This window comes from Bidens hawaiensis, unplaced genomic scaffold (assembly GCF_021521415.1).
Source record: "Bidens hawaiensis isolate Kalapana, Puna unplaced genomic scaffold, B.hawaiensis_p1.1 tig00009686_1, whole genome shotgun sequence".
NCBI classification, from domain to species: domain Eukaryota; kingdom Viridiplantae; phylum Streptophyta; class Magnoliopsida; order Asterales; family Asteraceae; genus Bidens; species Bidens hawaiensis.
Window position 1 is genome coordinate 155,135 of NW_027491726.1, and position 72,089 is coordinate 227,223.

The 72,089-nt window shown below is 39.1% G+C and overlaps 2 protein-coding genes across 3 annotated transcripts; one reads left to right on the forward strand and one right to left on the reverse strand.

Annotated features, from left to right (window-relative positions):
* The first annotated feature begins 16,231 nt into the window (after window positions 1-16,231).
* On the forward strand, window positions 16,232-17,173 carry LOC143533395 (uncharacterized). Its single transcript, XM_077028199.1, has one exon. The coding sequence runs from the start codon at window positions 16,232-16,234 to the stop codon at window positions 17,120-17,122; it is 891 nt and encodes a 296-aa protein (XP_076884314.1). The 3' UTR covers window positions 17,123-17,173.
* Window positions 17,174-49,907: 32,734 nt separating this feature from the next.
* LOC143533402 (COP9 signalosome complex subunit 7-like) lies at window positions 49,908-53,375 on the reverse strand. 2 transcript variants are annotated; one of them, XM_077028206.1, is made up of 9 exons: window positions 53,177-53,375; window positions 52,192-52,267; window positions 51,775-51,863; window positions 51,617-51,706; window positions 51,371-51,415; window positions 51,200-51,270; window positions 50,962-51,100; window positions 50,706-50,799; window positions 49,908-50,143 (listed from the first exon to the last, which is right to left on the reverse strand). In XM_077028206.1, exons 1-8 carry the CDS (start codon window positions 53,339-53,341, stop codon window positions 50,737-50,739), a joined length of 738 nt encoding a protein of 245 aa, XP_076884321.1. In that variant the 5' UTR covers window positions 53,342-53,375; the 3' UTR covers window positions 49,908-50,143; window positions 50,706-50,736. The 2 variants fall into 2 exon arrangements, with proteins under 2 accessions (XP_076884321.1, XP_076884320.1); XM_077028205.1 differs by having other exon boundaries at window positions 49,964-50,143; window positions 50,706-50,779.
* Between the last annotated feature and the right edge of the window lie 18,714 nt (window positions 53,376-72,089).

A 72,089-nucleotide genomic window follows, 5' to 3' on the forward strand; every position in this document is an offset into this window, starting at 1 on the left:
TTGGACGTTATTGGGCATTTTGGATCGTTTTCGGGCAATCAAGATCGTTTTCGGGCAATTTAGATCGTTATCGGCCATCACTTGGTCGTTCTCGGGATCATCTAAGAGTATTCGGCAAAACTTCTGGGTTTACGGTGGATTTTGCTAGTTCTCAATCAATTCCAAGTGTTTTCTGTTGACTTGAAGTTTTCTCGGTCAACTTAAAGTGTTCTCTGTTAACTTTCTGAGTTATCGGTCAATTTTAATTGTTCTCGGTTGATTTTCAGGGTTATCGGTTGACTTTTGAGTTCTCGGTTAAAGATTGTTGTTCTCGGCTATGACTGTGCATCTGGGTCTGATCTGTTGGGCCTTAGGATAACTGAATTTATAATTGGACTTCTGTGTTGGACCAATACATTAGTTTTTCACTTAAAATGGACCAAGTAACCAATAATTCATCAAATGTTGCTCTACATCAAGAATTGGACTGCATCATGGGAACTGCTACTCATGTAACCCATTTATTGTCTCATGAGGGGTTTTCCGAGTGGAAGTTTAGATTTGAAAAATATATGAAGATGAAAGATGCAAAGATTTTGAGGAGCATTGTTCGGGGTCCTCAAGCTATCACCTATCAATGCGAAAATTCTGAAGAGGTGGCTGTGAAGCCTGTCGAATTGTATGACGATGCAGATTTTTAAAAGATTGAAGAGGACGAAAAGGCCCTTGCTACCTTAAATATGGAACTTTCACCTGAAATTGCCTTGGGATTTAGAGAATTACAGTCTGCTAAGGCTTTATGGGAAGCCCTTATTGAAGTGTATGAGGAAAATGAGGACATGAGAATAAGCCGACAAGATCTATTACGACAAAAATTCAATATGTTCAATCATGTTCTGGGAGAGTCTTTGGAAACACAATTGCAGAGATTTATGTCTCTAGTGACTGAAATGCGATTTGGAAACATAAACTTGATCGCTACTGTGACAAATAATAAACTGGTCAATTCCCTGCCACAGAGCTGGGATATGAATGTTTTTGTGATAAAGAAGAATGGATCTCGCCAGGCTAACTTTGTCAGAAGTAATGGCAATCATAAAAGCATGTGACATGGATGACAAGCAACATGCCATAAACCATGCCAATTCCTACAATGCGGTCGGCTACAGTGTTGCTTCCAACAATGAACTCATCTCACAAGACATCTTTTCATTGTTTAAATCTTCTCAGGGACAGTACACTCGGCCACAACAGTCTCAAAATAATTTCTCGATGTTTAAGTCTGCACAAGGCCAATTCACTCCGGCACCACTACACTCAACTCCCGTGTTCTTTCCTCGACCTGTTCAACAATTTGCTTCTGCTACTAAGCCTCAGCCACCTGCTGCATTTTCCAGTCAGTCTTCTAATCAGATTCCCACTATCTCAAAGGAGACTCAAGAAAACATCGCCTTGATGGCAAGGTTCATGAATTTCTACAACGCCTTTCTTGCTGGAGATCTGGTTCAACCAGTTGTAGCTGCTGAGTTGGATCAAATTCATCCTAATGATGTGAAGGAAATGGATATCTCTTGGCAAATAGCCATGGCAGTGTTTAGTGCAAAGAAATTTACAAAGAGAACAGGTAGAAACAACTGGAATGTGCCGGCTAACCAAAATGTGGGATTTAACAAAGACACTCTGAGGTGCTACAATAGTCACGAGCTGGTTTATTTCGCTCGTGAATGCTCTAATCCAACTAAGGAAGGAAACCGAGAAAGGGCACTAGTTATGGTGAGCAATGCAAAAGGAGAAAATACAGCTAGTTCAGGTGAAAGTGAGCGAGGACTGGTAGCTCAACAGTTCTCTTGGAATGATCAAATGACAGCTCTTAGCATTGGAAATCAGACTGCTAACTTTTCCCGGATTGAGGTTGCTGAAGAAGAGAACGTTGCTAAGGAACAAGTTAAGGAACTTCAATTTGCTTTCATGGCTTTCACTCCTTCTAGCTCATCCGAGGTAAGTTCTGAATTATGTTCTCAATCTTGTATTAATAAGGTAGATTTATATAAATCTCACAATAGTAACTTGATTAGAGAAGTGAGGAATAAAACCTGAAAATTTCACTCTTATGAAATTCGAGAAAGCTTTAAAAGAAAAACTTGAGGCATAAAAAAGGATTTCTCTAAACTTAAATCTGATTTTAGCATAAAGTGTTGTCACCACTTAGATGCCAAACAGTTAATTTCTTATTTAACTGCTGAATTGGAAGCCTTTAAATTAGAGATCGCTAAGTTAACTATTAAATGTGAAAAGGCTAAAGTCAATTTTAAGAAATTCGATGGCTCCAGTGTTGTTGTTAATTCTATGATCGAAAATCAATTACGGTGGAAAGAAACCTCAGGTCAGGGTATAGGGTACAACGTTATACCCCCTCCTTATAAAAAGAACTACACTTGTCTTCCTCTTACCAAAGTGCAGGAAGAAAAGGTAAAAACCATGCAGTATGATAAATCTGCTGAAAGTGGCAAAAGTGCTCCTGGTTCAGTAAACGCTACTGAATCAACCTCAAGGGTGAATGATAATAATGTGTTTGCTTCACGTGCAGATGAATTAATTGTTGAGGACTGTACTAATGAAAATGATGACTTATCTGCTTTGAATAATAAAGACATTAACTCTAATGCTCCTTTAAATTTGCCTGTTTTGAATTCTATTGCTTCAAATGTTTGTGTGGGCTCTGTATTTAAGAGCAAAGACAATTGTGTGGTTGATTCTTATAAAACTTTGAAATCTGGTAGTTTGTCTTTGTATAAGTTTGATAAAAATAAGAGTTCTCATAAATATTCATCACCTAAGTTTGTTAAAGAAGGAAGTTCAAATGTTCACAATTGTGATAAATCAAGAAATAAGTCAGGTGTTAGGTACCAAGCAAAGTAAACTAGCTCACGCAACATATCTAAACCAAGAGGATTCCACAATGAATGTTATGTTAAACGTCAAACATGTTTTAACCGTGGCACTCCTGGTCATATTGCTAGAAATTGTCCACACCGTCCATATGTCCCATATTATGGATATTATCAAAGGAATATGCCTCGAAATACCCCTCATAATAAATTAAGGTATCATGAGTCAAATGCCTCTGACGGTGATTGGAAAAGAAACAAGGCTGATAGGTTAAGCTTTCATCAGACCAAGCCTAACGTGTTTCAGAGGCGAAATGAAAACTCTTTTTCGGTCCCGAGAACCAAGTTGGCTTCTGGACCGAAACAAATTCTGAAGTCGAAGTCAAATGTGCCTTCCGCTCGCAAACCGGAGACTAAGTCAACCATTCATAAATATAACGAAGATTCTAAAATCATATACGAATGGCTGCCTAAATCTCCGGTGACCAAGCTATCCTGTTCGATTTTAGATAATCGGGAAGACATGTCATGGCAACCCGTGACAAGCTTAGATAAATCAGGTTTACTCAGTATTACGATGGACTGGGTACCAAAAACTAACTAATCCCGCACATCGTGCAGGAATAGCTATGGAGGAATATCATCAGACATCGGTATGTTGATAGTGGCTATTCTAGGCACATGACAGGAGACAACTCCCAACTGCACGACATTCAAATCTTTAACGGTGGATATGTTTCCTTTGCGGGAGGAGAGAAGGGGAAGATTATTCAGAAGGGTACTATAAGTAATGGTGTTCTAAAATTTGAAAATGTCAATTTTGTTCCTGAGTTAAAACACAGTTTGCTCAGCGTCTCGCAGATCTGTGAAAGACTTTTCAACCCATTTTACTAACAAAGAGTGTTTAATCCTAAAACTTGGTATCATCATACCATAAGACTTGGTTCTTGTTCGATCACAAAGAAAAGATAATGCTTACGTGACCGACATGAACAAAATTGTTCCTGATGAAATTACTTGTCTATTTTCAAAAGTTTCGGAACATAATGTCATGCTTTCGCATCGTCGCCTTGGTCATGCAAACATTAAAAATCTAAATCGTCTTTCTAAAAACGACTTGGTGAGTGGTTTACATGTCAAGGATTTTGTGACCATTGAAAAATGTGTGGCTTGTGCTTTGGGTAAACATAAACGTAAATCTCACTAACCAAAACTAGTTAATACCATTTCATCTGTTTTTCAATTGATGCATATGGACCTGGTTGGTCCAGTTCATGTTTTGAGTCTTTCTCGCAGTGCTTTTTGTCTAGTTATTACTGCTGACTACTCATGTTTCACTTGGGTGTTTTTCATGTCAAATAAGAGTGAGACTGCAGAATTGATAAAACGCTTTGTGGTGCTCATGGAGAACGAACTCAATATAAAGCTAAAGGGTATTTGCTGTGATAACAACACCGATTTCAAGAACTCAACATTGAATTAATTCTGTGCCGAGAAAGGAGTGCTAAGACAGTACAGCTAAGCTCGCATACCACAACAAAATGGAGTTACTAAGAGAATGAACAGAACTCTTATCGAGGCGGCAACAACTATGTTGTGTGATTCAAAGCTACCTTTGTTCTTCACAGCTGAAGCGGTCAACATGGTCTGTTATGTTCAAAATTGAGTGTTGATCAACAAATCTCATATGAAGACACCTTATGAGATTGTTTATGGTCACAAGCCCACGGTTGTACACTTTCGAGCTTTTGGATGTCCGTGTACTCTACTGAATCTTGAAACGACTCCAAAGTTTGGAGCCAAAGCTGATGATTGTTATTTTGTTGGATATGCTAGTCATACTGCCTACAGTGTTTAGAACAAGTCAACGAAGTAGATACTGGAATCTTATGACGTGCGCTGGCTAGAAGAAAATGAGATTGATGCTCGTGTTGGTCCTAACTAGTTATTTGATTATAATGAACCGTTTAACCCATTTAATGTGTACCCAGTTGTTGATGCAGAAAATTCAAGTGCTGGTGCTGCAAATTCTATTGATGAGGAAGAATAAATTCCTACTGACTCTCATATGACTCCAGTGCTGAGTATTGATCCGTCAAATTCATTGGACACTACTCAGCCATTGTCAGCTAGCCAACAAGAAAATGTTACTGAGACTATGTCTTCACCAGAGCCTACAGTCGATGCCTCATCAGTTGAGGGGGAGAGTGCTTCTCGTCAAATATTTGGAAGCACTCTATTCACAGATATCATACCAAATGAATACATTGCCAGTACTTCGTACTCACACGGTACGGAGACATATAGATGGAAGAACCCTCTTTCTGAAATCCTTGAAGATCCAACAAATTTACCTTCTACTAGCTCTGTTCCAGGAACATTCAATTCCAACAAGAATTCAACGATATCATCCTATCGAGAATGTAATGGGTCTTCTTGAAACAGGTGTGTCAACCAGAAGTCAGACAGGACACATCAACAGCTATTTGTTCTCGTGTTTCATCTCTCAGATTGAACCTAAGTCAGTTGAAATGGCTTTACAAGAGCCAAGTTGGGTGGACGCCATGCACGAGGAATTGAATTAGTTTGAAAAACTCAAGGTTTGGAGACTGGTTGAGCTGCCCGTTGGAAAGAAAGCTTTAGATACAAGATGGATTTTCCGTAACAAGCAAGATGATACAGCGTTTTTGTATGGAGAAGTAAAAGAGGAAATTTATGTGGACCAGCCACCAAGTTATGTTGACTCAAAGCATCCTACTCACGTTTACAAGCTAGACAAAGCTCTTTATGGTCTCCACCAAGCGCCTCGGGCATGGTACGCAACTTTGACAGCTCACTTACTGGGGCTAGGTACAAGAGAGGAACCATTGATCAGACTTTGTTCCTTCAAATTGTTGGGAAAGATCCGAGATGACATCATTTTCGGTTCTACCAGTACCGCTCTATGTTATGAATTTGAAGAAGTGATTTGAAATGAGTTTGTTTGGGGAGATGACGACTTTTCTGATATTACAGGTTCGTCAGAATTCGACGGGAATTTTGTTGCGTCAAGGAAAATATGTCAAAGACATGCTAGCTAAGTTTGAATTCCAAAATTCTAAGAGCGCGGCGACTCCTATGGCAGAAATACCTTTTCTTTCACCTGATCCTTAAGGGAATCCCGTAGATCAAATGTACTATCGATCAATGATCGGATCCCTGATGTATCTCACCGCCAGTCGCCTTGGCATCATGTTTGTTATCTATCAATGCGCCTGTTTCTAGTCTAATCCTAAATTTTCTCATTTAATTGTTGTTAAACGTATTTTTAGATATCTGAAAGGGCAACCGAAGCTAGGTCTCTGGTATCCTAAAAACTCATATTTTTATTTATATGTTTTTGCTAATAGAAATTATGTTGGAGATGATATTAACAGGAAATCTACGTCTGCTAGATGTCAATTCTTGGGTGATCGACTCATTTCATGGCAGTGCAAGAAACAACAAACGGTGTCCACATCCACTGCTGAGGCTGAGTATGTTGCTGCTTCAGCCTGCTGCTCACAAGTTATCTGGATGCAACATCAATTTCCGGATTACATCATGGCTGATCAGACACCTTTGAAATTTGTTAATACTCCACAACACCTCTTATCCACAAGGGGTTCAAGACAATGATCGTGGGGCTTAATACGTGCAGGATTTCTCACGCTTTAGGAGAAACTCTTGTCATTTTCAAGAATATGGTGACCGATTTTTGGAATCATGCTTCCATTAACCAGAGAGGTGTTGGGGGAGCTGCGGTGATTGAATCAAAGATCCAGGAGAAGCCTATTGTTATTTCAGAGGCTATTATTCGTGAGGTTTTGCTGTTCGGTGATCAACCCGATTATCCAACAGAATACTCTACTGATGTTGTTGCTGAAATAGCTCTGAGAATGGGATATGAAGGATCCTACCCTCCAGCCATCAAGAAGCTATTCTATCCATATTGGAGGCTCTTGATTCACACATTCTTCACGTGTGTCTTAGGACGAAATGGGGGTTCTAATGAAATAAGCCACATTCATATGTCGGTTGTGGTTACTTTGATCATGGACTGGAACTACAATTATTCCAAGTTTGTGTTCGATGAAATGATAAGCAACCTCAAGGGGAAGAAAAGAATATGTTCCTGATGTACCTAAGGTTTCTACAGATTATATTCGACTCTCACTATCTTTATCTCATCAAATCTGTAGAGGCGCTCGATCTGAAGGCCATGGGTCCTAATACGTTTGGGTTGATGAAGCAGTCAAGAAAGGGGACCAAAGTGGTCTACAAAGGACTTCATACATTGGTCAAATTTGAAAGATTTGCGGAAACTGAGGCTGTCAATGCTAGTGCTAGTGCATCAATTACTGATGAACATTTGAGACCTGCTCCAAGGTTCACAGCTGCTTATGAGACAATTTCTGATGATGATCAGTCTGATAATTCTCCATCACAACATGTGGAGACTGAGCACCAGAAAGAACAATCAGTACCTACTGCTGATCAATTGAAAGAGTTTGAGGCATTTAAAGAAAAGCTCCAGTCAACTGCATTAAAGCATCCTCAATCAGTCACTGCGACACAAGATGATGATATTGAAGAAGAACCAGTCATCGATCTCATTCCAAGAAAAAGGCGGAAGAAAGATCCGAGACTGGGGGTGCTAGTTACCGAAACTACACCAACAAGCCAACCTAAAGATTTTGAGCCTGAAACAATTAAAGCTCAAGTTGATCAAGGACCGTCCACTGCTGATCAACGAACTCTAGAACAGATCTTTGATGACATTACTCATGAGTTCGAGTTTGAAGCGCACATTCAGTCCACAGATGAACCATCGGGATCGTCTGACCCAATTGGACAACAAAGTTCAAGTGCCGCTGACAAGATCGCACACATTCTGGCAATGCAAGACAGATTTTTGCAAGATAAAGGCAAAGGGATTGCTCTTGAGGCTGAACATGTTGATGTACAGTCCTTACAACGACGAGTCTTTCAACTTGAACAAGACTCGGTGTTGAAGGATGTACGAATCCAAGAGCTTGAAGCAAGCAACTCTGATAAAGATTCAAAGAACTTCAATCAAACATGGGTGGCCTAACTGCAATGTACTTAGAACTCCAACAAATGCTTATTCAGAAATTTGGAGACGGATTTAAGAGTGGAGATGACTGTGGTGCGAACACAACTGGTGACAATCCAGGCAGTGGTTCTAGTGTGCGTCCAACTTCCAATATTGATGCTTCTGAGCCACTGGAACAATATCTTGTTACTCCTCCAAAGACAATCGAACAAGCTAAAGGATGCAAAAGAAGATTCAGATTTCAAATCAGAATGTGGAATCTTCCGATCACCCTGATAAATTCATTATTGAATTCAAAAAGGGATTCTCTGACAAGTATGTTGATCGATCGGGTGTTGTGTCATGTGGATTTGATATTGATAAAGCTATGGGGTGGGTGAAAAGGAGGTCTGGCAATACTGAATACTACAAAAAGATGAAAGACCTTGGGTCATGGACAAAAGTTAACCTAAGTGACTTGATCAGCGCTCCTTTTCACAACCCCAACAACAACAAGAAGGCTACCGACTTCCGAAACCTTCTAAGAAATCAAGTTGATCGAGGATTCCCAAATATGACCACAGCCGAATCATTTTTGAAGAAAGCCAAAGGGGTCCGAGATCCAAATACTGGGAAAACCATGGTCATTGTCATGTGGCCAGCAACGAAGAAAGCAAGTCACATTCCGCTCTCTACTAGAATTCTCGATGGTGCATTGGATTAAATGAAATTATGGACATATGATGGTGAGACAGCAACGTTCGTCATTCGTCTAAGAAAATGGCAGTTTGGATTTGTTGGTCGTTAGCTATTACGGCATTTGATTTTAAAAAAGAAAAAACGTAATGTGAAAACTAGATAAAGCAAAAGAAAGTCTCAAAAATGTAAAAAGAAAAAACTAGATGAAGTGTAGAAAAAACTAGACAAATTGTTTGTTAGTCGTTTGCTATTACGGCATTTGATTTTAATACTACATTGTTGCTATCGTTATTGTTATAATGTTAATCGTTGTTTAAAATATTAGCTTATATACTTCGTTACTTATGGGCCTTTTTATTTCGACTTGGTCGAGTTCTTTAAATCCTCTTAGACGGCCCTCTATACCCTAATTTGATGCTTAAACTTGGTGATCAAGGTTATTATGCTACAATGATCCAGCATGAGCAATAATAAATTTGGAAATCAAGTTTGCTATTGTAAGTTCAAGAGCAAATGTTATGCTCAAGTAATTGTCTGAAACGCTTGAAAGACAAGGCAAAACCTTCAACGGTAGACATTTGGATGAGTTTTAGTTAAAACTTTTTAATGAAGGAAGCCAAAGGATGCTGGTAACTATCGAGGTAGGAGACTAAATCGAAAGCCTTTAAAAGGCGGAAAATAAAGATGGAGTTCAGGATATCTTCACAAAAAAAAAAGTATATGTAATACTAGTTTTTATTCCGTGTATTGCAGAGGTTGTTTTATAATATATGTTCTAATGTTTATTTATTTTTTGAATTTATATTTTTTTTATTGTATGAAAGTTAATAATATATTTATGGTTTGATGATAAATTGTCTCACAAATAAATGAGATGTTATAACTCTGTTTAAAAGATATATGGTTTTGATGAGACCCAAGACCCGTTTATTTATTTTTTTACTATAAAATTGGTTTTTTAATTATAAATAATATTTATGAAAGTTAATAATGTACTTATGGTTTGATGAGACCCAAGACCCGTTTATTTTTTTTACTATCAAATTGTTTTTTTAATTTAAATAATATATATATATCTTTTTTAAAATAAATAAGATATTAATTTTTATTATATCCTATTTTATAGGATTTTTACATCAATAATTTGGTGAGAATAATTTTTAATTTAATGAGATGTTATAACCCGTTTAAGGAATATCTGGTTTTGGTAAGACTCATACCCATGAATTCAGATCAAATGCATGATAAGCCTCCATTTAAAAATCAAGCAAATCTGGTGACTTCAAAAAAAAGGAGCGATCACATCGCGACACGTATGATTTTTATGTCTTCGTTTATATATATATTATAGATATGTTTGCTCAAGAAATGCATATGATCCGTTTTTTTTCCTAAATAAAACGTTATATAAGTTACTAGAACCCAGTTTGAGGTGTAAACTCGGGTTCTTTGTTGTTCAATATATCCGGATTGATTATATAAAATATTATTATTATTATTATTATTTTGTCAAAGCAACTTTCAAGGACAAATATGTATTTGTTTTTCAAACCGCAACTCCCCACTTTTAATACTAATCGGGTTCAATATTGCCAAATATAGTGCCATGGCTCGCTCTATCCGCCCTCAAAAAAATGGAAAATGTCTTAGCAATAGAACCCAATTTATTGGTATCAGTCGTCTTCTATATCCCTACCGAGAAAATATAAAAGCCTATCCATATTAGAATTTGAATTCCATTTTATAATTAGAAACGGCCTCTATTACACTACCAAAATCCTAAAGGTTATAATTTCTTTTCACATTCTCCATCTTTATAACAAACAAATGGTGTTACTTCATCTTTATCCAGCAAATTCATTGACCCACCGTCTTGCATATGTTCCTATGATTGCTAAGTTAGTTAAATTAGAAAGAAAAGCCAAAAATAAATCCGTCAAACTCTTAGCTACTCAATCCATTAGACAAGCTCATTATCAATACAAACGAAATAATGATAATAACGACTAAAGGTATGTTTGACGAAACTAGCTGGTGGCTAAAAGCTAGTTTTTGAAGCTTCTAGGCTCTAGCTTCAAGCTTTTAAAAAAGAGCTCATACTTAATAAAAAGTTTTGTTTTGTTGAAAGAGCTTAAAGCTTTTAGGTTATAAGAAAAAACTCTGTATTCAAACGACACTACTAACATCTGGAAAAAACTACAAGCTTTTATATTTGAAAATTTTAAAGTTTGGTACTTGAACTTTCGTCAATCTTTATTAATTAATTTAATAGTTACACATTTGACCCTTATTCAAAACCAACTACACCATGACTTCCTAAGAGGCCATAACTTTTTCACACATTAATCTTTTTTCAAAATAATTACATCATGAAAATGAGCATTATATTCTTTTTAATTTGAGTATGATATTGGTATACTTCTTTAACTTTAAAAGATTAACATATTACGTGATTACCGGTTAGGATCGGCAACAAGTCGAGTCAGGCAAGCTTGGGTCATGTGTAAGACCAAATTAGGATCGGAACGAGTCAATACAAACTAGCGGTTACACGGTACCTTTTTTTGCACAAATTACACGTCTACATTCGGGTTATGTGTGCACTGTTATTAGGTGAATCATGTACCGACACTGATTATGCGATTGATGTCAGGTTGTGCGCCCACTCGGCCACACCGCGTGGGCATCCAGCTAGTTTTATTAAAATCCCCAGCTACTCTGCCAAACACCTAAATATAACTAAAAAGCTATCAGCTACCTGCTTCTAGCCACTAGGCACCCGCTAGTTTTGCCAAACGTAATTTAGCTGCTAGTTGTAGCTTTTTAGATATATTTAGGTGTTAGCAGAGTGGTTGGAGCTTTAATAAAATGTATAAAATGACCAAAATTGACATAACTAAATAAACATAATATTAAATATATATACCTTGGAGGCTATTTAATTAATTTTAAATACTCAAAGCTTGTACCTTTTTTCTAAATGCTACTAGTAGGAGCTTCAAACTTTTTCTCCAAACCTAAAACTAAAAGTGTCAAGTTCTTTCAACCAAACAAGGCTTTTTATTAAGTATGAGTTTTTTCTTAAAAGCTAGAAGCTCATAAAAGCTACCTACCAAACATATCCTTAGTTTGCCCGATGCAATTGTTCTAAGCATGGATTTGCTCGTAGAAGACCAAGACTTGCTTGAAGATTATTAAGGTCAAAGGAGTCGTGCTCAAGAAAGACTAAAGCTTGCTCGAAGACCTTTTTATATGTATATAATTGGCCTATTGGTTTTTAATACTTTCAACTTTCTCTTGTTGGTAAATAACACTTCCAACTTTCACTTTGTCTCCCATCACTCCCAACTTTCAACATATTGTTTTTATCACTCCCCCGTTAACTTAATGCTAACGTCGTTAGTGGAGACGCTGACGTGGCTTTCTTGATAATATTTACTTAGTTTACTCAGCTGATGTATGAGCTTATGTGTCTTGCCTACATGGAAATTGTTTTTTTTATCAAACATCAATTAAACACATACTCTCTCTCTCTCTCTCTCTCTCTCTCTCTTCCTTCTCAAACCACAGACCATTCTTTCTTTCTCTCTCTCATCCAACACCACCAACACCTGCCATCACCACCCCCCACCATCTAACTCCGGCAACCCACCATGTGACCAACATCTAACCTCCGGCAAGCCATTGTGTGAGCACCACCAACACCGTCTATCACAACTGCCACACCTATCACTACCAAATCTGGCAATAAAAAAAAATTCATTCCGGTAAAACAATACTATAAATCCGGCCATCATCAACATCGCCGTTAAGTCCACAAACCATAACCACAATCATAGATTACGACCTAGATCTATCCGAGGACAATGTGGGGTAGTCAGTGGCGGCCATTCAGCGGTGGCAGAAGATCTCTCAACTGATTCCTCACCAACTTCTAGCGAACCATTGTACCAAAGTTTTACAGAATTTTCTTCCATCCTACCAAAACCTAAATCGAAACTTACCTCAATCGATTGGGGATAGAGAATAAGGGCTTGAATCCAGCTTGAATAGATGTGTGTTAGAGAATTTAGGGTTCAATTGATATGTGTGTTAGAATTTAGGGTTTGAAGTGTTTGAAGGGTTAGAGAATCCCGATGATTTGTTTATATATTGTTTTTATGTTTGAGATAATATAATAAGTGTTTAATTGATGTTTGATAAAAAAAACAATTTTCATGTAGTCAAGACACATCAGCTGAGTAAACTAAGTAATATTATAAAGAGAGTCACGTCAGCGTCTCCACTAACGACGTTAGCCTTAAATTAACGGGGGAGTGATAAATCAAATAGGTTGAAAGTTGGAAGTGGTGGGAGACAAAGTGAAAGTTGGGAGTGTTATCTACTAACGAGAGAAAGTTGGGGGTATTAAAAACCAATAGGCCTATATAATTTAATGTTTTCCTAAATTATAGGGTTTCTAGAAGATATGTCGAGTCCTTATAAATAGAATGATAGATAGCATTGACGGTACACCTTTGACACACCAGACCTACTGTCTAAGCAATCATTAGACGTAATTATTTTTTGTTCGAAACCCTAACTTCCATGTATTGAGCATTATTGATATATGATATATCGAAAATCCTTAGAGGAAATCCGGATTTGTGTTTTTTTTACTTAGCAGCTTACAAATTATTGTTGATTCTGTGAACTTTAATTAGTGTTTTTCAAATATATTTGTTTGTTCTTGTTGTGTTCGAGTGTGACAAACGATGATAGTAGAATTTAAAAAAACTACAATATATATAGGTTCAAAAGAGAAATCTAAAAAGGTGGGGAACCGGGGAACACCCTTCCCAACCCTTGATCAATTCCCAACATCCTTATGGTACACTCTCAATCACCTACATCACATCATATTTGTAAGCGAAAAAAAAACCAAAAAAATCAAAAAAAATAATTTAAAAATTATAAAACAAAAAAATCGAAAATGTAAAAAAACTAAAATGTTTATCTAGCATTCCCGGCCCAAAAAAATAAAAATACCCTTCAAAAACCGATTAAAATATATAAAACCGAAAAAATTAAATAAGTAAAAAAACAAAAAAAATATATCTTGCGTCCCCCGTTCAAAAAAAAATCTCAATTTAGCCTTAGGATTAAATATATATATTCAACCTAGTGCCATTTGTCGTCCTTTTGTTATTATCTTTTGTTTTATGGGCCTAATTTAGTGATAAATTAATATACATGATTTAAAGTAGGATTTATTATTTTATATAACTATTTGCAATATTTTTTTCTAGTTATTTATGTATATAGGATTTATTATTTTATATGTGTGTGCGCGTGCACGTGTATGGTTACATTTAGTATTGTTTTTTTAGTTATGCTCATTTTAGTTATTTTATATATTTTATTAAAAACTCTAGATACTATAACAATGATATCTTGAAGTGTGTGTATGCAAACTTTAAATTAAAATTTATGTTAAACATATATATCTTGAATAACCTAGCCATCAAGTTAAGGATGCGATAGTGGTAATTAAAATGTAAGGTTAGAAGATATCCATATGAACTGTTGTAAAAAATCTTGGATCCGTTAAGGTTATAAAATATGAGTTAAGGTTATAAAATATGAGATAATTATAAATTCTAAATATTTATAAACAAAAAAGAATAGATATTCAATTAATATATTTATAAAAATAATGAGGTTTAAGGTGAGAATAATAAGAGACAATATAGTTTTTAATTTGAGAGTATACAGAAGACTAGCTTTAGAGCCCGTGTAGCACACGAGATGATCAAAATAATTAAGTTACAAATAAAGCAATACATAATGTATATGGAAAAATGTATTACATCCATGTTTGTATCATTATACATATTTTGATTTTATTTTATCAAGAAATTATTTTTTCCAAAAAAAAAAATAAACTTAATAAAAAAAATATTGCACCTGCAAAAACATGCCCAAGAACACTCCATTTATTGAAAAGTTATTCTCAGTTTCATATATGTATAACTGAAAGAAATTTGGTTACGAACCAATTTCAGAGAATATTTCTCATATAATAATATTTTTGAGCTACACTATGAAATTTTTTTTGATAAGTTTGAGGGGTTTCTCGACTTTGTCAATTGACAAAAAAATAACAGGTTAACCCGTTCAATTTTGTGAATGTTTTGCTTCAATTGAGCATAATTTTGAACGACATGTTTCACATGCAACATTCTGATCACTATTCAAGGAAAAGTCAACGCTGACACAAATGTTTCTAATTTGATAAAAGTTAGAAGCATTGATAGGTCGGTCTAGAGGTACCATGCCGGAAGTGTTTGTCATTTTTTCTTAAATTTTAATAGTCATGAGAAAAATACTTAATGTGCAAAATCCCGAATCTTTTGATTATTTTCAAAAATGTCATTAAAAATAAATTCGAAACCCAATCACAATTAAAATTCTTACTTTCATTTGTTTTACATTTTCAAGTCAAAACTTTGAACCCGTAACAAGTTTGACGATAAATCTATTTGCACTCTCAAATTTTAAAAATATTCAGATTACCCTTATTTTACCCGTAACAAATTTGAGCAAAATGTAGTTAATTTGTAACAAATGATCTATTTACCAACTTTTAACCCATAACATCAAATTTAAGTTTCACAAAAAAAACCTAAGAAACTAAATATGATAAACTTTATAATATTTGAAAGTGATTGATATATACCGTCTTTACAATCTAACACATACATGTATAGTTTACTAAATTAACTGAAAAAATAAATAGATAGATTTAAATCATATATTTATAATTTATAAATATATATGACAATGTACAAAAAATCCAATAGATAAATGGATTTATTTTTAAAAAATGGATCAACTTTTAAGCATATATATATATATATTTATAATTTAATGATTAAAAAATTACTTCGTAAACTGAAAGCATATTAGAAATGTTTTTATTAACAATAAACATAGTATAATATGTTAATGATAAAAATTAAAATTACATTCTTTTCAATATTTAACAAACACAATTTGTTGTTGATTTTTGGATTTCACTAAGTATGTTGTGATATGTATTCTATTAATGTATAGAAGTATAACATGTAAATGTTTTTATATAAAAGTGTATATATATAATATAAATAGGGTTTAAAGAAAAATAAATAATTTAATCATGTTATAGATATAATATAAATAAAGTGTAAAAGGAAAGTAAATAATTATTGATATTATATGTTATATATTAGTTTTGGAGGGAAAAAAATTGTAAGTATTAACCACAAACTGACACATGTCACAATTATTTTACTTTATTAGAATAGGTAGATATGTATAATATAGTCAAACTAAATTATATGATTGTTTCTTGGTTTTCTTGTGATATTCCAATTTCTATGTGCGATCAAATTGAGGGAAATCAATTTAGGTAGCCATTAATTATCTTCTAAATATAGGGATTCAGTTCTCATAAAGCTTATTTAAAGTGTTGGTGTTTTGACATTCAAGTGCACAGCTAAAATCACTACACTAAAGATTATCCTCTCCCTACATCCATACTTGGTGAAATATAAATCTTGGAACTAAACAAATGTTTAACCTCTCTTCCTTTGGTAATCCATTCGAACATAGTCTGCCGGCACAACTCAACGATTCATCAATTGGGCGGTTCAACGATCAAGAATATGATCATGACCCTCAACAAAAGAGTTGTGAACCACTTTTGTATACAGGCTTCATGGAACCAAACCTTGCAGAAGTTTCTTGCATCAAGAAAAGGCGTTTACCGGATACCAAAACCCTAGAGGGCGAGTGGAGGCGGTATCGAGGAGTTAGACGACGACCGTGGGGGAAGTTCACCGCGGAGATAAGGAATCCGGAAAAGAAAAAGGCTAGATTGTGGCTTGGTACATTTGATACACCTGAGCAAGCTGCATTGGCTTATGATAGAGCTGCTTTCAAGTTCCATGGTTCGCGAGCTAAGGTTAACTTCCCACGCTTGATTGGCTGCGACGACGTCCCAAATATTATGCTAGCACATCAATCCTCGTCCTCCATGTCTTCCTCTTCATCTTCTACAGAAAAGGGATACCGTAGAAAGACGATTAACCACCATATGGAAGAGCATGCAACAACCACAGCCACCACGACGATGAACAAGGTGAAAGATGATCATGACTCACAACATGATCTTCATCTACACACGTTTACATCACCACCAGACATAACCTCCTGTGGTACTGATTCATTGTGGTCCATTTTCCGACAAAGCACGGTGCAGTTGCCATCTGGCACCGCAACTTCTAGATTGCTGGACCTTCAAGAAGACACAGTCCCGCCAGAGGAACATCAATTTCCTGTCATGCAACCGCCTCCAGCAACTGCCACCGCGAGTAGAGCATTGGAGGCTGGAACTGATCATGACATGTTTTGGGATTTTCAGATTGATGCATTGACAGATGATGATTTCCCTTTCCTCTAGTGCTTTAAAATATTCAATAGGGTTTTTTCATTTGATATCAATAACGTTTCAAGATCAAATAATTTCATGTGACATTTGAAGTACAGTTCATTTAGCGAGATTACTACGTCAATTATAAATCACTAATATATTGTGTTAAATAATTATAAATGCGCGTTACGTTTTAAAATGACACACCCTTAAGTAATTTTTTCAAAGAATAATATGTTACTTCTTCTTCATGCTATTTTTCTTTCAATGTCAAAAGAGTAATGTGTTACTTCCAGTAGCGGATTCAGAAATTTTTGCCTGAGAGAAAATTATGTCACTTAAAATGAAATGGTAAAAATGGGTCGGTCAAAATAAGTCCAGTTATTTTGGTTCAGATATTAATAATTCATTTATTTATTTAATGATATTCTAATTTATTCATACTTATTACCTAATGATATGATGGATTTACAACATTTTACTATCAAACTTAAACGTGTATGATATTTTTATTATCACAACAATATTTACAAACATGAAAACAAAATAAAACACTTACAAACAAAGAAAAATAGAAAACACTTGTAACCCACAAATATGATAAAAAAAACAATTATTTTGAAATTAGAAAATACAGAACACGATAAGATGTCCAATAACATTATATATTATATGTTTAATGAAATTTACTGTGACACCCGGTAATTTCCCAATCCCATAAACCAAGTAACCAACCTAATTATTAGGAAATTGTGAATGTTATGCGCGCCATTATCAGCGCGGGCATATGTTATATGCGCCATGCGCGGATGCGATGTGCGCCATGTTAGGATCAGCGCGGGCATATGTTATATGCGCCATGCGCGGATGCGATGCGCGCCATGTTAGAATCAGCGCGGGCATATGTTATATGCGCCACGCGCACAGGTTTTGTGTTTTCATAACTTAATTTTATGTCGTTTCTGTCTAATGGGTTGCATACCTCTTCAATGATCAATAAGTAAAACTATGTTCAAACAATATCCTAATTTCCTAATTAAGACCCAAATCATTTATGCGCGCGCGGAAAAAGGGAACATTGAGAGCTAGTTTGTTTGAAGCTCCAAGATGGAATTGACTTCAACATAACTGATCACTATGTTGAAATACCAAGACCTCATGGAGAATCTACAAATGAAACTCAACGTCCCTGACTACGAGAAGGTTACGCACCTACCCGCATCAAATAAAAAGGAGTTATGTGCGACGCCTGCGGGAAGAATCCCCGCGGGACACCTTAAAACTAAACCCTTTACGCATGAACGCCTGCACAGAAACCAACCACCTTTTCGCTTAAATCCAAAAGTTCACCCTGTTAATAAACTCTGAGAACGCTGGTTCCAGCAGAGCCAGATGGACCCGCAGGATTTCCTTATAAGGACGCCTGCGCAGTGATACGCGCAGGATTCGCTACAAGGACGCTTGCGCGAAGACCAACTGGAGCCGCCGGACCCACAACGTTCAAAGAAATGGCCTTCACGCAGAAGGCTATACGCGCAAGGCTACACGCACAAAACACTTAGTCTATTCTTCAGATGTAAGGGGATTACCCCCGCCCAGAAAGAACCAATTGCGTGTTTCAGAGATTTTTACCTTTTGACTGCACACTGACAACAGTACCAGGAAAAGTATGCTGTAACACGAAATGTCAGCTGTCAGCCGCACCTACTCTCACCAACCACAGTCCTGCATGTACTGTCAAATCCATCAGAATCTTTATAACCACTCCCTAGGACCATCACCCCCATCCCTAAAATAAATAATAATAAACCCCATACCTTGTCATCATTACACCCAATATAAATAAGATTTCAATCCCCTAAATCAAGGGATTGTGTTCCCTTGAATTTGCCTATAAATAAGTATCAATTCTTGAATAAAAATATCACACAAACACACTTCAAACTCCTCTCTTAAACCTGTAATTCTGCACTAACCATCTCCCAAGCATCCGTTTCCAGTTCCATCGCTAGGTAAGCCGAAACTTTAGTCTTGAGATTTACTTTTCTGACCAGCCCTTATATTCTTCGACTACTTGGTCTTAATACACATATTTCTTGTTATTTAAACATATTCTAGACTTCCAATTTCGAGGCTAACATCAGGAAACCCGAATCTCGTTTAATCTCTCTCTAAACCATCACTTAACAAGAATCACAGGTGAGTCTCACAGCCCCTATTTTCACTGTTTTTAAACTGTTTTCGGGGCGAGGGACACGTGTTTAAATTATGTTTTATCATGGTATATTTACAAGCAATGCAAACGATTATCTGTTCATGGTGTTTATCTTGGTTTTCAATGTGAGTGCGCAAGAGTTAGAAAGTGATCACTTCGCCGATGGAACTCTAAGGGTAGGGACTACTGTGTTTGATCAACCCACTCGTAGGGGTCGCACCTCTTTGCATAGACGAGTGCCTAGTGTGGTCATGGGGTAGTACTACTGGTTGTAAAGCCCGCTCGTAGGGGTCGCACCTCTTTGCACGGACGAGCGCCTAGTTTTCCGAGCACAACGTCCGCGCGTAACCCGCGGGACGGTATTGTTTTAGCTCGTAGTGGCAGCGCCACTTTGCATGGACGAGCACGGTTTTCAGAAATGTCCGCGCGTAACCCGCGGGACGGTTTTATCAAGCATATGTTTTAATGATGTTATCAGAAATATGTTTCAATATGGTTTTATCAAGGATATGATGCAATACGATTTATCAAGTCACCAAAACTTGTGAACTCACTCAGTTTATACTGATTCAAATGTTTTTACGTGTCTTTCAGGTGATAATTAGTAGCGCAAGGAGTCACACGTAGAGCACTTCACGCAGAACATCTATAAAAATGGTTTTTGGAAGATTTTAGTTCTATCCCTTCCACACGCGTGGTTGTTCCCGCCGTGTAAGGGGATATGGCGCGGAAATCTTCAACGTTTTTCATACGTGGATGTTTTTATATGTAATTCTAAACAATGTAATGTATTTTGTACTAGACATTTCATGCGCAATGGAAAATTTATTTGAATGTTTGCAATGACCCGTGCTTGATTATCAATTCCCACTCGCGCGCACCCGGCTGTTTCCGCCGTTTAGGGTCGGGTGTGACATTTACATATGAATTACTATAGACGTAGGGTACCAAAAAGACTTAAGTATGTCACATCTCGGTTTAGGGCCTAGGCGTGTGACCAATAGTTGGTACCTGTTTTGTAAATACATCAGAGTTGCGGGTTATTTTAGCGGAAGACTTTGGTTGAATAAAATATTAATTTATTTGAAAACTTTCTCGGATAATAAATACCCGGTATTTGATTTATAAAGCTTGTTGAAATACCGTTTGCAATATTTAATAATTAAAAACTGAGCCATCATTACCTTGAAAGCATCTAACTCCATGAATGTCTTGCTACCTGTAATAATATATTTTCCTGAAATGTGGGGAAAAATACGTCAGCTATATGCTGGTGAACGCGTATGACTCTATAAAACATTTGAATGACATTACAATACAAATATAGTTTCTCTACAAGCTCAGCAGAAGCATTTCTACCTCTGGTATATGTACCACTGCCCTACACACACAATTGTTCTCGAGCAACGTAGCCCTTACTGGGAGACTAGTTATGACCATTAGCCCGCGGCCATTTAGCCTTTGAATGATTAGGCTGAACGGTTATGTTTGGATCCAGACACGTGTAATCGGTCTGAGTTGATTTTATTCTCTAATTTGTATTATAATGTTTTAGAGATCACAAGACCTCATGTAAACATTGATTGACTCGTTAAGACAAACACCCGTTCGTCCCATTGAGTATAAATATATTTGACTCTAAAAAGGTTAACGTATTCACGTTATAAAAGGTTTGAACGTATTCACGTTATAAAAGGTTTGAACGTATTCACCTGGGATTAACTGTTCTTAATGATATGGTGATTTCGTTTGAAACCTTGACTGTGAATGAATGATTGATTGTCTGACTAATTGATTGACCTATAATAAAATAGGTATATAAATATCTGGATTGTCTCTTGATCCAGCTATAGACCTTTAGTCTTGTTTAAATAGCTTTAAACCTTGATTGATCATTTATTTGAATAAAATATTTAGACCCGTAGTCTTTCTGTTTATTTACCAAACCATATGATGAGTTTCTTCTTCATGAAGAAACATCTATAATCTGTTTCTTCTTCAAGAAGAAACATTCATTGACTACTATGCATGTAAAATCTTATGTTTCTTACACATGAAGAAACAATGTTTTAACTATATTTTTGTATACGAATGATATGTTTCTTAATCGTGAAGAAACTATATTTCCTTATGAATGTAGAACTGATGTTTCTTAGTTGTAAAGAAACACTATTATAATCCTTTGTATGTTTAAAGCTTATGTAAACATAATTATGATCAAGGTTTGGGCTATACCCTTGACTATTGTTTAAGCCATATAATAATAATACCATAATGACTTAGGTCACAACCTTACCTTACACTAGTATTCGAAGTTAGATACCTAAGTTTGTATGAGCAGCACTTCTACTCTATGACGCGTACTGGTGCTTAGATTGTCAGAACTTCGGGGCTTAATACGAACTTTGAGGTTGGCACGCAAAACGAGGCAACATATGGTGGCCGTCTTGACGTGCACGTACTTCGAGATAGAATGTCGGGTTATTCTCGTGTAGCATGCACTTCGAGGTTTCGTCAGTGTATAGCACGGATTATGAGGTGACGTTTGTCGGGTCGGGGCACTGAAACCGAGGTGGTGAGAGAGTAATTTCTAGAGAGAGAAAGTAGAGAGAGAAAGTTTGGTGTCGGGGTATGAAACGTCGAAACTATAGAGTGGTGTCGGGACTCCAACTCGGTGGTACAAACTTCGAGGAAGTGATAGTGGTTTGGTGTTCGGGATGTCACAAATGAGCAACCCATGACCACTATTTATACTTGTTTCTTATACCGCCGGTTAGACCGTCTCTTGCCACCATTTATTCTTGTGATGACACATGTCCTTTCATGTGACATGTGGTGATACATGTCAATCTATGTGATTAGTCACCATACATGTGTCAATTTCACTAGATTAGTCATCGGACACATGCCGATTCCATCCTATTAGTCATCGGACATGTGTCGCTTCAATAAAGTTTTATATTTTTATTATAGCTAAATGATTAAATGGTCCCTCAACTTCCTAAATTGACAAAAATTGGTATGAATATTTTCGGGATGTTACAAAGTAATACCCGCGGGTTAACTAGAAGTCCCTCATAAGGCACCCGCGGGACGTATGAACCATCCGCATAAATCATCTGAGGAAGAAACACCCTCATAGCACATGCGGAAGCATCCTGACACCCTCAAATGTCATCCGCAAGAAGGAATACCCTTCCGCGTAAATGACCACGAGGTAATGCTCCGGAACAACTGTCAATAACTAATTACCTTCTAGAAGATTTGCCAAGATGCTTTCTTGGGCAATATGTGATCCCTCGGCCAATAAGCCAGTGACACCTGGCAAGGCCGTTATAACCATGCACATGGCTAATATTACACTTCAACCAATATCAGAAGGACGCGTGTCTAGGTTGTTATACATGCACATGCAACGTATAAGCTAAACCTATCATATGAGGACACGCGTCCCGGCGGTTATAAGAGCATCTTCTAAAGGGACAACTGGCCCAATTACTTCCCCACACCCTTCGGCTATAAATACTCTCTCAATCATCATGAGGTATTCATTCACTCTCACTGTACTCTCTCAATTTACTTAAGTATTTTATCTTCATCGGAATTGTACTTATTCTCACGCTGGAGGGTGGTTGGGAAGACCCCCCTCTTGTCATTCCCGTAACGAGCTCACGGTATCTGTTTTGCAGGTTCATGTCACTGGACTTGGGGAATTGTATTCATATCGTATTGGAAGTTAACCGTATCCTACCCTGTTGACACATTGGATCTAGGACCCATTTGCGGGGAGTAGATCTGTGTTTCTTCATTGGCGCCATCCGTGCTTTTGTTAGAACAACAAAAAAATTTTCCGTCCTCTTTACGATATGAATCAGTTACCTAAAGGGCCGACGGAGAATCCAGCACAATCTTCACGTGACCCTAATCCTGAAACACGTGAAGGAGCTACGTCTATATTTTCTCGAATCACAACTCCTGTCACACGAACCGATGCCGTAAACCCTGAAGGTTTTACCTTGGGTGGTTCTACGGCTCGGGGATTGTTTGCTCAGCAGATAGGTGTTACTTCGATAGAATCCGGAAACGTTGTTACACCAGCTACTTATTTGGGGCACGTTACAGCTCCAAGAGGTTCCGATCTCGGAGATCTGGACCGAATTATGAGAGATGCTAATCGAACTAACTTAGAGTTAGGCCTGGATGAAAATTCCGGCAACTTGCTCCAAGGAGAGTTCAGCAGCATAACTCTAGATCTGGAGGACTCTTATCTCCAGACGAATGGCTACGCATTCAACAAGAAAGTTTGGTTGCTGAGTACGAACGTAGGGTACGAAATGAGCGTTTCCATGCTCGTATTCTGACGTACGATAACTCTCCCAGGAGATCCTTTTCTCCTCCCATAAGGGGAAGTCATATTAAATATAGTCAACCAGTGGAGCAAAACTTGGGGGAAATCCCAAGGTTACGTCCTTGCCCCCGCATAGATATGCGGGTACCGTCTTATGAGGACGAACTAGACGGACATGATTCAACATATCGTCCGGAAGGTAGTTATTACAGCGGGGATAGCCGTCTCCCTTCATACGGAGGGGCTAGTTATCCGCGACCAGCGGTCCGCCATGCGGAATACTATAGTAGTGCTGAACATGATTTTCTTAAACCATTCCGTCCGGAATCTTTCGCAGAGAAATCGAAGTTCATTCCGGCCATCGCGACGGCTTCATTCCTGATAAACGCAAAAATTTCAATATCCGTTGGAACATAAAGTGGAATGACGGATCCTAGTGATCATTTGCTGAGGTTTGAGGCAGTTGGAGGAGTCAGTGGTTGGACTCTTCCATATTGGTTTCACATGTTCGCACTGACATTCACTAGAGCGGCGAGAGAATGGTTTGAAAAGTTACCATGCGGACAGATTAAAAGTTGAAAGGATTTTGTAGCAAAATTCTCCCAACATTTCAGCCAACAAAGAAAACATACACGTGATCCTTCGGAAATATTGGATGTTGAAAGGCGAAATAATGAATCCATTGAGGACTTCATTACTCGTTTTAATAACGAGAGCCTTAACATCGGAGGGGTTAGTGAAGATATGCTGCGGGGAGCGTTCCGCAAGAATGTCCATAGTGATGCCCTGATCCGCACACTAACCGGAAAAGACAGAATGCCCGAGTCCTGGGACGAAATCATGACAGCAGCTAAGTTGTTTGCAAGAATTGTAAAAACGTTGGGGTCCAGCAGCCAGAAGCAGTTACCAAGGGTCGAGTTCCAGACTCCAAGACCAAATAAACAAGCTAAAGGAACAATTTGGTCAAGGCTGCAACCGACCACAGAACAACCGAAGCAGTTCGACGCGAGATCGTTGATTGGCAACAAGAACAAGCGTACCTTTCCAACACGATCTTCCAACAGCAGTTGGACTCGGTTGTCAAAAACTCCTTCAGAGATCCTCACAACTGATAATTTGACTTTCCGCAAGCCTCAACCATTACCGAGGAAATCATTCCTCGACAACAATAAACATTGCACGTACCACAATGATATAGGGCACAATACAAACGAGTGTGTGGCCCTAAGGAGTGAAATAGAGGCAGCTGTAAAAAACGGGAAGCTGGATCATTTGGTCAAAAGTGTACGACCAGGGCCTTGTAAACCTCCCGCAAAGGATAACCAGGGCCCGGCCAAAAGGCAAATAAAAGATCTGAACGTCCACATGATTCAGGGAGGTCAACAGATCAGTGGTAAGAGGAAAGAGTTTGCGGATGAGGAGTGGAAAAACGAGCCAGTCATTTTTCCACGTATCAGAGGAGGTTCGTGCAACAAGAACCCTTTGATAATCACTGCTCTATTCGGGCATTATCGGTCGCAGTATGTGTTCTTCGACACTGGTAGTACATCCGCCATTATGTACGAACAATGCTTCGAAGAGCTTGAGGAAGATGATAAGGAAAGATTACGACCTATTCATGCACCTGTTTCTGGGTTTGGTGGGGAAATAATGCACCCGCGGGGTGTCATTACATTCCCGGTCACACTTGGTGACGGGGTCCACTCAAGAACTGAGGAAGTAGAATTTTTAGTTTTACCGGCAACTTCCAAACATGATATTATTCTCGGATGATAGGCAATTGGTGACTTCAATGCCCATCCGTCCACAGCTCACGGAGCAGTAGGGGTTCCGACCCACACTGGTGTAGCAATAATTCATGTTAATCGACATTTCTTCATAACCGAAAGTTCGAGGCCAAGTAAAGTTTCAAAACAAAATCAGAGGACTGAACCAGAGAAATGGATTCTTAACAAGAAATTTCCCGATCAAACCGTAGTAATTGGTCCGGCTATTTTTGAAATCGTCCGAACCTTCTTAAAGCAATTATTGACGAAGAACATCGACATTTTCTCATGGAAGCCCGCGGACATGACAGGCGTCTCGCGGAACATTTCGGAGCACAAGTTAAAGGTGAATACACTAATCACCCCAATTGTGCAAAAGAAGCGAAGGTGCAAGATGTTCTTCACGCCGGGATTATACGGGAAATCAAGTACCAAACGTGGGTGGCCAACCCAGTGATTGTCCCGAAAAGCAATGGAATGTGGAGGATGTGTATAGATTATAAAGATCTAAACAAGGCATTTCCGAAAGATTGTTACCCACTTCCGGAGATCGACTTGAAAGTAGATGTTGTGGCCCCATTCAAGTTCAAGTGCTTCCTCGATGGCTACAAAGGTTATCATAAGATTCATATGGCAGCTGGTGATGAAGACAAGACAGCGTTCCGCACTGACCAAGGAACATTCTGCTACAGAATGATGCCTTTCGGGTTAAAAAACGTGGGTGCCACATACCAAAGACTGATGGATCAGGCTTTCAAAGGTCAAATAAGCCGAAATCTTGAAGTCTATATGGACGACTTGGTGATCAAAAGCACCGAAGAGGATCAAATGTTAAGAGATATAGAGGAAACTTTTGAAACGTTGAGAAGTATCAACATGAAACTAAATCCAGGAAAATGTTCCTTCGGGATGGAGGAAGGAAAGTTCCTCAGGGTAATCGTTACAGGCACGGGTTTCAAGGCTAATCCGGACAAGGTTCAAGCAGTAGCTCGCATGCCATCTCATGCATCCCTCAAAGAAGTTCAAACACTTAACGACATATTAGTAGCATTGAATAGGTTTTTCGCAAACCACGCTGCTAAATCCTATCCGTTCATTTCAACATTGAGAAATTGTCTAAAAAAGGCACAATTTAAATGGACTCCGGAAGTCGAGCAAGCATTCCAGGCAGTCAAAAAGTGTTTAATGGAATTACCCACATTAACAGCTCCTCACGCGGAGGAGCCATTAACACTATATTTGTCGGCGTCTGACATTGCTGTGGGGGCAGTCCTATTAACAGATAGGAAAAATGTTCAAACTCCAATCTATTACGTCAGTAGAACATTGTCGGACCCAGAAACAAGATACTCGATGTTGGAAAAGTTGGTCTTGGCATAGTGTACGCAGCCCGTCGGCTCCGCAGATATTTCCAGGGCCATCCCATCAATGTGTTAACTGGATACAAGCTCAAGAACGTATTGAGTAAACCCGAATTATCTGGGCGACTGGCAAAATGGGCCATGGAATTGGGTGAACACTCGATAGAGTATAAACCAAGACCGGCAATCAAAGGGCAAGTGCTGGCGGACTTCATCACAGAAGTCCCGCAGCACAAAGAACAAGAATGTCTAATCGAACAACAACCCCAAGCACCTCCGGAACAAGGGCAAGTTTGGTCACTTCACGGATGGAGCTTCGAGCAGTGAAGGATCAGGTGCAGGCTTAAGGCTAGTCAACCCTGAGGGGCATGAATTTACATACGCCATCAAGTTAGACTTTAAAAGTACCAATAATGAAGAGGAATATGAAGCCCTCCTGGCAGGCATGCGGATAGCAAAAAGCTTGGGGTGAAACATTCAGAAGCACGGGTGGATTCCATCCTAATTGCGGGATAAATAAATGGAACATATGAAGCCAAAAATGACGTCATGGCTTCTTATTTGTCGCAAGCAAAGGTCTTGATTCGCCAATTTGCCTCTTTCAATGTTGTTCACATTAAGAGGAGCAAGAACAAATCGGCGGACGCTCTTAGCAAGCTAGCTTCAACGAATTTTGAGCATTTTGCCAAAGATATTCGTGTAGAAGTTCTAGATCATCCATCCGTTCCACAAAACCAAGTCCTGGTAATTCAAACTGGCGTTGAATCTTGGATGACGCCCATTAAAGCTTACTTATCTTCCGGAGCACTTCCAGTAGGAAAGGCTGAGGCTCGGAAGATTAAGCACAAAGCTCTGAATTACCAGATGACTGATGGTATCTTATACCGAAGATAATTTCTTGGTCCGCTGTTACGTTGTGTAGACGCGGAAGACGCAAATTACCTAATTCAAGAAGTTCACGAAGGCATTTGCGGGTTACACGCGGGTCCAAGAATGACAGTTGCGAAGATTATGAACGCAGGGTACTATTGGCCCGGCATGCATTTGGACGCTGGGCAAGAAATAAAAAATTGTGATTCATGCTAGCGACATGCCCCCAACACCCTGCGTTCAAAAAATGAGCTGATTCCGGTAACATCTGCCTAGCTGTTCCAAAAATGGGCTATTGATATTATGGGACCTTTCCCAGAAGCCCCGGGACGAGTCAAATTCTTGATAGTGGCCATCGATTACTTCACCAAGTGGGTGGAACCAAACCGGTGGCATCAATAACGGCTTCAATCGTTAAATAATTCCTGTGGGAATTCATCATTTGCCGGTTTGGTCTTCCGTAGGAATTGGTAAGTGACAATGGGACCCAATTTGCTGACAGCGGACTATAGGAATGTTGAAAGAACTTCAAGTCATTCAAGTTTTCACATCTGTAGCTCACCCGCAAGCAAATGGTCAGGTCGAAAGGACCAACCGAACTATCAAAGAAGGGATCAAGGCAAGGTTAAAAACTAAACAGACGGTTTGGGTTGACGAATTTCCCCATGTACTTTGGGCCTTCTGCACCCAGAAGAACTCTAGTAATTCGGAGACACCGTTTAGCCTAACCTATGGCACCGAAGCCATGATCCCGGCAGAAATCGGAATTCCATCCACGAGGGTTCTGTTAATTGATGATAATGATCACGAACTAAGGATAAATCTAGATCTGCTTGAAGAAAGAAGAGAACTAGCATCGATCCGTGAGCACAATTATAAACGACAGCTTGAGAAGTACTACAACTCACGGATCCAGAAATGCGAGTTCGATGCGGGAGACTTCGTCTTCCGCAATAACGAGGCTTCCGGCCAGGAACCTCCGGGCAAGTTGGCCCCAACTTGGGAAGGACCTTATAAAATCAAACAAGTATTATCTAAAGGTGCCTACAAGTTAGAAAAATTGGAGGGGACTGAGATCCCTCGAACTTGGAACGCAGCACAATTGAAGAAATGCTATATATAGCAGCTTTATTTGTTCTTTTATTTTGGCTTGCGTGCCCACATAGATTAGCAAGTTATGTAATTTTCTTTATTGTAAGAAGCCTTATGCCCAATATATGAAGAATCTTGCGCTAGTTTCATGTTATTTTGATAAGTTGTAATCTTTTATTGACAAAAACGAAGTTCCGAAGAAACACTTATATTATAATACATAAGACAAAGTTCACCGGAAGAAAGCAAGACTTCTTATTATTGATCAAAAGAGATTACAAAAGAAAGAAAATTTACAAAGGAAAGCATATATACATCTACGGGGTGACATTTTCGTCTTCCGCAGTATTATCGACTTCTCCTTCTTCTTCCTCCTCATCAAGATCCAATAGCTCTTTTAATTGCTCTATTGCATCTTCCTTGTACGCAAGATCTGATATATGATCAGAAAGGAAAAACTTCAAAGTATCAAAATCTTTGGTTTTCTCAATAAGAATAGAAGAAGTGTCCTTGCCGGCAAGGACATACTCCTCCGGAAGCCGGCCCTCAGAACAAAATTTGTAACCTTTTTCAAAGCCCATATGTCAGCCTGCTTGTTCGGAAGCACGAAGGAGCACCGCAACGCAATTCCCAAGATCGTCACTGTTCCGAACGTCAGTGATAACCTGTTAAGTCATATAAACATGTGTGAGCACATATAAGTCCGAATTACTTGTATCAACCAAAAGATTTGATACCTTAGGGATTGCCATCGTCAAAAGCCACTTCTTATCCGCCTGAGCCCGGATAAGGTCCATCTTGTAACCAGCACATTCCAGAGCTTGGTCTCGGTTCTTGGTGCTAAGAGCGGATAAGCGCTTATCCTTGGCCGTTGAGTCAGCTTGAAGAGTCCTTATTAGCTCAGCTTGCTCATCCAGTTGTTTTTGGAGAGTCGCCTTAGCTTCCTCAGTGACAAGACGGTCAGCTTTATCAGCTTCCATAGCTCGATGACTCTCCCGAGCTTCAGTTAACGCCTTGAGAGCTTCTTTTTTGGCGTCAAGCAACTTAAGCTCGGTTTCATCCAGCTCCTCATTCATAGCCAACCAAACCCAGCATATCTCTTGGTTGGTGAAAACAGTATTCGCCAAATGATAGGAGTTCGAGTTTAACAGCTCCTGGCGGATGCGGCGGCGTTGCCGTTCCCTCCCGGCATGAGGGAGACTCTCTTGGAGAGATTCGTGACAAACGTCCGCGTCGCTTAATACTGAATTCCGACATAGCGACCACCGAGGATTATGCGGAGCAGTATCTTCCTCCACGTGAGACGAGGAAGTCTGCCCTCCATATTTAAAAACACTGACCCCACCCTGATTTCGGAAACGATGTTCGTAACGGGGTGGAGACATATGGGGACACTCGGACTCACCAACCTCCTTCTCCCTGATAGGAGAAGTATCCGACAAATTGATCGGATCTGGAACAGTGTTTAACGAAGAGGTTGGTGGAGTCGGAAGTTGTGCAGCAATTGAATTCTTGAAACCTGAAAAATTTTCCAAAGTAAAACTTTTAAAGCCACCAAGAAGCAGTAAGTCCAAGTATAATCATGAGAGTTCAAAACAGTTAATCATCACCCTTAGAAGCCTCTTGGGCGGAAAGTTCTTGGAGACGAGCCCCCAAGTCCAGTACCTTGGTCTTCTCCTTTTTCTTCTTCTTCTTCTAGAGGGGCGCGGCATCGGAAGGCTGTGCTTTCCGCTTGCCAGCAGCCTTTGAAGCACCTGCTTCCGTGACCTGAGGTTCACCCTCAACGGATTGAGGACCACTCTCCTCACCTGTTAATGGATCGGTGGTGGCCTTCGAATCTTGCTTACGGATCAAACCTACAGTCGAATGCGATGGGTTAGTGGCACCAATTAATAACCCTCCTTCGCAGAGTGACGACTCTTCGCTAGACGAAAGAAGTACTATCACCCTGCTCGAAGTAGCGGCAGTTATAGGTCGAGGTTGAAGAATACCTTCACACTTTGTGACAAACTCCTCACCTTGAGCATACATTGCCTCGGAGACAGTAGGCTTCGGAGTAAGTGTGGTGGAGAAAAGGAAGTTATTCCGCGTGCGCTCCAAAAAAGGCACGTCATGCTGTATAATGGGGCGGCGTACAATCATGCCCCCTACCTTGTCCAACAGAATGGAAAATTTTGTACCCTCACCTGTAATCGGTGAACGTTAAAATAAGAAAACGGGAAATCTGGATTATTACAAGTAAGAACTTACCTCCGCCAGAGTTCTCATAGTAAGGCTCCAAAGTAGGAAACGGCCACAATCGGTTCATCTTCGTATAAACCATTGCCCCTTCGTGAATAGGGCGCATGGGTGTTGGTACTCGGGTCAAGGTATCAAACCATTTATGACCCTCATATTCAATAACGGGGATCTCAGGAGCCGCGTCTACTGGTTTCCGCCGGGTCATGGTAAACGGAATGACATCTTCTCGGATCCAAAAAACTTGGATTTCCACCCGTGGATGCTCCGGAGCCATTCGAAGCCAATCGGACCTTTCCCGGTGGTGGCAAAACCATACCATCCGTCACGATATGTCATTTTATAAAAAATGGCAAACATATTGACGGATGGGTCATAGTTTTGGCAACAGAATTCGAAGTGTCGAATTCTTAGCATCCTAAACGGGTGAATTTGAGATAAGTGAAGCCCATAGGCTCTCAGAACAGACCGAAAAAACTTCGTCACGGGTAACCGGAAGTTACCAGTTGTAAAATGATCAAGATAGACCGCAATCTTCTTTGCCAGAGGCGCTGTTGCTAATGCCCCTTTTGACGGACATTCGGCCTCCCATTCCGATGGAAAGCCATACACATTTTTAACATCTTGAAAGTCCTTGTCTTTAATGTCGCACCCGACTTCATGAATAGCGGGAGGATTTTTCTTTTGGCCTGCCATGTGATCGAAAGAGAAAATCTGAGAGTAATACAATCGAGAGAGAATTCTCTGATATGATCGAAAAAGAAAGGATGAAAGTGATAAGAATGGGTTGGAGACATCAAAGGCTTATTTATACCCATCGCAATTAATGTGACCGTGTGACTGACAGAGGAAAGAGAAAATGCGGACCATGGGATGGCTGACATGTTAGGCGGGAGATTCGAAAAAGCGTGACAGGCTGTATAAAGGCGTTCTACACGTCTTGTCACCCACCGCTTAAAATTCTCTCTCTGTCACGTCATCAATATTATCCAACTTGCACCAATATTCAAAATTCAAAAATATCTCACAAAGATATTCTCTCATAAACAAAAACAATGTTTACTGAACATAAAGTTCTTTCCATTAATATTCAAAAATGATGATTACAAAAATATGGAAAGAAATTACAAGTCCTAGCTCCTATATCTATCCTATGGATTAGGGGCCGAGGAGTCTTCCGGAGCATTTTGGGAAGCATCCTCAGACTTGTCATCATTAGATTCGTCATCCTCAGATTCATCATCTATGTAGACCCGCGGTTGTTTCACGCCGTCCTCAGCCAAGGCAAATTCCGGAAGCATATGTTGCAGCGGGAAGATTAGGTCATCATATTCTTTGACCCGCATACCAAGCTCCTACTCCGCATCAAGGCCATGAAGGGGATGGCTCTCAATATATTGACCGGACTGGGCAAATGCCAACCCTACATTAAAGCCTTTTACCCGGCCAACTCCTTCCGAAGCAGTTGTCAGATTCACGAAGCAGTCAGTAAGCTCCGTCCTCTTCTTGACATGACGGATGACCTAACAACAAAACATAAGGAACATATTAGCAAGCAAAACTTGAAGTGCACAGATAAAATAACGTTTGGAAAACCCTTCCAGAATCAAGTCCACTGTTGAGGAACCATTGCCTGTCCCCCTCAGCACGCTCCGCCCCGCCACGAAGTTCTTTTAGTTCGGCGGAGGTGCGGCTGTCCGCTTCAGTTTGGGATTGCAGGCGGGAGTCATATGCAGACCGCATTTCAGCAGCTGTTTTGTCCTTAAGTTCGGATTGATCCCTCTGCGACCTTAGCTCATTCTCGAGCTCTAGGATCCGGGCACTTTCGCGAGACACTTCTTCTTGTGCATTCGCCAAATCGTCCTTCTTCCTTTGGGTCTCAGCCTGAGCAGCTTCAAGAGTCGCGTTAGACCTCTCGCAGGCCTCTTTCCACTGATGAGCAGCAGCAGCACTCTGGCTCTTTTCTTGGTTAAGTGCAGCCTCGGCGTCAATCTGTTTCCACCTAGCTGCACTTGTCTCCTTGCGATGCTCCTCAGTTTCTTTCTTGGCAGCATCCACGGCCCGAGTTGCCTCACCCAACTTCCCGCCCATCGTACGCCACTCGCACAAGATTTCTTGACAACAAGCTAAGCTGTAAGTCAAAGAAACTGATAAATCAGTGTGAAGTTCTTGGCGAGAACGAGTCTGCTGATACGTCATTTCAGTAGGCGGCATGCAGTTTTTAATAAAACTCATGCAAGTTTCGGGATTCTAAACCCGAGACCCGTTCAAAATGTCCCATGGAGGGACGAACAAGTCGTAGTCAGACCCCAAAGCGGCATCCCCAAAAAACTGGGAACTTGAGGTCTCGAGGCGGACAGGAGCCACATTTGATTGTTGCGGGGCACCTTGTGAGGAACCCCATCCAACCTCATGGACAGATGGTCTGAATAAAAAGTCACCTCCTCCGCTCGTTGTAAAAGGTGAAGAGGTAATATAAAATTGAGGAGGAGGTCGCGGAGGAGATTCATAAATCCTGAAGCCCTCTGCAGTGACTTCAGGATTATCATCTTGAGAACCAGTGGCTCCTTCACCCTGAAAAAGATAGTCCAGAGACTCATTAGTCACCGGTTGAACATTAGACCCCTCCACGTTTGCTTCGGTTGGAGGGGTAGCAGGTTTATCCGCCTCCTTCTTTGGTGGAGGAGACGGTTGTTTCTTAACGTTTGGTGTCGGTGTTGATAGCCTCCCAGTCACACCGTCATCAATAATTTCCGGATCTGCATAAGAAAATCGTAATTATGTCTTGTTTCAAAAAGGTAACAAAAGGGAACAAGCAAAAGCTCACCCTTCACCGTTCCCAGAGGTTCCGCAAGACTGGGTAGCAGCTTCCTCGGACGATGTGTCCGGCGCATCTTCGTCTTTGGTCCTTTCCAGGCGTCCGCAGAACTGGTGCCTACGTCACTCGCCTGGGAAACGTGGAAAGGTCTCTTCCGGTAAAGTTCTGCTAGCAAATGTGAGACAGATGAAATTTCAGAAGCATCATCTGAGCTTTCCCCCTCAAGGATGGCAGAATCGTCACTTAAAATGACGATTGTCCCGTCGGAGGTCAGCATGTTAAGAGGCGGAGGGTTCAGGATATACGCACATGATTCGAAGATAGCCTCCGAGACAATTGGTTCAGCACGTAATTTGACCGGAAAGAGAAAGTACTTTGCAGTCTTTTCAAGGACAGGTGTATCCTTCGCGTCACGGATATTCCTACCCACGCAGCCCTTGACGTCATCTAGGGCATACAACATCGATCCAAGACCTGAAAACAAATGCAGACATCAATAATAGAACTTCAAAAAGACAAGACAAAAAACATAGTTGTAGAAATTACGGCCGTCTAGTTCAATGAAAACAGGTTCCGGGTATGGAGACGGCCATAGCCGGCTCATGCCCGCCCATACAAGGGCTTCCTCAGGGAGCGCCCGCATCGAGGTTGGTGAAGAAGCCAGCTTATGGAACCAGTATCGCTTCTCATGGGCAGCCGGAGTAATATCAATGAGAGTGTCATTAATAGCACGACGGACCATGGTCTCTGGCACCACGTCCTCAGAGATCCTAAAAAACTTTTTCTTCCAATCCTTGGAGTCTCCTCAGTCACGTTGCCGATAACTCTGTCAGTCAAACTATGGCAAGTAAACCATCCATTCCGGCTAGCCATCTTGTAAAATACAACGAACCGGTGCAACCTGGGTACTATCTCATGTGCCATACACACGAACTCGAAGTAACGAATTCTCATGACGGCACGAGGGTGAAGTTGAGATAAGTGAATCCCAAATGCCTTAATCACCCGCAGAAAAAACTTTGTGATGGGGAGGCCAAAGTTCCCACGATCAAAATAGTCGGCATACAAAGCCATCTTCCCAGGGGGTGGGAAACTGGCAATAGAACCGGCATACGGGAACTCTGGTTCCCATTCCGGCGGAATACCATAGGTCGTGATGAGTTTTTGGTACTCGTCCAGATCCCAGTGGACTTCTATCTCATCAACCTTAGATTGAACAGTTGCCATTACAGAAAACACTTGGTAAAATATTAGGTTATTTAAAAGAAAATTAAGGAAAAGATTGAAAGTTCCAGAGAAAGAAAGCAAGTTAGTATTCAGAATTCAAAGGGGATAAAACTTCAAAAAGAAGTTAACTCCCCCTATTTATACTCATCGCAATTAATGCGATGGGATGCGAACAGTGGAGAGAGAAAAAACCACCCAGTAGACAATCGCCATGTCACGCGCGAAACTTGAAAAAGGGGAAAAGTTGTACAGTCGGGTACAGTGATAGCCGTCATAAACGTCCTGTCACCTGCACACGCACTAGCGAGTGGTCAACTTGTCATTTTTTCATGATTATCCACAAGCAACAAAAGATATTTCTCGGCAACTTGCAAAGTTAAAAATCCCCAAATTCACATTAAGTCCAGAATTTCACTCGCATAAAATACTTCACACGGAAGAAACACTAGACTAGGGGGACTTATTGAGGTAGGGTACCAATAAGACCCAAATACCCTTAAGTAATACCCGAAAGTTAACTAGAAGTCCCTCATAAGGCACCCGCGGGACGTATGAACCATCCGCATAAATCATCCGAGGAAGAAACACCCTCATAGCACATGCAGAAGCATCCTGACACCCTCAAAAGTCATCCGCAAGAAGGAATACCCTTCCGCGTAAATGACCACGAGGTAATGCTCCGGGACAGCTGTCAATAACTAATTACCTTCTAGAAGATTTGCCAAGATGCTTTCTTGGGCAATACGTAATCCCTCGGCCAATCAGCCAGTGACACCTGGCAAGGCCGTTATAACCATGCACATGGCTAATATTACCCTTCAACCAATATCAGAAGGACACGTGTCTAGGTTGTTATACATACACATGCAACGTATAAGCTAAACCTATCATATGAGGACACGCGTCCAGGAGGTTATAAGAGCATCTTCTAAAGGGACAGCTGGCCCAATTACTTCCCCACACCCTTCGGCTATAAATACTCTCTCATCATCATGAGGTATTCATTCACTCCCACTATACTCTCTCAATTTACTTAAGTACTTTATCTTCATCGGAATTGTACTTATTCTAACGCCGGAGGATGGTTACGGGAAGACCCCCCCTCTTGTCCTTCCCGTAACGAGCTCACGGTGTCTGTTTTGCAGGTTCACGTCACTGGACTTGGGGAATTGTATTCATATCGTATTGGCAGTTAACCGTATCCTACCCTGTTGACACATTAGATCTAGGACCCATTAGTGGGGAGTAGATCCGTGTTTCTTTAATTACTATTATATCTAACATTATATATTATATGCTTAATGTAATTTACTTATGAATTACTATAATATGCTTAAATTCCAAATTAATAAAAGGTCTAATTTGTTCTTTTAGTTGAACAGAAAGGGGTTGTTTAAAAATTGTATTTAATCTTTAAAAGACCATATGTTTTCATGACCACATTTTCTCAAATGGAAATTTGATTTCCCAATGCAACTTCATCTTTTTCATCGGCTTTTATGGCTTCTATAACATTTCGGGTTTTCCGTTTCTTTTCGGCCCGGGTTCGGGTATTTTATCAATGAAGTTCGTATTTGTTTAATATTTTATTTATTTATTTGTTTTATTTTATATAATTGATTATAACTTTGAACATCATGAAAAATCAACCCTAAACTAACAAAATACCCACTTATGCACCCACAACTAAAGACTAAGGACCTTATCGCAAATTAACCAAAATTCCTTCACTCCTTCCTCCTCCCTCTTACAATCAGCCAACAAGATCCCCCCCCCCCCATCTTTCTTGATAATTCACGGACTAATTGACGAAATTGATATTACCATACCATCGCTTACCATAATCCGATCCTACCGACACCCTAAACTTAGTAAATCATTAACAATTGACAGCTATGACTCGTTAATAACGAACTGCGGCATAGCCATCCTTAAAACACTATATAAACCCGATCATTTCACAATTAAACTTGCCCACACATCCCTCATTACCTCACAATCATAAACCCTAAGTCAATTCCATCATTTGAAGCTGTTCAAACCCTCATCAATCTCAAACTTGAGCAGTAAACCCTAGTTCATCGATCTCCCTAATTAATCCATTATCAATTCCGGTAATTAGTTTATGTAGTTAGGTCGTTTTTAGTCAATAATTGATAACCCTAACTCAATTTGAATCAACGATAATCAATTAAGCGGATTTAAATTCTAGGGTTTTGATTTTTGGAGGAACATAAACTGCGCATAATGCATTTATATTTACAGTTTCCATGATTTATCAAACTAAGGCGCTGGCCTGATGGCAGGCGTGTGTTTTCTCAAGTATTAAACCGGCCTGGGGCGCGGGTTCGAATCCCCCAGGCCCGGTTTTGATGTTTTTAATTATTATTATTTTTTTTATTTACTTTTAATCAAAGATTTTGATATTAATATATGTATATATACTTAAATATGCATTTTCTTCAAGAAACGAACTCCGAATTTAATATTTTTCGTGTCATTAGACTTTTACTAGCCATGTAATATATATATATATATATATATATATATATATATATATATATATATATGTTGTACATATACTAAATAAAATAACAATAAATTCTTTTTATCAATCGCTTAAATGAGACGTATTGTTATCTTATCAATGCTCAAACTATTTTATCTCGTATTTTTTCGTTAATATATTATTGTATATAATATTTATTTTATTTATTAAAATCAATAATAATACTAATAATAAAAATAATAATAATAATAATAATAATAATAATAATAATAATAATAATAATATGGACAACAACAACAACAAATATAAATATAATAATAACCCTTATAATTAACGAAAGTGTATGAAATAATATTTTAATGTTTCATACAACCATATCGAATCTCAAAATCCGTCATAAATCTTAGTATTTCGCTATAATTATATTTAATTCTTGTTATAATTAACGTCTATGAATATTTGTCAGTGAACCTCGAGGAGCTTGACCGCTCTCATTCTAGTTCTTATTATTATCTCATCCTCACTTAATCCACTTGTTAAGGTAACTAAATTCACATCCCCCTTTTTACCGCTTTACAATTTTGGGGGCGTTATGCTTTCAAAATCAACTTATTGTTTTCACTACAATTCCGTTATATGCATAATTGTAATTGTTCGATTTGTTGTTACATGCGAATATGACTATGTGTTTAATTTATGTTGGTTGATACCGCATCCTCATCCTCATCCTCATTAGTATGATCATACGCCGTCGGAGTAAACCGTTATCAACGCGATTCAGTTGAAAAGACAACTTTTATTTATTGTTTACTAGTTGTAATAATTTACGATTATTGCATGGAATTGTCATTTTAGTATTATATGTATTTCAAAAACTGTGGTTTACTTGCTCAACTTTATGTTGACAAAAATATATATATTTTCACGCATGATGCATGTAGCTTTATTGGATGAATCAAGAATGGAAGTTAGATGATACCTTAGGTTGCTATGATGAATGAAGAACACATTTATTATGATTTATTTATGTTTTGAATATTTAATTGTAACGGTATTTCTTTTGAAACGGTGTTTGTGCTTTTGAAATTTGATATATGAATGAATAATTTAGATATTGACACGTGTATTTTTCTTAGTGTCTTCTGAACTATGATACAATCAATGTCGCACCCCAGCATATTCCGCCGTAAGTTGGGGTGTGACAGCTTCCCTTCAAAAAAAGAGTGAAAAAAACCACTCACCCTCTTCTATTTTCTTCTCTTTGTATTCAGTTTCTTTCTCATATAAGATGCCTCCTAAATATTTGATAAGGTTCTACTAAAAGAAATCGGTTATTTTCTACTGTTGAGACGAATCTCATTGGGGTCTATGCCCCCCCCCCCCCCCCCCCTTCCTGAACAACACTTAGATACGCCACTGGTTACTTTTCATGTTATTTTTCTTTCACTGTTCAAAGAGTAGTGTGTTATTTATTCTTCATGCTATTTTTCTTTCATTGTGTTTTTCAATTGAGACATTTTTAGTTTTTGTCAAGAGTTAAGTTTTAACGAGACGTGACATATATCAACGATTGCAAGTGGTTAGGCCATATTGCGGTTTTGCTCCCCTCCCTCCTATTCATAAATTAGTTCGTAGTATACAATTTTCACTGATTGGGTCCATAAAATGGGCGGTGCATAGTAGTCTTAAATAGGGATCGGTAATATATAGGGTTGAAATCTAGAGATGTTGCTGAAAATACAGTCGAAAGAAAGAGAGTGGGAGAACATGTGTAGGTCGAGTAGGAAGACAGAGAAATGGATAGAGACAGGGGCGAAGCTTGGACGAAAACGTTAGAGTGGCTAGACTCAATACGTATAAAAAATTCATAAACCGGAGTGGCCAAACTCAGAATTTTCGAACAAAAATTAACAAATTTACACCGCGTATCAAAATTTTCGGACAAAAACGCATTAATTAAACTGTTGAGAAAAAATACAGTACAAGCTTTGTGCTTGGTTAGAGACAAACAACATTGGTTATTTATGCACGAGGGAATCAAAAGATTGGGATGTAAAAGATGTAAGTGAGACTGTGAGCGGAGATAGGACGACAAGAAGGGGTGGTTGACCGGAGACTGTTTGCGATAAGATTAAGAAGAAAAGAGAAAGGGGGTAGGGGGTTTTTCTTTTTTGGAAAAAGGTCTTCCTGCCTCTTTTGTCTACTTAGCGCAGACTACGCGCAAATGTTGAGGTGCAAACCATTTGTTTTTTGGAAGACATTTCCCAAAAAAAAATGTTTGTCCTCCCTCTTCTTGCTATACGAATGGACCAACCACTTCTAAGTCTTCCACCCTCTTCTCATATCTCAAACCCTAAAAATATAATTTACTCTCCACTTTCTTAACACCCTCCCCCCCCCCCCCCTGCGGCACCACCGCCCCCCCCCCCCTGCGGCACCCCACCATTAACTACACACCACCCATCACTACCGTTGTTCACTGGTCTTCTCTTCAAGTAACTTTTATTTGTCAAACCCCATGTTTATATATGTAATTAGAGGACATGTTTATCAACTTTGGGGATTACATGGTGCAATTGTTGTGGTTTGTGTTGTTGATTATCATTTAGAATCGAATTGCATTGATAGATAATATTTTCTTTTTCTTTCTTAAAAAGATTGAATTGAAAAGTTGTGTTTGGGTTAGAATTGAATTAGTGGGGCTTTGTTTATTATTATCTAGAATTGAATTGCATGATACATATATAAAGTTCTTGTGTTTGGTTGAATAGTTCTTGTAGAAAGTTTATTTTAGCAGTTTGCAGACGTTAAAAAACAAACAGTTTTCTTCTTACAGACTACAAAGGTTTTAGTCCATCTCTTTTGTTACAGATGTTTGCAGATGTAGTTCGTATACTACAAACATTTTACCTCTTAAAAAGCAACAATACCCAAGTATTATATGTGTGGAGAGTGTGTTACAAAAGACTGTGTTATCGAAAGTAAGAAAAACACATATCTAAGTCATCTAACTTTTTTTTATCAATGGTTTATATTTTTATAAACTTTTACTACTTACAAACAAATATTTATGTAATATACATAAAAAAACCCAATAATATAGTTTCCTCGTATGTTTATTTATTAAGCTTATATAAAATGATTTACACATACAGGTTATGTAAATACACGAATTTTACTTTTAGTTTTTCTGGAGAGTTAGAGAAGTTGGATAAATAGTGGATTGTATCCATTTCCTTGTATTTTAAAACTCTGAAAATGTAAAGGAAAAAAAACTGAATGATTTATTTTGTTATTTGCATTATCTACCAAAAAAAAAAAAAGTTTACTTCTGCATAGAACCCTTCCGTGTTTGTATGTGTATTGAGTTTCTGAACACTAAACTATTGTGAGAGCTTAAATAAGAAACAAACTTAAATCGTTTAATTGTTTTTATTAGTTTTTAAATTTTTTGTTTTTAAATCTTAACGGTTGGTTTCTTAATTCAAAAATTAAATTCAGATAACTAAATAATCATAACGATTAGTTTTTTCAACATTAAAATTAAATAATGGGTTGTTATATTCAAGCGCCACCCTCATGGTGTAAACAATTCTATATGGTTCGTATAGGGGCTATACGAACCAGTCGTATAGCCCTCACGTAACAAATTAATGTACAGATGGCAGTATTTTCAGTCTATATGGTTCTAGCACATATACGAGCCGTATAGGCTTCAAACACCTGACACTCTCCAACACAAAAGAATAAAATTTTGCACATATACGGCTCGTATATCCCCTATGCGAGCCGTATAGACGCATATGACGTCTAAATAACCTATGTGGTGTGGGAACAACCTATTCTAAATAATTAAATACTCGTAACGTATAGATTTTAAATTCAAAAACTAAGAATTAAATAATCATTAAAACGACTATTTTCTAAATTAAAATTAAACAGGTGTTTTCAAGTATGATAGCATGCTATTGGATGGCAATTTCTAACCGGCCGATTATGGGATAGAAAGTTCGATATTGATACTAACACAGATAGATTTATATTACTCGTTTCAATTTTAAATTAGATGTGTATCATATATACCCTTACAAATATAGAAAATATCATATATACCCATGCATGCAAAACTAAAATATCATGTATGCCTTAATTACAAAGTTTTTAATATATCATATATACCCAATTCATTAAAAACAACTAGATAAATGATCATATTACTCTGGTTCGATTAGATGCAATAAATGATTTACGGTGTAGATCATTCAATGCGATAAACCTTCGAATGGTTTGCATTATTGAAGAAGTGACGAGAGACGATTTGGTTGTCGTCAAAGATGAGAAACATCGATAAAAACTAAAACAATAACATATGGTATAAACACATTATGTAATGAAAATGAATACAATGGTGCATTCGCTGAATAATATGCATGTATGAAAGTTAAATTTTTCGAAAAATAAAGGTAAAATGGTCATTTTTTAAATTGTTATTAATGAATTGGGGTATATATGAAATTTAAACTATTTTGAAATGATATATATGATATTTTAACTACTTTTTTTTGAACGGCCAACTAAGTAACGCCGGGTACTCCGTACGCGGCCCCCATTGGCTAAAGGTAGCCCAAGCCGGCCACTAGTCCGGACGGACGGAGCCCATAGCGGTTCATCTATTGAGGGATTCACCGGATAAAACCCGACCCCCACGCCCGCCAAACGGCATGACAGCGAGGAGCCGGTAAAACCGGGTGAGATCAAGACTCGAACCCTGGCAAGCCAGACTCATCCCTCATATCTCCTATATAAGTTGGTGATAGTGAGGTTTGAACCTCCTACATCTCACTTATAAAGTGAGTGCTCTACCATTGAGCCACAACCAACTTATTTATTTTTTTAACTACTTTTTAAAGGCATATATGATATTTATGAAGTTTGTAAGAATATTTATGAAATTATTCATTTTTAAATGTATTTAAGAGCATTCCCAACATATCTCTCATCTTCATCTCTATAATTACACTAAAAAAACACTACATTTCTCTCTTCCATTCAATTAAATAATATTTTTTAATACTTTTATCATTACAATTTTTTTTCTCCTCCACTCACAACCAATTTAACAAATAAATAAATATGGACAAACAAAGTTTCTACAAGTTTACAAAAAAAAAATCACTAATTTTCTATCTCCGTTTTATAATTTACACTCACAACTTTACCCTATGATTTGCTAACTCTCCTCACATTATTTTAAGGGATATGATGAGAATATTCTAGGTTATGCAACTTTTAGTTGCAGGAGTGTAATGAAATTTTAATTTTTTTGAAGTGCTTTTATTTTAATTATGTAATTTTTGTTTTTAGAAGTGTTATATAATTTTTATTTTTAGGAGTGTAATTTATGTAATTATTTATTTATATTATGTAATATTTGTTTTCAGGTTTAATTAATTGATTAAAACTATTATTTTTTAAAATAATAATATGTAATTTTAATATTTATTAATATTTTTAGAAATCGTTTGGTTAATCAAGACAGGCCCCACCTCCTTCATCCGCTCCAAAGCAAACCTCAACACCGACTTTGCCCCATAACACCACCCTATTTGCCCAAAGCCACCTCAATCCTTCCAGTGACTATGGACGCTCTAATACCCTAAAATTAATAACAAAAATTCTCCTTTTAGTTTTTTCTCATTCTTCCTACGGTATTATTTTACAACAACCGTCATTAATAAAAGTTAATGTGTTAATATATACACACACTTTAATTAAAAACACATTAAATATATGTGTAGATGGTGGCCACATTTAGTTTAGCATTCTATGGTGTAAATAATAGTTGCATCAACGAGTAATAGCTCTCTATGCTACACTACACTTGGGGGTTAATGGAGGGAGTCCCGGCATATTTATTGCATGCAACTTGGAGCCGCAACAATTTTATCTTCTTTATGTTTCAAGTATAGCATCCTATATGGCTATGAGAAATTCTTATCACGCATTTTTAATATTTTAATATATAAAATTGACTAACTATATTAATAAATGATATTTTAAGCCAAATAATTTCCTATTAGAGAATATAAAGTAACAAAAGAAATAAACAAAGTTAAACTAATTTTTTGCCGCAAGTAGTTTACGATATAAAAAATGCTTTATATTAAATATAACTCGGTTAATAATAAAAATTTATATTGGACTTTTGAGAAAAAAAAGTTGTGTATTTGGAATCTTTTTATTAAAAAAATTAGCAGCGTTATTTAAAAGATAAAATGAAATAATTAATAAATGGTTGAATAAGTATATTGATTATAGTGTAAGGAGTGACATTAAAATTTTGGAAAAAAAGAAGAAAAGTTACAATCTAAAAAAAATTGTATTTAGAGCATGTTGGGATTGAGTTAAAAATAACTTATTGGCTTATTGGTGTTTTTAAAAGGTCAATAGACTAAAAAGTGTTTGACAATTACAAAAATCATTTTTATTTTAGTTGTTTGAAAGGGTTAAAAAACAGTTTTTTAAAATCCATAAATCCTAGCTTTTTAAAATAGTATATTTAATAAGCCAATAAACAGTTTTAAAATCAATCAAAGACACGCAATTAGAATCTTTTTATTAAAAAGTTAGCAGAGTTATTTAAAAGATAAAATGAAATAATTAATAAATAGTTGAATAAGTATTCAGTATATTGAATATAGTGTAAGGAGTGACATTAAAATTTTGGAAAAAAGAAAAATGAAAAAGAAGAAAAGTCACAATTCTCAAAAAAAAAAAGAAAAAAAAAAGTTGTGTATTAGAATCTTTTTATTAAAAAAATGCAGAGTTATTTAAAAGATAAAATCAAAAGATTAATAAATTGTTGAATAAGGGTAAAATTAAAATACAAAGGGAGACAAAAGTAAAAAGTCATTTATGACCACAAAAAACCCTTAAAAATAAATTCAAAAAATATAATAAATAAATCATAACTCAAAATATTAATAAAAAACAAAAAAATTTAAAAAACTAAAATGTTTCCGCCATCATTCCCATTCAAAAAAAATTGACGAAAAGACACATTGCCGAGATCAAAGGCACAATGACGAAAATGAACAAAATACACAATTATAACTAAAAAATGACACAATAGATCGCAAAATATAGCACAATACCGAACAAAATATAGCACAATTAATGTTGAGTAATATAACACAATATAAATAACAAAAAGACAATCAATGACGAAAATAAACACAAAACACAATGATAAACAAAAAGACACATTGACTTTTTTCACTCACCGTAATGTTTATTTTTTTAGAACGAGAAAGACGGTGGAAATATTTTTGTGTTTTACTTTTTCGTTTTTTAATTAAATTTTGAGTTATGATTTTTTTATTAATTTTTTATAAAATTTTTTATAGATTTTTTTGTGTGCCTACAAATCTTTCTCATACTTCTTACTTTTATTCTACTTTATAGAATAACTTGACCATAAATAAGTATAGTGAATATAGTGTAAGGAATGACACTAAAATTTTGGAAAAAACAAAAGAAAAGTCACGATGTGTCAATTTTTTATATTCATAAGTACTCTCTGTTTCATTAAAAGTGTCTATATTTTTTTTATCATATTACAAATGTCCACATTCAAAATTTATTACTCAATTTTCAAATTTACCCTTAAACACACACAAGTAACACTAATAAACAATATTTATAGACCCAATTTTCAAGGGCATTATTGTTATTTGGTAAACAAAAAAAGTAATCATTCAATTTACTTTAAATTTAGTGTTTTTCAAACCATAACACTTCTAATGAGACGGAAGGAATAATATTCATAGATTTCAGACCCAGATTATGTCCCCCATTTTTTCACTTTTTCAATACTATGGTTGATTCGGCCACCATGACGCCGCCACAAACAACCATGGATCTCGAGCATCACAAGATTTGTATCCGTTAAATTAAACAATGAGAAGTATCCTTCATGGAAACATAAAACATGACCATCCTCAAAACAATCAAGGAATACATGATCAAATCTACTACAACAACGACTTGATAGAATGACTGAAAACACATTGGCGGGCATGTATGGGCATGCATTGACACAACATCCATTTCACAACTATTAAGCACAACTTAACATAATTGGCCCCAAGAACTTTATGCAAAAATATCCAACTATAGAAGAGTTTAAACTTAACAATTATTCTTAAAAGTGATTCTCAAGATAAACGGTACTAATATGTTAGCAGTGGCAGTCAAAATAATCACGTGGTCAACAATAACGTGTATATTCAAACTAATGACCTATGGATCATGGGAAGTTGTGGTGCTTCTAGTTTGTTCAACAAGTACATTCAAAATGTTGGTGTAAAGTTTAAATATTATGGATTGTGATAAAGATAAGTTGGTTGGAACAAATCCATCACGTGGAAATAAATGGAGCCATCGCCGCCATATTTCTAAAACAGGTCCACAAGGTTTTCAATGGACCCAAATTAACTGACCAAAATGGAGCCGGCTAAGACATGTACAAATTGGGTTTAAAACCAAATCGGTTTGGGTTTGAAACCAGTGCGGGCTAGACAAAACGGGTCGGGATAAACCGAATCAGGCCCAACCTTGTCCATACTTGTTTGGGTTGCATTGGGACCGGTTTGTAACCTAGTCAGTTTGGATCAGGTTGTGTGAAAAAACAATATTTATATATTTTTATTTTTTTTCTTTTTCTAAACTACCGTTACAAACTTAACAGAAGCAACTAAAATTCACTTTTTAATTTATTACTTTAAAACTTAGATAATACCATAAGTGATCTCTTTTAAATAAACCAAACACACTCTATCTCTTACTAATTTCAGATGTATCCTCTTAATAAACTTATTAGAATGATACCAAACAACCATTTTCCTTAACTTTCTCATTTCCATCAACCCTAACATATCAAATTGTCTAAAATCATTTACTCTCATACCACATAAAAAGTTTGTCCCTCCATATCTCCTGAGTTCGCTACTTTTCGTGTTACCTTGGGGTCGTTTAGTGTTTTTATTTATTATAGTATTATACAAATAAACCATTCAATCGTGGCCACTACTAGAACTTGTTGGAGATGCCACATTTCTCATCGATTCATGAATTTTTTATTTGTATCGTACTTTTTTAAGATAAACATCAAACATATTTGATATATGTTGTTATAATTATCTTTTGAAATTTGAGTCAAACGATGGTTTTGTTTGCGTAAATCCAAATCATAGGGATTTTTTTTAAGTAAAGTTCCAGCCCCGCTATATTTAGGAAAAGGTATTATGTGGTGGTATAAGCAAATACCATGCGCAATTTTTTGAAATATTTTACAAGTTTGTCTTTCATTTTTTTTTTTTTTTTTTTTTGTGGGGGATGGGGGGGTGGGGGTGGTCACATCGGAAAACAGTTTTGCCTCTAAATGATAACTCGTTTAATTTAAAAAGACATTAAATATATTAGATTGAGTACTAACAAACTTCTGGAATAATAATTCCCTAATACAATAGTATTTGGGCCATTTGTTCAATAATAGTCAACTCGAGAGAGGAAAATGGATCTTATCTAAACGACTGGAAGAATATTCTGAAACACAATTAAACTTTCTTTTTGTTGTATAGCTTTTTTAAACATATTACACATTGCACTTCATCTTGTAAGTACGTTCCATTTTGGACCTAAGCAATGGGAATTCATTTCCTTACAAAATTTGATATATATGCAATGTCTTTTTATTTGACTTATATGTCACGTAAAGTTGTTGTCGGGTTTTACCCAATGAGTGATGACACCAATGTACGAGTCCGGTGAACCGTGTGGAGCGAACCAAGTGTCACAATTTATGTTAACACCGGTTTTAATTTTTTCAAAATATTAATTTAATTCATTTCAAACCTTTTCTACAATTTTAAACAACCTCTTCTAAGAGTAGCACGCCTTACGTGTCTATAACACAATTGAAGAGTTCTTTAAATAAGTGCGGTAAAACGCCCGTTGTCAAAGTAATTGAATGGCAAGCCTCTAGGTGTTTTTTTTCGCAGGAAGCATCTTGCAACGAGCCTTATTCGACCGACTTCCATTTCACATAAACCGAAGTGTTTCCAAACATTTTGGTTTCTTTTCTTATGAATTTCAAAACAACCCCCTCGCTTTGAGCGGCAACACAACCAACGGAATATTGAACACTAAATGTAGCCATCTGAGATTTTTTGCTTGAACGTTCTTGAGAATAATGTGGGTTTCATAGATTTTAGAGAGTTGAAAGCGTTTTTGAGTGTTGTGATTGAATCAAAACATCCCCCATGTATTTATATTAACATTTGGGGAGGCAAATGTGTATAAATGGGCAGAAAAACAATCCAAAACAGGTCGGGACAACGTCTAGTTACATCTAGGTAACGGCTAGTTTTTTGTTGGGCGCGGTTTGGAAACCGAGTTTTTTAACAGCTAAAGTCAGCTAGCAATTCGGGTTTTTTTTTTCAGTCTGGTTTTACAATCTGAAATATCGACCTGATGACAAACCGATGGGTTGGGTCTTGAAACGAACCGGTTTGGGCCAAACAGATTATAGTGTGCAAGAGGGTCAGGTCAGAAACCGGTTATCGGTCTCATACCGGCTTTTTTTGTACGTGCGTACTAGCAGCACTGCGCCACTGTTGGATTCTCACGGTCCAACATCATTTTTTAATTACACATGTAGAGGTGCACAAATCGGGTTTTTTTCTAATATCGGGTTCGGGTATGAAACCGGTTTCGGGTATGATCGGGTATTAGAAAATCGGGTATTGAGAGAAATCGGGTAGGGTATTGAGGAGAAAAACTCAACCCTATGTACCGGGTAGGGTATTATCGGTTTCGGGTATTGGAACCGGGTATGCTTCCGGGTACGACCGAGTATTAATACCCGGTTTTGAATTTGTAACTTTTTTTATACATTTTTTAATTTGTTTAAAATTTAAATGTGCTTTATAATTTATAAAAATAATTAAACTATATTACAAAAACCATAAATCCACTTAATTACAAATTATTTACTTAGTATTATGCATTTTACAAAAACTTAAAACACAAAAGTTGTGACGAAAACATAAAAATATACTATAAAAATTCATGTATTATTTCGGATATTAGAAAATTGGTATCGGGTACGGGTATAACCGGGTCCGGGTATTTACGGGTATAAATCGGTACGGTTCCGGGTACGGGTATTGACCTCAAAATGCATACCCTATCCATACCCTACGGGTAGGGTCGGTTCCGGTTTCGGGTATAGAATACCCGGGTATAAAAAAACCGGTTTCGGGTATTTTTCCGGGTCCGGTTTCGGGTACGGGTTTTTTGTGCACCTCTATGCACATGTACTCCTAAGCGGCCCAACAGACAATATTACAGGCTCATGGGAAAACATTAATGATGATTATTCTTAATTTGGGGCTTGATATCTTCTGGGCTTGGGCCTATCATTTCATTTTGGGCTCACAATATTTCTTCTACACATGTAACACATCACACGTGTGGTGGATTAGGATTATGTGTTCCACAAGTTCTTGTTTTTTTAAACGATTAAATGTACACTTTACTTAAAGTTAATGCGTTTCATAAATAATGTATGAAATATAAAACATCTCAACAAATGGAGGCATACACATTGTGCTCAAGAGGAGCAAATATCGGTTAACTAGTAACTGGTTTTTAGTGAAAAATATCTAACATATGTAACCGGATCAGTTCACTTGATAACCGGTTAACCTTATTAACTTGTTGAAATTAATCTAAATAACACTAGCTTAATAACCTATTTTCGGCTAACCGGTCTGAAATCTACAGTAACAGGTTTAACTATACCGGTTATTAACCTGTTGGAAATTGTACCTCTGCTTAGCAAATTTCAAATTCTTTCATTTGGAGACCCATTTTGAATTTAGGTTCCGCAAAGTTTGTTCTAATTAATTTGATTCCAATGTTGTCAAATCTAAATTTCAAGATTTAACCATACATGTCATGTTTATAATCTCCCTATGATGTATTGGTTCTAATATTCATTAATATCATTGTTTCCCCACTTTAAGGTCTTCTTTATTTGTGTACGTTATATCATATTTTAACTCTTTGCATTAAAAACATTATCTGAAACCTACTATTTAACCATGAGAACACGTCACCGGAAAACTCAACCCAGCAAATCTACTAACCAATGGAATCGAGTATCACTAGTGATGAGCAGGTGGCCCACAAAAGTTATGGTAGAAAATCTGTGAAAACATAGACGAGAATCAGATGCCAACCACTACACCTATGAAGGTCAGGATTATTTGAAACTATTGTGGCTCAAAAAGATATACCAAACAAATGGTGAGAACACATGCTATGATCATCAGCAAATGTAAAAACACAAAAAGGCTACAAACTTTTATCTAACTGTGCAGAGAGCCAAAAACAATGCCAATAATCTGGATTTGGATTTCAAAAGCCTAACTGCATATTTTCAGTTTGTACCATACTATGTCGTGACACATGACACCACCCCGACAAGCCTCGTTCTTTAAAGATATCTTTTGACCACCTTCAACCCATCCGATGTCGTCTCCTGCAAAACAATATCAATATTTCGTTTATATACCATAACGATCTAAAAACTCAGTTTCAGGGTGTCTTATATCCTTGTTGACAACATTCAAACGCAAATTTACTAAATAATGTTTACTTTCACCATAACGATCTAAAAATTCAGTTTCAGGGTGTCTTATATCCTTGTTGACAACATTCAAACGCAAATTTACTAAATAATGTTTACTTTCACCAATTGTGGTGGAACAGACGATGATTTCGACCCGTTTAATTACATACAGGTCAAACTGGGTTTAAATTTTATTTCTAACGGATCAAGTGGGTTAAGCTAACACAACTTAGTGGCAGTTTCATATATACGCCTAAATTTTACATTAATATCATCATATTTACCTAACCACGAACTTCAATATAAAATATAGAATAGTTAAACACTGTTCCTGTTTACCCATTTCGTTATATACAATTTACTAAATGACCATTATACCATTTTCCTTTTCCTTACACTTCAAACTTTCATAACTTAAATCCTAACATAAGAGAAGGGTATATATGTCAAAAGCCCTAACATGAATATTTACCTCTTCGATCGGCGGTCTTGACCATAATCCCTTATTCCATCAAATTCAGCATGCCCACGGAAGTCCATGTCACCCTGCTCATATTGGATAACTTCTGCCACAAGTAAGTATAATGCATCGACAAAAACATAAGATATGAAACTATTCCTAGTTCACTATCTCCCCACAAAATAATAATCATAAATGGGACATGAAAGTCATGGTCAACATAAGGGCCAAACTTATCAAAGTAAACATTAAAAAGAGCAGTGTTGACCTTGAGAGAAAGTTTATTCTTCACTTCTTCAAGCATTTCAATATTTTCCTGTTTATGTTTCTTATCCAGCTCACTCATTGAGTCAGCCCATTTTATCTTTTCTTGAATTGTAATAAGCAAACTGTCTGATGTGCCCAACCTATTAAATGTCATTAATGAGAGCCACGATTCGTAAGATGTATGTATCATGTTTAACACTAATTGCAAAAAAAAAACAGAAAATATAATTTAAGATTACCAATCTGAGAGTGTATGAATCATATTCCCTAACTGCCCAGGCCTGAGATCCCTACCTACTGCAAATTGCACCTATAGAACCCCCAAAATATTATAGCGAATATAAATTATAAGTTATATAAACAAAACTAGATTAAAAAAAAACTATGAGAGGATAGATATAAGGTCACACCTCAAAAGATCTCTTTTGTTGATTTAGCTTACCCCTTACGATGCCCTATACAAGGAAAAATGAAATTTTAAATTGGTAAATTCGGACACAAAGATGCATATACTAATTTCTAGAACCAGCTCATACAGAAACAAGTCGACAAAAAAACAAATAACAAGTTTAGTTGTATGTTTGCAAGTAATTCTCTTTAGTCACTAAAACCATATAAATCAATATGTGTCATTATAATAATGGGAAATCACTTACCGCATACATGCACTCGTTGATTAGAAAATCTTCAAGTTCACGAACATTTACAACATCCAATTCACGCATCAGCACATCATAGGGGAGTACCTGAGTACCCAATATTAGAAACCTTAGGGTGCTTATAATGCTACCAGACACATGTTGGGTAAAATTACCTTGTTAGTCTCAGCTAACGTGAGCATTGTGAGTTGCTTTAACTTGAAGACCTGATCAGGCGTCAACTGAGGAAGTTTACTAGCATTACCTACAATAATTAACACAAATAAATAATAATATGATATATGATGTGGCTGTGTAATTGTCTGTGCAATTTACCCAATAGATGTTATCTAGCCCATCCTTCTACTTTCTTTAATACTTTTAATATAAAATTGTAATTAACTTTCTTATTTACAGGGTTCAGATTTGGATAAATGGCATAGATCCTGGTAGTTTTAATGTGTAAAATTTAATCAGAAACTTACTTAACCATTCTGCTTTCAAATAAAATATTAATGAATTATTTAAATTTAACTATATACATATACTCAGACAACTGTTTAATTTTGTAATGAAAGAGGTAGGAAACCTACTGTTGTATTGACTCCATGTTCCATGAGCAAACATCTGAAGCAAATCAAGGTATCTAGAATCTTCTGTTCCTTGAAGCTGCATAGATATTAATTGATCATAAGTTACAAAAACAACTTATGAGTAGGGGTATAAACAAGCCGAGCCGTTCACGAGCTATTTGAGCTCAAAACAATAAAAAGGTTCAAAACCAGTATTTTCAAGCTTGAGCCCAAGCCCCAAAAATAAGCTTGTTTAGTTATCAAACCCAAACTCGAGCCTTAAATGAAAGAAAGCTCATTTATGCTTGTCGAGGCCTAACCAGGATGCAAACGAGCCGAGACGCTCGAGAGCTACTAGAGATTGGCTCGTGAAAAAGCTTCATCGAGCCAAACTTAAACGAGCCCGAGCGTCACTTGTTGAGCTCGAGTCAACTTGCAAGCCTAAACATTTAAATAATTCTTGATTAATATATGTTATGAAAAAAAAAACTTAATAATATATATTATGCTAAATTTAAAATTATAATTGATAAAAACTATATAAAAATAATTATAAATATATAAAAATTAAGTAATGGATAGCAAACGAGCCAAGCCTGATCCGAGCTCGAGCTTGAAGACCTACTCAAAAGCCAAGCTCGAGCTTTAGAAATAGGGATTGAAACAAGCTGAGCTCTAGCTCTATGTAAGTTAAGCAAGCCGAGCTCAAGCCTAGTTGAGCTCGGCTCGCTTGCACCCCTAGCCCTAATGAGCCTTGTGTATTTTTAAGTTTAACCTCTTGTGAACATCTATGTATTAATTTCAACCTGTACAGCCGGGCTTGAGCCAAGCTAAGGCTCGTTTTAAGGTTTTTTCTCAAATAACCAGAAAACCGACCCCGTGACAATCACTAGAGTTTATAGCTTAAAACTATGTAGCATTGTAGTTACTACAAATTATTGGATAAAAATATAAACAATTCATAAACCCTAACAACAACAACAACATCTATCGTATGAAATCAGACCTGGCTAATATTCGGAACGGAGAGGATCTCGGTGAAGGCGAAGAGTGAAGGATGTGAAGTGGCTTCCACAATGACGTTCACCAGACACGATGCTGAGGCGTTTATGATGGACGCTTGTTTCACGAAGTGCTCGATATGCTCTGCTTGCTTTTCCCCGATATCCATCACGATTATGATGATCGTTTACAGTAAGAGATTCAATCTTCTTCTATGATTGTAATCAATGGCATCGATCAATTTTTAGGGTTTTAAATCAGAAGAATGGGGTTTTAGAAAATACACAGAATTTACCCCAAGAATGTATTCAAGTAAACAACTTTTTTTCACTAATGGTGTTAACCTTTGGTCGAGCCAACATTTAGAATAGTAATCGAGTTTCAATTAAGTCATTTTAACTTTCTTTTCTTTTAACTATATTGCTTAGTTTTTAATTTTATCTCAATTAGGTTTCTTAGCTTTCAGTGTGTCTAAATTAAGTCACTCGGCTTTCAATGAGGGATTTAATTTTATCTTTTTTTCCCTCAATATATTTTGTTCGTAAGTAATTACGATAATACGGCAGTTGTCCCACCTCATTTTAAACGCAAATTGAAATTTTAGTTGTCTAATTGAGATAAAACAAAGTATGAGTGAATTTGCTTGAACAAACTTAAAACTCGGTTACTATTCTACAACATTTTTCCAAGAAATATTGGTGCTAATTACATTAGAGAGCCTAGTAGGCAGGCTGGCGCGTTAATATAGAACGACCTTTTCACAACCTGTGCTCGAAATCCTCCACGAGACTTGAACTTCAACCAATCAGCATCTTGCGATTTACATGAAAGTTATGTAACGTTAGCAAAGCAAAGTGAGATAACAGTTAATAACACATGTATTAAACCCAAATCCCTAAAATTGTCATGAAATTTTCACCCAAGGCGTATACGGCCATTTGACTCTAACGTGCCCAGTGCATCACCCGTTTAACTCAAAATAACCCATTGGATAGAGTTGTTTTACTTAACTAGCCCAGTATACAACCATTTAACTCAATGCATACAGTGGATTCACCCAATCAACATATGATGCAACATATGTTAGTAGGTTTTAGCATAGAGACTTGTCTACCAACATAAGATATGTCGGGTGATAGGCATGTTCAAAACGGTTTGGGACTAGGAACCGGAACCGGTTCCTAACCGGTTCCTATATTCAAAACCCTCAATTAAACCGGTTCCAGGCTCGAACCGGTTAGGGAACCGAACCGGTTCTCCCACCCTCGGACCCCTAACCTATCTAACCGGTTCCTAAACCGGTTCCTGTACCGTAACCGGTTACAGTGTAAAATTTTTTTTTTTTTTTCGTTTTTTGTTTGCGATTTGGATTCTAAACTACAATTCGTATTTGTATAACATGAAAAATAAAAAAAACAATTAACATAAAAATAAACAATTAACTGATGAAGAAAAGACAACTACTGAAGATGTTTGCCACTGAAGACAACTACTGAAGGTTGCCACTGAAAACAACTACTGAAGGTTGCCACTGATGACAACTACTGAAGGTTGCCACTGATGAGGAATACTCATCAGTGGGAACATTCATCAGTTGCAGAGTTTGTTGTCACTGATGCAAAATATGAATCAGTGACACATCAGTTGCAGAGTTTCATCAGTTGGAACATCATCAGTTAAATATGTAACCATTGTACAATGTAAACTTGTTCATTGGATTTGCAATACAAGTGCATTTAGTTTTTTTTTTTTCGTTTTTCGTTTGCGATTTGGATTCTAAACTACGATTCGTATTTGTATAGCATGAAAAATAAACAAAACAATTAACATAAAATTCATTTTATTTACTTTAAGAAGTTCAAAAAAAAAAGGTTACATGTTTTAAAATCTTCAAAAACAAACTAACAAAATATTAAACTTATAAATATAAAGTTGTGACATATTATTTCTAGAAAAGTCTTCTTGTTCGTCGTAATTATTGAGCGGCGACTTCTTCCTCGGAATTACTTGTAGAAATGCCTTCTTGTTCGTCGTGCACTCGAACATCAAGTGGTGTTTCATCTTCGAGAGTGGTTACGTGTTGAATACGATCGATTGAGTCCAAGTGATCCTTTAAGCAAATGCACATCTCCACCGACTCCGAATTTAGTCTTGTTCTTCTCACCGATGTTACCCTGCCACTAAGAGAAAAAGCGGATTCCGAAGCTACCGTAGAAGCTTGGACGGTTAGTAAATCACGGGCCATGGTGGCAAGAATCGAAAACTCGGTTTCCTTTACCTTCCACCAAGCCAAAACATCAAAAGTGTCATATTCCTCTTCGGATAAACCGGTAGAGTAATCATTTGCACTATACCTTCCTAGTTCGCTTGAAGGGGTGTTACCCCTTTGTTTTTTAGCCGTTACGTTGCGAACGGTGTTCATAAGACTAATCATGGGATCTCGTACTCTAGTAGCACTTGAACTTGATGAAGACCCCCCCGGCATAGGCATGTGTATGTTTGACCCATATTTATTTAAATAAAAGTCATACATAAATTTAAAATTCAAGTTAAAATAATTTTTTGCCTCTGTTGAAAAGTTTGGGTCAACTTCATGCATATCTAAGGCTGAAAAAATTTCGTCTATCACACATTCAACCCCCGTAACATTTAACATTGGGTTTAAAGCGGCGGCGCAAGTAAAAATCGGTGGCAATTCAAGAAAGTATTTTTTTTAATTTAAACTTCATTGGTAATATGATGTTTGAAAACATTGGACTTTTATATTCAAATTCTTTAAGATTGTTAACCATTAAAAATAACTCCGAAAGAACCAAGGGACTTGTCGGATAATACGTTCCCGATAGTTTCGTAGTTGATGTTTTAAAAACTTCAAGAAAAGTCGATAAGTCATTGATAATTTCCCATTTCTCATTTGAAAAGGGGATTGCCAAATCATTCTCGGCAAGACTAGAATGAAACATTTGTAAAGTTTCTCTTTGTTTCAAAGCACTTTGAAACATTATGCAAGTGGAATTCCATCGATGAGGTACATCCCAATTAGCTCCCAAAGCTTTTCTTCCCGTATCTTTACAAAATTTTCTATATTCCATTTGTCTTTTTTTACTTTTCTTAAAAACTTCATGTATCATTAGTCTAAAATCGTTTATAACCGATGTAACCTCATCCGAAGCAAGTCCGTCTTGCACGATTAAATTAATGATATGTGCAACACACCTTGAGTGAAAAAATACACCATTGCAAATTGGCGTATATTTTAATTTTAATTTATCAACCGCCGATGTATTATTCGACGCGTTATCAAATGCCATTGAAAATATTTTATTTTCTAGTTTATAAGTTTTTATAACATAATCTAAAATTTCAAACAAATTATCTCCCGTATGTGGATACTCAAAGAGTTCGAAAGCAATGGTGCGTTTCATCATTTCCCACGATGACGGGTCTACCCAATGAGCGGTGACACAAAGATAAGATTCGGGTAGACCATGTGGAGCCGACCAAACATCACTAGTTAAGTTTATTCCCGTATTTATATTTTCAAAATATGCAATTAGTACCTCTTTGGCCTTCTTCCACAATTTTAAACAATAACGTTTAAGAGTATGACGACTTACGTGAGTGTATTGTGGTTGAAGCGTATCTCGAATCATGGCGGTTAAGCGAGGGTTATCGAAGTGGCTAAACGGCAAAGCTTCTTGAATCACAAACTTCGCCATACGATCTTGAACTCGATCAATTTGGTATGTAAATATTCCGCCTTCACTATCCATTTGCGTTTGTTGCGAATCGACGTTCTTTTTCAACGCCTTGCAATACGGTTTTTCGATGTATTTCTTCAAATTTGAATTCGAAAGTGGGTTTAAATAAATCCCACAAAACTTGCATCGAGCCTTCAATGAATGGTCACTCAATTCAACCAAATCCCAATTGCACCAAATCTCTTGATTACGATTATGATGTACAATACGAACGAAACTTGGTTCGGCGTTGGAACCTTGACCAACCGATGATTGTGAGGTAGCCATAACAACAAATATGAATATAGAAGAAGAGAAAACAAGAGATTAGAGAACTCAAAACGTTGTAATAGCGTTTTTTGTATTTTTTTGCGTTAGGGTTTGCGTTTTGAGTGTTGTGATGAACCCATGACACCAAATACCTATTTATACTAGTAGTGGGGTGCTTGGGGGAGCCAAAAAAACGGTTATTTTTGACCCCAACGGTCAAAAAAAGGCCAAAAAACAATTTCCAACAGCTATATTCGATCCAACGGCTAGAACCGGTTCCTAACCGGTTCCGGATGGTTCGGTTCCAGAACCGGTTCCGGTTCGGTTCCGGTTCCTACCCGCCCCCACTCAGAAATGCAAGAACCGGTCACGGATTATCAGGTTGAATCAGATAGGGTCCGGTTCCTACAAAAAACGGGTAGGAACCGGTTCGGGTCCACCGGTTCGGTTCCAGGAACCGGTTTCCTTGATCATCACTATCGGGTGACATATCGTGCACCACTTATTCCTTACTTGGGCCGAATTTCACCATCAAACCTACAAATCACCCAATATTTGCGTATGTAACAATTATATACAAATTTTACACCATGTATCTATTACTTTATTGAGTTTAAACGATCCATTAGTATTCGTGAACCAGGAGTTTTCAATTACCTTCTGAATCCGCTTCACATATAACTGATCATAATATATACATAAAGGTGTGTATATGTTCAAGTAAACGAGTAGGGAACGTTGATCCGCCAACACTTTTGTAAATAACTAATACATCGAATAAAATTAGAAATTATTTTATTAAAATAATAATATACTCTCTTTAAAATAAAACAAGTGGGGACGATATAAAAAGATCTAGTAACTTTGATATGTTTGACCCATTTAATAACCCGTTTCACTTTTGGCAAGATCACACAAAGTAGATGTCAAATAACTTTGAAACAACTTTAATTCTTAGAGCACATATGATCAAGTTTCGTTTTCTTGAATACATAACTTGTGACAAAAGTAACAGGGATATTGGTTTTTAATACTCCAAACTTTCACTCGTTGGATGATATCTAACCACCCTTTAATAACAACAATAATAATAACCTAAGTGGGTCCCACCCCACCCTCTTCTTCTTCTGCTACCCCCATCGTCCACCTCTGCCCCCTCCCCCCCCCCCCCCTTCTTCATTCACTTATACAAACCTGCAACTAAGGGAGCCGGTATAGATGTCGGGACGGAGGATGATGTGCTCGAGTTGAGTTTCTCCTGGTAGTTTTCTTCACCAGTTCTGGTCGATTTGAAGGGTTGGATGTTGTCAGTGGTGGTGGATTGCAACGGCGGGCGGCTTTTCGATCACCTTGGTGGTTGTTAAGCTTTGAGTGACACAAAGATTACAAAGATTTAGTTATATGGTGGAATTGAACGATTTTAGAATGGATTTGAGGGTAGGGTTTTGGATTTTGAGATTAGGGATTTGAAATCATCAACAGAACCTGGATATGAAAATGTTTTAAAAAACAACTTTTATGATCATTTTATTTGATAATCTAGAATGGGAAATGAAAAAGAATAGACAGGTGGTTGGTGGTGGTTGGTGGTGGATGATGAAGATAGGGGAAGAAGAAGATAATGGAAGGGTGGGGACCCACTCATGTTATTCTTATTATTGGATATTTTTTATAAATTGTATTTTCCACGTAGGCATGCCAACTCACCCATAAAACGTCCACATCAGCATGACCACTAACGACGTTAGTCGAAAGTTAATGAGGGAGTGACAAAAACAAATATGGTGAAAGTTGGGAGTGGTGGATAACAAATTGAAAGTTGGGAGTGATATCATCCAACGAGTGAAAGTTGGGAGTATTAAAAACCAATATCCCAAAGTAATATTCCAAACTTAAGCCACAAGAATTATGACTCACACGAGTGTAAAATGCGTACATCTTTTGGTTCCATTCAAGGCAAAAAGAGTAAAAGACTTGTCTTTTTAAGATTCTAAAAGTTGATCTTTACACATAAACGTTATCTGAGTTTTGCTTATTCTTGTCAAATGTTTGTATTAAAATTTTTATCCTTTTTCTGTCATTTTGGATTGGTATATCGAGCCACGTGATCTTGAGCTTGTTTAAGCAGGAGTTCGACTCGTTTAATTCACGAGATATTGAGCTCTATGTTAAAACTCGAGCTAGCTCATTAATAATTTTTCAGCCTAAAGCTCAACTCGTTAATGAAGTCATTATTTATTAAACATTTGATTATTTTTATATACATACATGAACATTTTTATATACGTTTGTAATTTTAGCTTTCTATATAATTAAAACATACTATTAAGTCGATTTACAATAACTTATAAAAAAACAGCATTTATTATGTAACTATAAACTATATAATATAATAAAAAAATAAAAATTATATAAATTGGCTCGTTTGTGCTCTTGAGCCTCTGTATGTGATGCTCGATTGTTATTTGAAGAAACGTGGATCGACTCACTGGTAGACGATCTACTTTCCTCGGGTGTGATTATGCTATTTCACCGATGGTTCTCTGGAATCTGGATTCTTCCACCTACAAAATGAATAGCACCGTAAACTTACCCCTCAGAAAGGGACAGAGAGGTCCTCTTTGGGGTAACCCTCCGGTGTGAGAATAAGAATTTGTAGGAGAAGATAATAATATGAGAGTAAGGAAATTGGAGTGTATTGCTTAATATAGCTGAATACTGTGTGATTGGGTGTCCCCTTCCTTGTGGAGTTGATGTGGTATTTATAGTGCTAGGGTTTCCAATGATTGGGCTCAGACCCAATTAGGGCCTTGTTGGCCTCCTCCAATTGCTTTGCGCCTCCTTGGGACACCTGGTGCTTTTTCATTGGTTATAATCACGTGGTAGCACATGGGTTTTGCTGAGTTGTCCACCTTTCATTGGCAGCTGTCAACATCAGCATATTCTTATTCCTTAAAAAGATACCTTCTGGAAGGTTGTCTGAAGTGCACAATCAAGGTTGCTCTAATCCTGATTTGGATAAGGACGAGGTTGATTATGTGCATGTGTGATATGCGCCTATCCTGAGGATGCGCGAGGTCTTCTCTTTATTCTCACGCGCAGATGTTTCATGCGCAAATGTGATATGCACAAGCATGTGATATGCGCCACGCGCAGATGTGATATGCGTGAGCATGTGATACGCGCGAGCATATGTGATGCGTGAGCATATGTGATGCCTGAGCATGTGATGCATGAGCATATGTGATGCCTGAGCATGTGATGCATGAGCATATGTGATATGCGTGAGCATATGTGATATGCGCCATGCGCATAGGTTTTGGCTTTGTGTCTTCATAATATCTTGATTTCAAGCCTCTTGTCTATATCTTGTGGGTTGACCCGCCTCGCTCGGTGTTGAGGCGGGTACATACCTCTTCAAGCCCCCCCAGTCTAATGTGTGTCTTATCTCGCGCGAGCGAGGTAAGATAGATATTAGACTTAATAGGTTGCTCTTCTAATAGGGTTTGCCTTTTCTTCTTATTACTCATCGGTGCGCGAAATTCTATCCTTTTGGTTGAAAACGAATTGTCCCTGTACGTGGTTGGTTGTTGCTAACATGCGTCAGTGATGGAGACGTGTCAGACCTTTCGTGTGCTCGAGGTACTACAGTTGCCTTTCATGTCCCCTCACATAGTGTCAGGAACACGTGTCGCGCTCGCGTTGGTCCGTACCTGCGAGTGGTGGCGCGTGAACTATGGCAGCACCTGTATCGTTTCTTTTCGTGTCCCCTCACACAGTGTCAGGGACACGTGTCGCGCTCGCGTTGGCTTAAACCTGCGAGTGGGGGCGCGTGAAGTCCGATCAGTACCAAATTTTCTCTCTCCTGGGCCTATAAAAGCAAGCCCTTAGAGTTTTTATTCTTCATCTTCTTTGTTGTTTATTCGAAGCTTTCCTTTCTTTCATTCTATTCCGATTACCTGTCTTCTGCTTCCAGATCTCTGTTCTTCAGAAGCATCATTTGTCCGTTTTTACAGTTGTATGTCTGATAGCTCAGACAACACAATCTCCCCTATCCATCGCCGTGTGAAATCGTTAGTAATGTCTACATTGAAGAAGACCGGCAAGGGGAAGACGGCTGCTGAGGCCTCATCGGAGGAGGTAGGGAAGACCAAGGCAGTGAAGAAGTGGGATGAGATCCCCTGCAAACTGAGGCAGGTCGATTTTGACAGCCTTATCGCCTCTCAGGGTTTTCTCCCTGAGTATGGCTGCATGCTGCCGGCGGCCGGGCAAACGGCGGCGGACCCACCCACCGGCTATATATCCCTTTATTGCCATTTTTTCACCCACTGCAACCTTCGTCTCCCGATGACAAGGTTTGTGGGTGCGCTGCTTAAGTTTTATGGGATTCATATATCCCAAGTCCATCCGTTTGGACTCGTGCGCATGACTCACTTTGAGTTCATGTGCAAATCTCAGCGCGAGGAGCCCACCCCTTGGCGCTTTCAGTTTTTTTATAAGCCCAAGATCCAAGATTCTTGGTTCTCATTTATTCCTCGCAGTCAGAAGGTCAAGTGCTGCACTGTTTCATTTAAGAGCCTTCATGACTGGTCTGAGAGATTTTTTTACATTAAGGCTGGTGTGATCCCCATCCGCATGACCATGCGCGCGATCTCTTCTGCGCCTGCGGATGTGGGTATCTTCAAGAACCCAACTGGCGCCTGGGTAAAAAAGTTGACTGCAGAACCATCCCCCGCCAAGAACATTTGCGAGGAGGCGCTGGTGGGGGTTGGTATGAGCAGGAGTTGGGCTGACAGCGCGACTGAGCCCGTTATCCAAGTTGACGGATTGTGTAAGTTAATCTTATTGCCTTACTTCTGCGCGAATATAATTCGTTTTGCTTATATCATTTGACTTGTTTTGTGCAGTCAGCAAGGAGTATGTCCACGCCGCCTATGATAAGCATATGGAGGGTGGCTCCGTCGCGCTGGGCGCTGGGGAGGTTGGCTTCCCCGATCACTTTGATGACATGTTCATCCCTGTTGATCTGGGATTTCTCTTTGACAGCGATGCGCCTGGTAAGCCTTTGTACTTATGCTTATGCCTTTATAATACCAAATTTGGCTAACATTTCCGTTGCACGTATTGTAGATGCGCTCGAAAACTACGAGCTGGAGCTCGCGGAAGAGGAGGTTGAGGTGCCCCAACTAAAGCGTAAGGCTAAGGGGAAAACTGGCGCAGGGGCCAGTAAGAAACAGAAGAAAGATGATGCCCCTGTTGTTCAGGATCCTCCTACTCAGGCGAAGGGACTTGAGAAAACCCAGGTGTTTACCACCAAGTTTTCCTTGTCTTCCCTGCCTCAAAAAGTGGGCAGACCTCCTGTCCACACGAGGTATGGTGCCACTACTTCCTCCCTTCGCGCGGCGGAAAAGGGAAGCGGCGTTGCGCCTGCCGTTTCCTCTTCGACAGGTATACTTTGCTTATCCTTTATGGTTCTATGTGCGCGATTCTGATCGAATTACTAATGAATCTTTGCTCTCTCAAATGTTTGTAGAACCGGCGACCTTGGTGGACCAACCTCAGGCGCAACAAGGTGCCGAGCCTGCGCCGGAGGTCGCTTCGAAGTCCCCTGTTTTACCCTCAAAAAAGGGTAGAATGGACTTCGTGGCGATGTTTGACTCGCGAACGGAGTTGCGCCAAGGTATGTATTGCGCTTTTATTTTCTGACTTTTTTCTTTTAGATCAAGTCATGAACCATTTCTTTTTGTTGATTTTTTAATAGGAGTCATTGCTGCCGTACAAGCTGCTGGCGGCGCTCCTGGCGCCGGTGCCAGCGCCGTTGGTTCTGCTCCTGCTCCTGCAAGCGCTGAATCTCCCCTCATCGGGATTACTAAGGAGCAGGAGGCCGTTTTACGCGCCGATCTGGCGGCGTCGAGACCTCCCTCACCTCCTCCTGCGCGCAGCCCTCCTCGCGAGACTGATTTTGGTTCTAGGTCGCAGGAGAAAAGGCCTGTTTCAGAGGAGGATGAGGAGGTTCAAGTTGAAGACTCCGACGGCGGTCGCGCCAGCCCTGCAGCGCCACGAGATTTTCCGGCGCAGTCTTCTCGTGGGGCTGGCGCTGACTTTTCTGCTTCATCCCCGCAGGTATAGGTTCGTTTTTGCTCCGCTGCGCGGACTTCCATATTAGTGTTTTGATGACTTAGATCATTACTTTGTGTTTGCAGGAAGCCGATCACATTTACCGCCCGAGATGGCACATTACTGAGGACAGCTCATTTCAGTCCATGGGTGTGTGTGAGGACTTCTGGGCTCATTCTGTGCCTCCAGCTGAAAGGAGGTTCAGGAGGGCCGCGCTCGCGATGACTTGCTCAACGATCATCTGTTTGCTGGGTCGGCTTTCTTTGCTGCCTCCCAAGAGCTTCGCTATGATTACATAAAGGTACGTGATGCTCTTGCGGAAGCCAAGCAAGAGGCTAAAGTGTCTGCTTGGCATCTTTCTGATGCTCGAGAGAGAGCTGAGAAGCTCCAAGCAGAGCTCAGTGAGAACAGAGCAAGTGCCAACACCGCCTTCGTGAAGCGCGGGCATGAGCTACAGGCTGCGCGGGTGAAGCTACAGGCGGCCGAGGCGGACGCGGCCAAGTATGCGCGTAGAGTGCGCGACTTGGAGCTGGACGCGGAGGCGCGTGACCAAGCTCTTGTCCAGTCTATAACTGACAAATCATCACTGGAGAGTGAGGTTGCGCGCCTGAAGAAAGAGTTGGCGGCCGCGCAGGCCGAGAAAGATGAAGCCTTGGCGACGGCAGCGTCTAGCCAGGAAGCACTTGATGCTGCGCGGGCGGAAAAGGAAGAAGCCTTGGCGGCAGCAGCGTCCGACAAAGAGGAGCTGAAACAGACTAAGGAAACTGTTGAGTTGTTAAACTCTCAGATTCCTGCCCTCGAGACGACTGTTTCTTCTCTCGCGCAGGATCGCCAATGGCTAGTCTCACAGGGTATGACTCGTTGCGCTTATGCGATGAAATACTCAGACGAGTTTCAGGCCCTTGTGATGGATTGCAACGCTGCCTCGCGCTTGGTGGGTCGAGCTGAAGGGTTCAAGGATGGTTGTGAATATAGCGCACTAAAGAAGAACGCATCCGACTACCCTTACCAGCTCGACGTTGTCTTCGCGGATATGGCCGCGATGGGGGAGAAGTATTTGAATACTCACATTCCCATCCTTGGGCAGGTATTTCAACCTTAATGATATTATCTTGACTTATTTTCCAAGTCTTTTTTTTTATACTCATATTTTTCCATATGATTTGCAGATATCCGCGCTTGCTGACCAGCCCGATCTCGGCGCGCTAAAGAAATTACTTGACGAGTGCGAAGGGGCTGGTGACGGCGATGATGGCGCGGGGAATGCTGCCCCTGCTAGCGGCTCTGACGTGGCCAAAGGATCCGCTCTTGACACTATTGTGATAGAAGACTCCATTCAGGACGAACAACTTGACTATGGTCAGTTTGGAGATGACGAGGAGCGGGCTGCGCCAGATGCTGAGGGCGATGATGAGGACTATGAAGAGGCTGACGCCGACGTGGAGACTTGAGAAGCCCTTCATGTTTTTTATTTTTATTTGTAGTTTGTATCTCATAATCTTGTAAACTTGTAAATTTCAATGCTTTGGAATGAAATTTTGTTTTTCCCTTCTTCGCATCTTGCGCATTCCCATTCATCTCTTTATTTTGCATGTTTGCTTGTTGAATATAAGATATGCTTGCACGTTGAAATAAGAACAAGGTTGTAAGGAAATTATTATACTTAATCCTTGTCATATTGTAAGTTATTTTGCCATATCTTGATTATGTTGACACGTGCCTTGGCGTTTTCATTATTCCTCTTTTGCGCGACGTTATCTCGTATTTGTTATAGGGAACTATGAGTTTTTTAGCCTTTACGTGTCAGTATGTGTTACTCAGATATCCATTACAATTTCATGCGCGACCTCGACCTGAGACCTTAACAACTATGTTTTGGCATTTGCTTTGCCTTAGTTGTGCTTAGGTATTTTTATGGTCAGGCTGCGCAGCATGTAGGATGGATGTTGTGAGTGATTTGAGCTAAGGCTCACATTATTGGGCTAAGGCCCTGAGCTAAGGCTCATATTATTGGCCTAAGGCCCTGACATTTTAGAGTTAAGACTCGTTAACGCGTTTGAGCTTGAAGCTCGCGCATGTATGTTTTACTTCGTTTTATTTCGTTTTGATGCCAATACAATGTTGTCATATTGCTCAAAATTAATAAAGGGAAGTGTGAAACATGTATGCAAAAGGTAATAGAATCCACATTAAGAGAAGATAGCGCGATCATTATTCATAATGGCTTAAAAAGCCTTGATTACAAACTTGACAATTTTTACATGAAACATTTTCTAAGCTGTGCCGCGTTCCATGCGCGCGGGATCTTCTTTCCATTCAAATCTTTTAAGGCGTATGCGCCTTTTCCCAATTCTTCCAAGACTTGATAAGGTCCCTCCCAATTGGGGGACATCTTTCCCGGGGGAATCGCGCGGCTAGCTTCATTGTTTCGAAGGACAAAATCATTTTTCTTGAAGTGGCATTCTTTCACGCGCTGGTTGTAATATTTTTCCAGTTTTTTCTTGTATATGGCTTCACTGATGATAGCTGCTTCTCTGCGCCCTTCAAGTAAGTTGAGATCCAACCTTCTTTCGCGCTCGTTATCAATCTTGCTCATCATGAGCACTCTATGGGATGGGCATCCAATTTCTGCTGGAATCATTGCCTCCGTTCCATAGGTTAGGCTGAACGGGGATTCGCCATTGCTGGTTTTGCTTAATGTCCTGTGCGCCCACAGGACATTTGGTAGCTCGTCAACCCAAGAATGGGATTCTCCCTCTAACCTTTTCTTCAGCCCATTCAGCAAGCTTTGGTTCGCGCGTTCCACTTGGCCATTCCCCTGAGGGTGGTATACTGAAGTGAAAATTTGGTTGATGCGCAATTCCTTGAGCCAGCTGGATATCTTCTTGTCAGTGAATTGTTTGCCATTGTCGCTCACAATTTCCATGGGCAAGCCAAAACGGCATATGATGTGGCTCCAAATAAACTGCTTCATCGCCTCGGCTGTTATTTTTGCTAGTGGCTTGGCTTCGACCCATTTTGTGAAATAGTCTACTGCCACTACCAAAAATTTTACTCGCCCTTGCGCTTGCGGTAGGGGACCCACAATATCGATTGCCCATTTGTGGAAAGGCCATGCGGAGGTCACCGGAATCAAATTGTTCTTTGGCCGCATGGTGTTTGGCGCATAGCTCTGACATGCTTTGCATTTTTGGATCTCTTTTAAAGCGTCCAAGTACATGCCTGGCCAATAGTAACCTGCGCTCATTGCCTTGGCAACCACCATGCGCGGTCCAGCATGTATTCCACAGATTCCTTCGTGTATCTCTCTGATCACATAGCTTGCTTCCTCAGCATCTAGGCATTTCATGAGCGGTCCAAGATAAGAGCGTCGATATAATGTACCATCAAGCAGTTCATAGTTCTGCGACTTGTGTCTTATCTTCCTCGCCTGTGCGCGATTGTCCGGTACCTTTCCCTCATTCAAGAATTCCATTATTGGAGTTATCCATGATGAAGGGGTTGTATGAGTTACAAGGACAGACTTAGCCACCACCGACGGGTTGCTCATTACTTCTACCCTGACATCTTTGCCAAAGTGATCGAAGCTGGTTGATGCCATCTTACTCAGCGCGTCAGCAGATTTGTTTTCACTGCGCGGAATATGAATGATTCTGAAGCAGTCAAATTGCTCGATGAGCTTTTTCGCCTGCTCTAGATATAGAGGCATGGTGTTCTCCTTGGCATCATAAAGGCCATTGACCTGTGCTGCTACCAAGTATGAATCAACATGGGCCTCTAGTTTTTTAACTCCGAATTTGTGCGCGATGCGCAGGCCAGCCAGCAGGGCTTCATACTCAGCCTCATTGTTGGTGCTCTTGAAGTCCAACCTGATGGCGTAAGTATATTCATGATTCTCTGGATCCACCAGTTTTAGGCCAGCGCCGGACCCTTCGTTGTTTGAAGCTCCGTCAGTGAACAATCTCCAAACATTTTCTTCATCATTGGCTCGCGGAGGGTCTGCCTCGCGCTGAGCCTCTTCAATTTTTCCCTCGGGGATTTCTGCGATGAAATCAGCTAATACTTGTCCCTTTATTGCTGGACGGGGCTTATAGGCGATCGTGTGCTCTCCCAATTCCAGCGCCCATTTTGTCAGCCTTCCCGAGAGCGCGGGGCGTCGCAAGACTTGCTGGATGTTGTAACCAGTCAGTACTTCAATGGGATGACCATTGAAATATCTATGAAGCTTGCGCGACGCGTGTGTTAGTGACAAAACTAACTTTTCCATGATGGAGTAGCGCGTCTCAGGATGTGTCAGCACCCGACTCACATAGTATATTGGCGTTTGGATTCCCTTGCGATCCACCAACAATACTGCGCCGATGGCGCGCTCTCCTGCTGATCGTTACAATGTCAAAGTTTCACCAGGAAGTGGAGCTGTGAGCGCGGGCAAATTTATCAAACATTCTTTTATCTCACTGAAAGCTTGCTCAGCCTCAGGAGTCCATTTGAATTGGCTTTTCTTTAAGCAATTTCTCAATGTGTTGACAAATGGGGTAGATTTGCTTGCATGGTTCGCTAGGAACCTGTTGATTGATACCAATCTACCATTCAGCTTCTGGACTTCTTTCATGGTGGATGGCGAGGGCATGTCAAGGATGGCCTCCACCTTTTCTGGATTCACCTTGAAACCATCCTTGGTAACCATTACACCTAGAAATTTTCCCTCTTGTACGCCGAAAGTGCATTTGCTCGGATTGAGCTTCATGTTAACTTCCTTTAGGCGCCCAAGGGTTTCCTCGATGTCTTTGAGCATTTGTTTTTCCTCCCTGCTTTTGATCACCAAATCATCCACATAGACTTCTAGGTTTCTTCCAATTTGCTCGCTGAAAACGGCATCCATAAGTCTTTGGTAGGTGGTGCCCGCATTCTTCAAACCAAAGGGCATTTTTGTGTAACAAAAAACGCCCTTGTCGGTTCTGAAGGCAGTCTTGTCCTCGTCTTGTGGTGCCATTTGAATCTGGTGATAGCCCTTGTAGGCATCCAGGAAACATTTGAGCTTGAATGGCACCACAGAGTCCACCTTTGCGTCGATGTTTGGGAGGGGGTAACAATCTTTTGGGCACGCTTTGTTGAGGTCCTTGAAGTCAATGCACATCCTCCACGACCCGCTACTTTTCTTTACCATCACAGGATTGGCTACCCACGTCTGGGATCGTATCGGGCGGATGATGTTTGCGCGCAGTAAATTCTCAACCTGCTCATTCATGGCCCTCGCTTTCTCATCCCCCATGACTCTCTTCTTTTGAGCAATTGGCTCTACAGACTTGAACGTGTTGAGAGAATGTTGTGCCAGGTCTCGCGGAACCCCAGTCATATCAGAGTGTTGCCACGCGAAGACCGACATACATGCTGTGAGCAATCTTTTCATTCTCAACCTCGTGTCGTCTGATATCGTTGCGCCAATTGTGATTTTCTGCTCCGGTAATTTTGGGTTGAGAATCCATTCCTCTGGCGCGTTGTCTGCCATTGGAAGTTTCATTCTCCCTTCCCGCGGAGTACTTGTCACTGCACACAAATGATCTCGGTATACAAATGTCACACCTGTTGGTGTTGGGAACCCCAACGCGCCGTGCGCTGGCGACGGTATGGCGTTGAATTGGGCAATCGTTCCCCTACCCAAGATCATATTGTGGCATGAAGTGGTGGGCAAGACCAAGAAGTTGACAACTTCGGCTCGCTTGTGTTTCTCATCCCCCATAGTTAGCTCAAATTGTATTTGATCTAGGGGATGAATGATTTCATTTGAAACACCAGAGATTGGTGCATTCACAATTTCAAGCCTTGCTTGGTCTGCCGGATCCAGTTTCCTGAAACATTGCTCATACATGATGTCTGATTCGCTGCCAGTGTCCACCAGGACTTTTGACACTTCATAATGAGCAATGTGTGTAGTGATGACCAAAGGACTGCTGATTGAAGGGCCTCCCCTGATTCTTGGGAAGATTACTTGCTGCTCGCGCCAATCTCCTTGGATTTGCGCGCTTCTCTTTCTTGATCTTTGCCCTTGCGTTCCTCCCTCGGCTACACAGATTCTTTTGAACATTTTACTGGCAGAGGCTCCTTCTGGTTGTTCATTTTCTGGTCTTGAGTTTTTCACCAGGTGAGCCAGATTGCCTGATTTCACATCTTTCTCAATTGCATCTTTCAAGTGGTGGCATGCATCAGTGTTGTGTCCTGTGGCCTTGTGAAACTCACAGTACTTGCCACTGTTTGATGGTCTCTTGTAGTGTAGTGGCTTGGGGCTTTTGAACTGAACATTCTCAGTGCTTAACACTTGTGAAGGCGTTTTAGTGAGGGGAGTCCATATTCTTGGCAGAGGTCTGTTAGGATCTCTGCCGCCTTCCCTCTTGTCACCCTCCCCGCGATTACGAACGTCTTTTTGGGGCGTGGGTGAGCTTGGTTGCGCCTGCTTTTCTGAGGAAGAAAAACTGGTTGATTGCAACCTGGACCATACAGAGTTCTGTTTGCCCCTTCTTTCGCTGTTGTGCGGTGCCTCTGCTTGATGCCCTCTTTCTCTCGCTCTATCTTGGGCAATTTGTTTTTCATTTCTCGCGAAGACTCGCGATGCTTCCATTAGCTTGGCCCAAGTGGTTGGCATGCCATCTCTGCTTACGAGAGCTCGGCGGAGTTGATCACTGCGCGCGCCTTGTATAAACGCCACGCGCAATAGTTGCTCAGTGATACCTCCGATTGCCAGAGACTCCTGATTGAAACGAGTTATGTAGTCTTCAATCGTTTCATCATTCCTGCGCACGCAGTGCATGATGTCATCAGGGTCGCGCTTGTGTCTGCGCTGCTGAACGAAGTGGGCTTGGAACTTTTCTAATAGTTCCTCGAACCCATCGATTTGCCCAGTCGGCAAGCTCTCGAACGAGACATGCGCCGCGCCCGTGAGGCAACGAGCAAACATGTGACACCATGTAGTCATCGTCCAGCTTTCTAGGTTTCCAGTGTTGTAAAAACCTTGTAAGAAATCGTCTGGATCTGTTGTGCCGTCATATTTGCCCAAACCACTTGGCATCTTGGTTTTGTGCTGAATGGGGGCCTTCGCGATGCGCTCAGTGAATTTTGAATGTTTCACTAAGATGGCTGGCCTGTACGGTGTGGTTACGTCCACTTGCCCTCTCACTGGTGGGCTGTACGGTGTGTGCAGATCCAGATCGGCTCTGGCTCCAGGCGCCATGTTCATTTGCGCGCGGAGCTGTGAGCCTCCTGCATGAGTATCTCGCGTCTTCCTGACGCTGTGCACTTCTTCATCACTAAACTCAGCATGTTCAGTGTGAACAGAGTGACCCTCTTCCGGCGCGCGCCCTCTTCTTGTTCCATGAACGGTTTGCTTATCAAACGCTTGCCTTTGTGTTTTGTGTTTGACCAGCTCATTGTACTTGTCCATTAGACGCCGTTGCTCGTTTATGAGCCATTCTTTTGGGTCATTGGTTTCATCTTCTGGACCCATTGGTCCTTTTTGTTTCGCGCCGGTAAGATTTTGTAACGTGAGATCGTCTGGAGGAGTTTCAGTCTGGCCATGAGGAGTTGTGATGAAGGGACGGTTACTGGTGGTGCGCGTAGAATCACGCGGCACCCTCAGAAACTGCTGTCCCTCATTAACATCCTCACGTTCAATATCCTCCAGAACTTGATCAACGTTACGAACGCCAGAAACCATGGTGATTATTTGTTTTTTTTAGAGATCTGATGAGATCTTGTTGCTGTTGTAACAGTGGATGGCGCCAATGAAGAAACGTGGATCGACTCACTGGTAGACGATCTACTTTCCTCGGGTGTGATTATGCTATTTCACCGATGGTTCTCTGAAATCTGGATTCTTCCACCTACAAAATGAACAGCACCGTAAACTTACCCCTCAGAAAGGGACAGAGGGGTCCTCTTTGGGGTAACCCTCCGGTGTGAGAATAAGAATTTGTATGAGAAGATAATAATATGAGAGTAAGGAAATTGGAGTGTATTGCTTAATATAGCTGAATACTGTGTGATTGGGTGTCCCCTTCCTTGTGGAGTTGATGTGGTATTTATAGTGCTAGGGTTTCCAATGATTGGGCTCAGACCCAATTAGGGCCTTGTTGGCCTCCTCCAATTGCTTTGCGCCACGTGTCCTTGGGACACCTGGTGCTTTTTCATTGGTTATAATCACGTGGTAGCACATGGGTTTTGCTGAGTTGTCCACCTTTCATTGGCAGCTGTCAACATCAGCATATTCTTATTCCTTAAAAAGATACCTTCTGGAAGGTTGTCTGACGTGCACAATCAAGGTTGCCCTAATCCTGATTTGGATAAGGACGAGGTTGATTATGTGCATGTGTGATATGCGCCTATCCTGAGGATGCGCGAGGTCTTCTCTTTATTCTCACGCGCAGATGTTTCATGCGCAAATGTGATATGCACAAGCATGTGATATGCGCCACGCGCAGATGTGATATGCGTGAGCATGTGATACGCGCGAGCATATGTGATGCGTGAGCATATGTGATGCATGAGCATATGTGATGCCTGAGCATGTGATGCATGAGCATATGTGATATGCGTGAGCATATGTGATATGCGCCATGCGCATAGGTTTTGGCTTTGTGCCTTCATAATATCTTGATTTCAAGCCTCTTGTCTATATCTTGTGGGTTGACCCGCCTCGCTCGGTGTTGAGGCGGGTACATACCTCTTCATTATTGTTATAATTTAATTAATTTAATCTTTTTATCTTCATAAGTTTGATATAATTTGACAAATGACAAT

Excerpts from the sequence above, each read along its gene's own strand:
- LOC143533395 (XM_077028199.1), top strand. The coding sequence starts at position 16,232 with ATGTTTAACCTCTCTTCCTTTGGTAATCCATTCGAACATAGTCTGCCG.
- LOC143533402 (XM_077028205.1), bottom strand. The coding sequence starts at position 53,341 with ATGGATATCGGGGAAAAGCAAGCAGAGCATATCGAGCACTTCGTGAAA. Across the intron at positions 50,780-50,961 it reads AGAATAAACTTTCTCTCAAG|GGTGACATGGACTTCCGTGG; the intron begins GTCAACACTGCT and ends CAATATGAGCAG. Across the intron at positions 50,144-50,705 it reads CAAGACCGCCGATCGAAGAG|GAGACGACATCGGATGGGTT; the intron begins GTAAATATTCAT and ends ATTGTTTTGCAG.